Genomic DNA, 70,587 nt, shown 5'->3' on the forward strand with positions numbered 1-70,587 from the left:
TGACAACATGGGCGAAATCAAAATGGCGGGTCCGATACCACGTTTTTTCCCACAGGTCCGATGGGAGCGCGTGGTATGACGTAATATGACATCCCCCTTTCTACCGATGTAATAATAATAATAACGACAAAAAAAAAATGGAACTTATCATATCTCCAGAACATTACAATACTGGTTGAAAGGATATCCCTCCTGTGCTTATACTTATAAGTCTATTCTTTAGTGTCTCTACTGTTATAGATCCAGCCTTTGTGCAGGTGTCACAGTCCTCCCAGATCTGGTCACATATCCTCCAGCTATGTCTGAGGGTCCCTGGGGGATGTTGTTCAGCGGCACTGTTTCGCCAGATCCTGGTCTGGGGGCTGCACCGTTTTTGTGCGATGTCTGTGTGTGACTGACTGGGGCAAGACTAGTTGTCTGCTGAGGTATCTCAGAACCTTGGTATACTGGGGTTTCCACCCGCTGGCATTGTGTTCCCCTCACTGCAGTTGTGTCTGGTTTCAGTTGGGCCCGTGTTCTTCGATAGGTGGTACCTGTACTGCTGGATCTGATGATGTAAGATCTTGGCTGTTTGGCGGGTTTTACAATAATGCCAGGTTCCCAGGTTTGTGAGTGGTGGTTGTACGTGCGGATGGGTTGGTCAGCTTCGAATGGCTTTTTGGGTGGTCCTGAATGCTGGTTGTAATAGTGGGCTTGTTTCTCCTGACGGGCTATGAGCTTACTTTTCATGACCTCATGGTGAGAGTGGTTGAGGAGGACTCTATGGCATGCTGGTAATCTAGTTTTAAATTTTCTGTTGGTGAGCAGTTCTGCTGGGGATTTCAGCTGGTGATCCAAGGGAGTGGCCCGGTATGATAGGAGAGCAAGGTACGGGTCCTCTTTATTTTCATCGCACTTTTGGAGAATGTTTTCCACGGTCTGGACCATTCGCTCAGCAAACCCGTTGGATTGGGGGTATAGGGGGGAGCTAGTAATGTGTTCTACCCCGTAGACGTTCATAAAATGCTTGAATTCTGCCGAACTGTACTGCGGTCCGTTGTCGGTCGTCAACTGCGTAGGGATGCCGTGTTCTGCAAAGATGCTCTTCAGATGGTTGATAACTGCAGATGACGTGGTGCTTGTTAGTCTCCTGATGACAGGAAATCTGCTGTATTGATCTGTCAACAGGAGGTATTGCTGCCCTCTAAATTCGAACAAGTCCGAACTGAGTCTTTCCCATGGTCGGTGTGGCGGTTCTGGCTGTAGTATTGGCTCTTTCCTTGCTTTATTTTGGTATTTCTGGCAGGGTTCGCACTGGTTAACTTGGTTGATGATTTCCTTTGTAATTCCAGGCCAGAAAACGGATGTACGTGCTCGTAAAAGGCATTTCTCTTGCCCTAGGTGGCCTTGGTGTATGATGTTCAGGATTTCAGGTCTGAGAGTAGGAGGTATCACGATGCGGTCTCCTTTTAGTACTAAGCCGTCCTCGATGGTCAGCTCTTCTCTGAAATTCCAATAGCCATGTAGCAGTTGGGGGCACTCTTCTCTTTTCTGTGGCCATCCTTCAAAGACCATTTCTTTTAACAGAGACAACACAGGATCCCTCCCTGTTTCGTCACGGATCTGTTGTAGCTTTGTTGGAGTTGCAGGGAGATGTTGTGTGACGTGGTGGACATATATCTCTGAAAGTTGACTGCTACTAGGGGTAGGCTGGGGGCTGACTCTTGAGAGAGCGTCGGCTATTGGTACATCAGGACCTTTTACGTAGTTGACCGTAACGTCGTATTTCAGGGCTCTCATCAAGAACCTCTGTAATCTAGGTGGGCAACTGGACAGTCGCTTCTTGAAAATCGCCTCAAGAGGTTTATGGTCAGTGTTTACTGTACAGTGCTTCCCAAAAATGTAGTAGTTAAATCTCTCTAGGCCCCATACTACACCAAGTGTTTCTCTCTCAATGTTGCTGTAGTTTTTTTCTGTGTCTGTAAGTGCTTTGGAGGCATAGCATACAGGTTGCCCCTGCTGCAAAAGGACGGCGCCTACTCCCTTCTGGGAAGCGTCAGTTTGAATGACAGACTCGATGTTTGGGTCAAAGTATCTGAGGAATCCCATTGATGTGATTTCCTGTTTGACTTGGTTGAATGAGTCGTCGTGTTCAGGTCCCCATACATATGCGGTGTCCTTCTTGGTAAGTTCTCGCAGTGGTGCTGTGAGGCTAGCCAATCGCCCTGAGTATCTTGTAAGGTAGTTTACGAGGCCTAAGAAGCTTTGGAGGTCTTTGCGGTTCTCAGGTGGGGTCATCTTCTGGATTGCAGATATCTTACTGTCATCTGGTTTGATTCCATCCTGGGTCCATTTGTGGCCGAAAAAGCTGACTTCCTGACATTTGAGCTGTACTTTGTCTTTGTTGAATTTGATTCCCCTTTCCTTGGATCTGATCATGAGGTTTACCATGTTCGCATCGTGCTCTTCCTCTGTAGCTCCGTATATGAATGTATCGTCTGCAATGCCGGTGACTCCTTTCAGGCCCTCCAGTGCTGAATCTAAGTGTTTCTGGAACACATCTTGTGATACAATAAGGCCAAAGGGGAGCCGGGTGAAACGGTATCTCCCGAACGGGGTGTTGAAAGTAGTCAGGTAGGAGCTGGCTTCGTACATGCCAGTAGCCCTTTTTGGCATCAACTACACTAAAGAATTTGGCACCACTAAGCTGTGTGACTACCTCATCAATTGTTTTGGTGTAGTAGTGTTCGCGTTTTATTGCCTTATTTAGGTCACGTGGATCGAGGCAGACTCTGATTTTGGTGACTTCTCCTTTGCCGTTGGTTGTTTCAGAGAGGACGATGCTATTAACCCAGTCTGTGGGTTCGCTTACGGGTATGAGCACTCCAAGTTCTACCATGGTGTTGATTTCCTTTCTAAACATGTCTCGAAGGTGTACTGGTACGGTACGTGGTGCGTGGATGACAGGTTCAGCATTGGAGTCTAGGGTGATGTGATAAGGTTTCATATTGAAGGTTCCCAGGCCTTCAAAGCAGTCTCCGAAGTTGTTGAAGAAGGTTATCCTGTCCAGTGGGGGGTATGTTTCAGTGTCTAGACGGCTAGGGTATCTGCTGGTCCTTTGGTGCGGTTTGCATGGTCTGTGTTCTTTAAGGCGGGTCTCTTTGTCTTCTTTGGAGGTTTCTAGGCTGCAATTAAATTTTACCAGCTCAAGTTCCTCGCAGGTTTTACAGCCAAGCATTGTAGGTCCTGGTACGTCAGTAACATTGAAAACGACTTCTTTAATGCTGCCATTTTGATGGACGTATAGTGGACAGGTTCCAAGGGTCTTGATGGCGTGGCCTCCATACGCAGTAATCCTGTGGTGTGTTGGGCCAAGGGGTATCTGCTGGGAACTGCGGTTGAGTCTGTCATAGTCGTCTTTGGAGATGACATTAACTTCTGCACCAGTGTCGACCTTGCAGATAATAGGTATCAGGTGTGTATCATGGGGGTCTACCGTGACTTGTATTTCAGTCATGACTTTGGTGCGTTGTTTTTCTTTTTGTTCAATGCTTGCGATCATTGAGGTACTGGGGCTGTCTCGGGCTTCTAGTGTTCCCAGGAAGACTTTGTCGTAGCTTGTGCATTCACTTGTTACACCATCAGGTTGTTCTTTTTGTAGGGTCATCACATCTGACCTTGTTTTAGACTTGCAAACTTTGCTAAAATGACCGCGTTTGTTGCAGTTGAAGCATTCTACTCCAGTGGCTTAGCACTGCTGGTCTTTGGTGTGTGGTGTGTCTCCACATCTGTAGCACTGTCTTAGGTTGTTGTCACGTCGTCTGTTTCCTCTACCACTGGTGTACCTTTGGTGGGGCTGGTTTCTGGGCTTGTTTCCTCTGCTGATTGCATTGACTTCCCCTTCTTCTTGCTTTGGGTTTGTAGTGTCACTCATTGCTTTTAATTGCATCTGGGTAGCCTCATCAGTTCGTGCAATTTCTTTTGCCCTTGCAAAGGTTAATTCATTACCGCGGGCAATGCATTTTCGTCTGACCTCTTCCGAATCGGTGCCGAAAACTAATGTGTCACGCATGAGTTCGTCATGTAAGTCAGGTGGGTAACCTGAGCTCTGTATGAGTAGCCTTGCTTCAGTCAGGAAGGTGGCTAGGGGACGATTATTCTGTTTCAGACCTCGTAGATAATATCTGTTCAAGATATGGTTTGCTTGTGGTTTAACATGGTCTTCGAATCTTTTCCAGTATTCTTTCAGGTCTTTTTGTTGGTCTTCGGTTAGCGACCAAGTGTTAAATAAGTCTATTCCGTAATCGCCTGACCATAGTAGCACATATTTGCATTTTTGAGTGCCGTCTCGAGCTTTTAACGGTCCATCAAGTAGCAGTTCACACTTTTGGCGGAATCTCTTGAATCTAGTTAATAAATCTGGGCCAGGGGTCCAGTCCATTTTTGGTACTTCAAACCCAACCAAGTCGCTCATTTTTGGCTAAATTGCACGATAAGACAGGACTTTGTAGTAAACACTGTAAAATCGTACGTACCGGTTTTCTTGGTTGTTCTAGCGGTGAGAATTCCTCTATTGGTGTAAATCTATCCCACTTCCGACATCCATGTCACAATTTTTCCATTTAAACTCTTTATTCAATAACGCAACAGCTACTACATGACAACATGGGCGAAATCAAAATGGCGGGTCCGATACCACGTTTTTTCCCACAGGTCCGATGGGAGCGCGTGGTATGACGTAATATGACAGGTAATACAAAAGGGCGCTAGAAGAGCTAACTTGAGGCAGCAGGAGATTGAAATGGCGTGCATTAACTATTGCGGTACATTAAAGTGCTGAATCATCTATACTGCTTCTTTGTTGTGATGAATGCTAACGAATCAGCATTAATAATCGGCTCAAAACTGAATACTTTCTTCTATGACGATGAATGATACAAATTGGCCCCTCAAGGAGCGATGCACAACCGATGATATGTCCACAGTTTCTGCCGGGATTCCCGTGATCTTGCCTTTCCTGACAAGATCCTTCAAGGAGTTCGAGAAGAAAAGTTGCGGCTCAGAGACCTTTGGATTTTTCTCAAACAAAGTATCGCTTGAACGAGGGATTTCCTCATGTTTTTCATCGCTTATTTCATCCTTTCAGAGAGCAGCAGCTCGCTAAAAATAATTTCCATCTCAGTGGACAACGACTTCTCTTCTTAAAGGAGGTATATTTTCAAACGTCGTGATTTGTTCATTAAATACGTTAACAAGCATGACAACAGGCTGTACATATATAAATACCACTGAAAAGGCCTAAATGAGTTATTTCCTAGAGATTCCTGGCTTACTTTCCAAGACCATTACGCGATGATGATTTCTCAATAGCCCTTGCGCAAGGAGAAACGTGTTTCGGTGTTTTTTATGACATATTTCGTGGTAATTCCAACAAAAACTTACCCTTCCCTCGAATTAACATATCTTTATCCATGTATAATAAAACTGCGGCGAAAAAGCCATAATCTCTCGCAAAAATCGCTTTTTTGGACGTCAAAAGAACCTTACGCCACACGTCATTTATAGCGAGTTGCAATGTTTGCCCGTGGCGATCCCAGAACTCTTTGCGCAAATGCAAGGATCCGATTTTAATAACTAAAGGTCAAGATCAAGTGGCCTTGAGTTTCCTCCTCCTAAAGATAAGAGATAAAGAATAAGGGAGTAGATGATCTAAAAAGAGGACTCGATAGGATAGGATATTTCAATGTCCAACATGGAAGAAAGTTTCAGTGGAAACGTGGTGTTATAGCGCTGCTTAAAAAGTTTTCATGAACAAGAAGACTTCTTTTTTCCAAAAACATAAGCCGGTGACCACGCCTATCAAAGAAATGGAGCTGGTAAGCTTTTACAAGAATCAAGGAAACTCAACTGTCCCGCTCAAGTGCACATGAGAGAAATCATCAAATTTCCGGAGTACAAGGTAAGTCGGAATAAAGAAATTGCAAAATGTAATTAAACAAGGAAAACGCCGACCTATAAATGACATCACAAAAACGTCAGCACCGCAAACGGAAACACAATCTCATCCATTAACACAACCTCGAGCACAACCAGCACTGCAAACACATGCATCATCCTTACAGTAAACGCGACAACGAACATAAACCTGGCCCAACAAAACAAAAAAGATGATGAAGTAGAATTTGTAAAGATCTCTCACAGAAGCGCCCCAAAGGCCGGTAAATTCCATCTCTCGGAACAGGACATTAGCACCATTTCAACTGGAGACTGGCTCATCGACCATATTGTAGGTGCAGCTCAGTCTGTTCTGAGGGAGCAGTTCCCTCACGCAAGAGGATTGGAAAATACAACTTTGGGGCCTATTTTTAATTTTTCTGTTCAAAAAGGCCAATTTTCACAAATCCTGAATACTGGCAGTCATCATTGGGTGTTGGTGTCTACTGTAGGATGCTACGCTCCTTCTGTAGTTTATCTGTACGACAGCCTGTTTTCGGGAAGAATTGCAGCCCTCGTGCAGAAACAGATTGCATCAATTATATACGAGGAAGGAACCAGTTTTAAGGTCATTGTACCAAATGTGCAACACCAGAACAATTCCGATGACTGTGGAGTTTATGCTATTGCTTTTCTGGTGTCGCTACTACATGGCCTCAATCCTTCTAATCTGACATTTGACAGGAAGCTGATAAGACAACATCTTTTAAAGAGCCTGGAGAGTGGATCATTCTACCCCTTTCCCCTCTCTAAAGTACCCGAGTGTCGAGACGGGAGGCTGTTTCCTTACTCGGAACTGGTTAGATCAGTGAAATATATCTATGTAGTAATTTTTATCTATGTAGAAGTCAGCTAAAAGAATTTTTAAAATGTATTCACGAGAAACTGTTTCTTGTAGATCTTTCCCTAAGTACGCTCTTGCGTTTAGAATTGAAAATCCTCATCTAAATATTGTAAAAAATATTATCGTAGAATATTTTCAATGATGATCATGGCACAACGCAGTTAGAGAAAATGTAATAGGTGAGACAAGTCACGGATTATCCTTGTCGACAAAAGTAATATCGCCTGCTACATTATATTCAAACTTAATCTCCATCCAATCGAGGTAATGTACAATTTTTTAATCAATTACCATGTTAGAAATAACAATATATCGCTTAAACTCTGAACGTAACTGCGTTAAATTTATTTCATCGGAAATCCAGAAGATTGTGATCGGCCATCCGTGAAAAGGAGGCGTGAAATGTATTTTGTGGAATCTGTCATATAGGTTAGCAACGGAAAAAAATGCAAATATCTTGACGCTAATACAAATTCATGAGCGAAAACGAAGTAAGTGTTCCTTTCTACTCTATTTTGCGGCTCTAACATGCGAAATAGAGCCTTCATGACAACATCGGGCGAGCTCGGATTTCGTCATCAGAAATCTTTCCGAGATGACCTCTGGTGTTTTAACATCCTCCTTTTCACAGATTTCGTGGAGGTGTCTCTACGTTGTAGTTGTAATCAGCCATCCGTGAGAAGGAGGCATCGCAAAAATTTTTTGGAGTCTGTAGTATAGGTAAACAATGAAGAAAAATGCAAAAATCTTAACGCTAATACGAAGTCATGAGCGAAAACGAAGCACGTGTTCGTTTCTACTCTGTTTTGCGGGTCTAATATGCGAAATAGGGCCTTCATCACGAAGTCAACATCGGGCGAGCTCAGATTTCGTAATCGGAAATCTACCCGAGATGACCTCCTTCTGACGGATGTCGGAGTACGCTTTCCCACTTTTGGTCATCAGAGCGGCTCTGTAAGCCGAAAAACACCTGGACGTTGCCCTGAATATTACAGGAGTTAAAAAAGCCACTCGGAAAGCTTGCGGTTGCGGTCAACATCGAAACGTTGGAGGCCATTCGGTTCGAACTTTGCATGAGTGGAGCACTAGACTGAGGAACGGGCTGGCTCGAATTTTGGCAAGGTCAGATGGTACAATAACTGGCTTATGTTGAATATTTTCTTTGCCAGCGCGGCGGTTGATTCTGAGCTTGGCGTCGAGAATTTTGTTGCTGTTTTGAAATACTTGGTTTGTTGATATTTTCACTGTAAACCGTTGTTGTTTCACCGTTGTTGTTTAGATGTCATTCAATGGAATTGCGAAAACCGAGAAGAGCTGAACGACTGTACTCTTCGCCTTTTTTTGTTCTGGCTTCCACATAAAATCTTGCTAGGTTTTGGTCTAATTCCTTACTGTTCATTTTATGAAGTGGTGTTGTGATGTTTCTTTCCTGACACCAATCTGTGTAAACAATTATTTTGACATTGAGAAAAGAATTTTTTTTCCAAATAAATCAATCTCAGACAACTTTTGCTTATTGAGTTCGTTAATTTCGAAGCAAAGCAATGACTTCTTATCTTGAAATAATTTCACTACTCATTTTGTGTTTCTTTTAGTCGCGTTCGACTGCGACTGCTCAAGTAGTTTTGTCAAGTCGTTTTCGATAGAGAAACGTGATTTTCTTTCTTTCTCCTGTTTATCGTAACTGTCCAAGCCTCGACAAGACTTTTTTCGAAATCTTCGTTCACCCAGTCAGCTAAAATATCGTCTAAATTTTCAAAACTTTCCGCCATTTTAGAATAACAGAGAGCAGAAGTTTTAATGATGACGTCATCTATGCGTCTGTCCTCCAATAGATCATAGGTGAGAACCAATCAGAATGCGTGCATAACTGAGCTTATTATATAATTTGCATTGCATCCCTCCCTTAGTTGAGAAGTGACACGCAAAGACACGTTCACAACGCACTTTGATGGGAAGAAATAAAACCACATTCTATTGATTACTAGGTGGAGGAAGACACAATAGTCCATTTTACAGTTGTGTGCTTGATTGCCAAGCCTTTGAACAGGAATGAGGGTGACCTTGTTATGATACAAACCTTGCTGCTTTTCAAATGCAAATTACTTTGTCATCATGCTAACTAGATACTGGTCTCTACCACACACCTCGTCTCACTCCAAATCAAAGGCTTGGCAACTAAGTACATAACTGTAAATGGCCTATTACAGCAATGCATTTATTGGAACCCGGGGTGCACCCCATACACACCCCATACACACCCCCAGCAATTAAAAAAATTAATTTAATCAACGACAACACATATTGCATACGCATTCACGGAAACTGACTGAACTTGAAAAGAAGAACGACAGAAACCATCCTGCAAACTTCTATCCCAAGAATGATGGTCATACTTCGTCAAGGTTTTAGAAGGATATCTCGATGCTCATTGGGAATCATGAAGCTGTGCCTCTCGTTCTTTTTGTGGTTATATCAGTTCATCATGAGGCAGAATGATCAGAATACGCCTGAAGCTGTTGAGCATGATTATTTGGAAGGTGAGACCGGCTTCTTCTCGGTGTGTGACAGAATCGTTTTGATCGAAATTTAATTTCAGTAATATTTCTTCTCCAAACTCGTAATAGACCTCGATCACGGTGGAGTTTATGTGGCTCATCGGTAGAGCATCGGAGCGCGGAGTCCGAAAGTCTGAGTTTGTATTCCCCATGTTGACCTTTGAATCAGCGCTAGTTAGGCAGCGAAAAAGCGCGTCGTATGCAAATTAGTTTGGCACAGCACTCCCACACACTTGGTACACTTGGCACACTTTCCGTACTGCGCTTGCGTAATAGAGTATCAATCGGAAGGGATTGCAGTCCGCCATATTGAAAACTCGAGCAGAGGAGCATTTTGTCTGCGTGTGCGCCTATAAAATTTGTTCGGCGCGTTCGGCATCATTTTGATATTCTCAGCGCTCTTCCGTGGGTTTTCAACTGGGCGATCGACACCTTTTTGTAATACTTTTTTGAGAGGGATGAAAGAGTATGAAAAGTTTACCACTATTTCTAACTCTGTGGATACTCGTGGAGTTTGCTGGCTCTTCGGATGAGTATATTTTAATGATCAAAGTGCGAAAAAAAAGCGAAAAAAGGCCGAAAACTTGAAGTTTGAGATTTGATTTACTGACGATCAAGATGTGCACATGAGACTACAAACCTTGAAGGTTAGTCTTAAGATGTTAATATCTTCTGTGAATCACGAAGTTGTATGTGGAGACGATTGTGAGATATTCGTTACGATAATAGAAGGTAATTTAGAATTTGATCTTATTTTACTTCAACTTTGAAATAAAATTGCGTTAAGTTCGAGGTGGCTCCCAAGCTCCAAATCACATCGAATAACATCGTCTTTTCTTTCTCTTTGTAGTCACATAGAACACAAGGCTTTAAAAAATGTTCTAGCTTCAGGATCGAGTCGCTCTTACTACAACCTTCAGCGAATTCGTTTTTGGGAGGTTGAGATGGATTTTCCAAGTCATAGCTCACAACTGTCTTTGGCTTTTTTGCTCTCCAAGTCTGTTGTACTTGGTACGTAGGCATGTGTCTTAACAACGGTTATAGGCTGACTAGAGGATAAACTTCGGTGGTACCTATTTTTCACATGGCCCCTAAATCCCTCACCACTGTCAGTTTGTTGTTTATTTATTTAGCTTTCGGTCTAACCAATTCATTTACCTTTAAAAAAAAATGTGTGGGCTTTGTCTCATGAGTTTAAACTGGTGCCGTTTTCATCATGTTCATGTGTTATTCGAAACGGATGGCGTCAGCTTCATTCTGTTTTGTTTATTTCAGTAGAATACTTCTGCCACAAGAAATGAATTTTGAGTCGAAGTGTACAATGAAACTCGCAGATTAAAATTATCACCATATTTTTTTGTGGTTCTTAAAATATGAGACGAGTGATACAACAAATGGATAAAAACTCAAGGAACTCCTTGTTTCTTTAGAATGTTAACTATTGTATTTCTGTCATATTTAACAACGTATTTCACGTTAAAATGTCTTCAAACCAGTTTGACTTGCATTTCACTTTGCCAGAAATGTTGTGATCCTTCAATTTTTATTCCTTAATCGAGACTGATGATAGGAATTAACTTTTATGTTATCTGCTGTTTAGGGAGATGTGAATGGTTACCCCAATACATATAGTTGGTACTATTGACAGAATGGATAGGTGACATGTACTGTGCCTAGCTGGTATTGAAGAGAATGTAATTAGTACCAGAAGCTTACTACTGGTATAAAATGATCAATCTTTTGTTCTTTCCTTGCAACTTGTGTCTATACCTTATTTGCAACTGTAAAATTACCAATAAAGTTTTTGAAAGTTTGTCCAAATTTTATTGGAAAAGAATATAAGGAGTGATCAGGTGAAATATTGTCATGTTCCTTAAGAGCATTTGAGCTTCCAGTGAGAGCTATAAAATTTCTTGAGTGACAGATATATGATGTGTCTGCCATAAAATCGGCACAGCCAAACCCTGGCTAGAAAACTATAGATTTCCCTCAAATAGGCATCAAAGCCAATGCCCATAACTGCAGAATATGCAATGTAAAAGTCCCCTTTGACTTAAGTCTCATTTCTCTAAAAATCTGATTGATGTAAATCATCCATTTTTATAAAGAGATCAACAAACCTCTCCACATTAGTTCAATCTGACCTCATTTGGTCCTGTTCCCAGGAAAGAAAGGCTTTTGGAAATATTTTGTTTTTTATCCTCACTGTTATGAGCCCTTCTGTTTCTTTGTTATTTGGCATGTAATAAGAGTCTTTCCAGACCACTGAATTGTCATACAACTCTTGAAATTTAATAGGTTGGAGAATAAGGTTGCAAAGAGTGTATATGATATTGTTGTGCAGTTGAAATGATAAATGAAGATGATTTTTATTGGGAAATAACTGATTTATTTAACTATTTATCTTACAACTGGAAGCCCAAACCAGTACTTGCTTTAATTCACAATTTCTCCACATCATCGATCATACCTGATGATATTAATATTTCCAAGACTAATGACTGAAAAGAGTTTTCCTTACTCCATTAAAATCCATAGTTATTCCTCCACTTCTAAGGTGACCATATCGCTAGTACTAATGTTGTCTTACTTTTCTTTACTCGACGTTGACCTTTCTTAGTTTTAATAACTGGCCACGCCAGTTGTGATTCATGTAAAAAAAAACTTTTGAAACAAAACATAAACTTTTGTTAACTTTAATTTTTTGCTAAAATTGAAGTAAATTGCAATAGAAGTACAGTTGGAGCTCTAAAAAACACTCACAGGAAAGTGAATACTTCAAATGATCAACAACAACTTGAGATAGCAATGACATGATAAAAGTATACCATCCAATTTATTAGTGCTCTTCAACAGGCCTCTTACATCCTTCACAAATAACATCATCTACATCAATCGCCCAAACAATTACAAGACAAGACTCAAAGTTGTCTGTACAATCTTTCGCTTTTTGAAAATAACTTCATTCCACACACCACACAACAATTTTAAGACTTTGCTGCATCCCTCCAAGTTACAGAGAGAAAAATGACAAGAAAAGTTGTCTCAAATACTTGATCCATTGTTGTTTTCTGACATATTTCCCTGCTTCTTTTTTTTTAAGTTCGAGTTGACCAGGAAGTATTTGATGAAGGGTTTGCATTAGCAGGGAAGTCAAAGAAAGAACGGGAAAAGACTGTTTATAGAAATAGTTTCAACCAAACGATTTTTTAACGAAAATGGTGATTATGCTTTTGTCACTGAGGGGAACTATGTGTTTCTGGTTGTCTTAGAAGACACCAATCCAATAATTTAATGCAATAGGGGGAAATACATACAATCAGAAATGGAGGACAGTTTGTGTGTTGTATTTACATTTGTTAAGGGCGATGGAAATGTGCATGACTGTGTCACAAGGAATTGATATGTTTTTGTAGTTGAAAATCCATATTTTTCATCTCTCCTAAATTTTATATTCAAAACATTGTACAGATTACAATTTTAATCAATAGCTATAATCATGGTAGATTTATTGTCAAGTGCCAAACTTTTGAAAAAAAGCAGGCTGAACTTTCTGATTTGGTCCTGTAAAAGCCAAAATGTTCTTATGTAATACATTATATTTCATATAATGAAATATTAACTGTAGCTTTGAAACTTTGCTACACACTGTATTGTAACTAGAAACATCTGATGATAAAATGTGTTAAATATTATCGAGGTAACTCTGTGAAGACCTAGTACAACATTTTGGCACCCACTTACTGTCCCATTTTATACGTGTGAGCAGCAAGTTTGGTTATTGCAATGTTTGCATTGCTTGGTGACCTGAACTAGAACAGTTACTACAATGGTGTCTCTGTTTCACCCTTTCATACCCAGTTGCTTCCAGAAATTGAATTCAACATTTCTTTTGAAGTTGTCACAGAGCAGTAATTCCTCTGTGGTTAAAAGATCTAAAGTAATTTTTGGAAGCCACAGCATTATATTTCTCCATGCTCTGCTGATTAAAATATGCCACAATTTTACACAACTTCAAAAACTCTGGAACATGAAAGTATAAGGCATGCATGTATGTTGTCACATCTTTAACTTGGTACAAGGATGAGAAGATCTTAAACCATCCTTTTTTTCTTCAAGTTGATTGATTGATTGATTAGTTAAAAAATCAATTAATTTTTTAATCTCCAATGATTTCCATGCACCCATCCCATAGCAGCTGAAACTTTTCTGACTTCTTGTTTCCTGGCAAAAGTGAGGATAGTTAAATATTTTACATCACCTTAAGTATTTCAGGACCCATTTGATCTCTACAGTCCAATTTTTTTGGTGTTTTTGTGGATCCTCCATTCAAAAGAAATGCCCAGATTTTTTAGAAAGGTTTCATAACCAGTCATGCTTAAAATTCTCTCATGAAAATCCATTATTACATGTGGCATTCTCACAAACATACTTTCTCCCTATTTCCTTTATTTAAAGTTCAGTCAAATTATCTGATACACAAAGAAATAAATGTAGGGTGTCAATAATTACATAATCAAGTGAGATGAAATTGAATAAAGGGGTTTCCTTGCAATTGAACTTTTTTGATTTAGCAAATTTGGAAATTTCCTCCAATGATGTAGCTCCCTGAGAACTGTTGGAAAGTGACCATACCCTTTTGATATGCCTCTGGTTATGAGGACATTTGCACCAAATGCATGCATACTCTTGGTTAGCTCCTCCTAACCCACAAACACAGGTTGGGAACTTCCAATCCCCACCAAGAAACTATTTGATGTTATAGCTTTTACCCCTTACTTTTACCTTATTTAATTTAGACATTTCTTCTGTTAGAACAGCCAGGCTTTCCTTGAGATTGTCATAGTTCTCAGTTGTCTTAAGTATAGCAAGAACATAATTGCCCTTTTCATTCACTGCATTTTTTTTTGTTTAGAATGGTGTATGTGATATTTACTAGTTTCAGTCTCTTTCCAATGCATGTACCATCTCCACTTATCTTGAGTTTAATTATATCTCCTTCTAAATCTTCTTTTCTTTGTAAGTTAAAAATCTGCCCTTCAAGACTCTCTTTGAAGCTGATTTGCATACCTTCTGTTTCTCCTGGAGATTTCTTATTCATTTCATTTATCTGTTGGGTTGTCTAGTAAGTGTTTGGGATTCACTTAGACTTCATTGCCATTTCATGGCATGCTTCGTTGGAAATGTTAAAGGTCTTTTATATAAATCCAGTATTTCATGTCATTAACCTGAGCATCTGTTAGGTCACTGGAATCAGAACCTGATGGTGGCATATAATCCTTATCAATTAGATCAAAAGTTTTGTACTGTTCTGTGTCATCATTGAACACTTCTACTTTTGAAGCCACAAATTTGTACATTCCAAGAAAGGTTAGAGTGGCTTCACATTCTTCTTTCATTTGCTTCCTTATCCCACTTTGGTGTTGGTCTTGGAGTGCTCATTAAAGGGTCTTTTCTCTGGGCTCATTATACCTCTCTTACTCATCTCAATCCTGTGAACTAGTCCTTGGAATCTCTACCTGTGATACTTGTAGCTTCTCCGTGTGTCGTCAAGCTTTTCCTCAAGTTTCTATCGCTTGGTAATTTCATTCTTCAAAGATTCTTCTAGCGTTCGTTTCTCCTCTCTTAAATCTTGATTCTCCTTTTCAATAAAATAATTATCAAGCTCGTGATAAAATAACTTGACGGAGTAAGTACGGTCACGCCACTTATCAGTGAGCCTCTTGACACCGAAACCTCCACTTTTCTTCTTTATTCACTTTAGCTTAGCACACATGGTCGCAATCGTTTTCCTTAAGTTATTTGGTATTCGATTGTTGACGAAGATGCCTCAAATACCCGTTTGTTGCATGACTTTCTCCACAACTGCAGCGAAGGAAGATTAGCCACTTCCCTCTCCGTTCTCTTTGGCAATTAAGTAGAAAATATAGTAGAGAAGATTGATAAACACGACAGGCATCAGACATATTCGAGACTTACTAGCAACAAAAGTTTCGTATTATACGAAATTCAATATCTCTTAAGACAAAAGGAAAAAGAATCACATCGCTTAAATTATTTAAAAGACAACCTACTTGTTAATACGAAGGTAACGAATGGCCGGAAAATCCTGTTTTTGGACCCTCTGCCTTCTCCCACGACTTTTACGGATCTTCAGAAGACCAGAAGTAAATCTCGTGAGAGCGTTCGAACTTGAGCGGCCATTTGACCTATCTAAATTAGTCGCAAACTAGACGAGCTTACCAAAACATTAGGAAATTTTTCGCTCTATTCGAATATGGCGGTAATATTAAGGTTCGAGCGTGCGCAAAAGAGCTAGGACCCATTCTTACGCGCAAATCGTGATACGACACTGTGAACGCTTTCCAAAATTGCCACTGTAATTACTTGATTAAACGCCGCCCTCGAATCAACACCGCCTTCGAATAAACGCCGCATTTAAGAGCAGAAATATTAACAAACGCCGCATAATGATGCAGCGTTTATTCGAATAATAAATTCAAAAAGCACACAGCGAACAATGCTTCGATCGTAGTTGAAAATTTTGAGTGAGCCAGGCAAATCCTTTTGAATGTACTAGTTCTGATGTTGAGAAAGAATATACGACATTAGATCTTTATTCACTATATATTGCAGTAGTATGAACATGCAAATTGTGAAATTGAGAACGATATAAAAAGTGACTTTTTAGACAGGCAACATGTTTCTTTTTTTTTTTTTAAATTCAGATAGTCAGTTGCCATACTGTTGTTTGCAAGAAATAAATTGGATTTTAAATAACCGCCGCCCTCGAATAAACACCGCACTCGAATCACGAAATTTTATAAACAAATTTATAAACGCCGCGGCGTTTAATCGAATAAATACGGTAATAGAAATTTTAAAAAATGAATTTTGACCCATTAAATCCTAAGGCTTTAGTATTTCAAAATAACTTCTAAAGTAGCTTTAATATTTAATTTAATTAAAGTAGCTTTAATATTTGTCTTTAAAATTTCATTGTTAAAATTAATCACTACCAAAACGTCACTTAGTAACCGAACCAAAGGTTCCAAGTTTTGTGGTTTTGAGTCAGACAGTGGTGGGGGCGTGGTCGCCGAGACTTGATACAGGCTTTTGTTAGCAGTGAGTTTGATATGCATAAGGACTGCTGATTACCAGCTACAGTCGTTAGAATATATATGTATATATATGTTTTTGTTTTTGTTTTTTTTTTTTACATATTTCTTTCATTAAACTTTTATACCAGTTGTGAAATAATATGTGTTCTTTTTCCTTTATCTTGTCAGTCAAACTTCCAATTCCTTGCTCAGAGGATGCAGCAGATGACGGTCTTGTTTAGGGAAAGAAGATGTAAACTCCAAAGTGGACCAACCAAGATGTTTAAAGACTTGATTTGTAGAAATCATAATTGCAATCATTTCATATAAAACATATATAGAAAACATATAGAAAACATTTTATATATATTGTAACCATCTGAAGAAGTTTAATGTTCACTTACTAACTATCATGTTGTTTAACAAATGTAAGCATTTTGTAATCTGTATTAAATCATACAGAGTGTCTCACTCTATCTTCCAACCTGGTGATAACGAAACTGGAATTATAATAGTCAGATGATTGTGAACATTTCGACGTCAAAGAAGTAGATTATTTAGATGGAAAACTGAGGAAACAAAACAAAAAAAGAACACAACACAGACCACCCAGCCACCAGGCCGCCTTTTGGTTTAATGCTTGGTTTAATTTTGGTGAAATCTGTCATGGTAGTCTTTTCATTTCCTAGCGCAAATAGCAATTGGAAAATACCATAAGTTTTACGGTAGAAAAATAAAACTAAAATTATTCATTTCGTAGGACTGATTGTTTATTTTGTTTGCATATCAATTAGTATCACTCGTGGTAAGTAGCGATAGAGGATCGAAGAAACCTTCGATTAAGAGCCATTTTACGAGGAGTTTTGTTTCTGACAAGTCCTTAACTAACGAGTAATACACGAAAGCTGATACTGAATGATTGAAAAAAAAGCGAAAGAATTAAACTCTTTAACCCGGATCTTATGATTAATCGCAACTCAAAGTTATCACCCACGGTAAACAAGGGAAGGACAACATCGCAAAAAATTTTTCATTTAATGGTTTTCTCACTGATTGAAGTGGGTTTCAGTAGTTTAATATATCTTAATTTTGACGAATTATTATTAACACTGTTTTTGCAATCGGTTGATTTCCCTTTTCGTTTGATGGTCTCGTTTACATCTGGCATAACTTAAGCTGTAGAACTTTCATGCTCAGCTGGACGCAGTTTAAAATAGAGTGAATCGGAGCAGCAAATCGCATGAAAAGGTTTTACGCAAGAAGTAATCACGCATGAAGTGCAACATAGTGTTATTTATAACCATGCCGACAGGAAACGCAGTCATCCAACACGGTACGAGATGATGGTTTATGTTTATTTTGTACCTATCTTCCATGTCATCTTGCCCCTTATTTTTGCCAATCACAACACGTTTAGCATATAACATTTTTTGCCTGAAGGTTAACCTAATTGCATTCTTGGGCTTTCTGCAAATGACTAACTGAACTTGAAGAGGAAAACGACAGAAACCTTCCTCCGAACTCCTGCTCCAAGAATGATGATCATAATTCGTCAAGGTCTTAAAAGGATATCTCGATGCTTATTGGGAATCGTGAAGCTGTGGCTCTCGTTCTTCTTGTGGTTATATCAGTTCATCATAATGTGGAATAACCAGGATGAGCGTAACGCTGTTGAACATAATTATTTTGAAGGTGAGACCAGCTTCGTTTCGATACGTGACAAAATCGTTTTGATCTAAGTTGAATTTCAGTAATATTTCTTATCATTTTGTTGAGTTTCACGTTGCCAACGACATATCGTCATTTTTTCTACCTTCCAATCTTTGCACGCAAATAATTGTAAAGTTAACTTTTCCTGCATCTTTCCTAACTTTCTAATACGGAGAGCTAATTACCAGCTACAGTCGTTTAATCATATATATATATATATATATATATATATATATATATATGTTGTTGATTTTTTTACATCTCTTTCATTAAACTTTTATATCAGTTGTTAAGTAATATTTGCTCTTTTTCCTTTATCTTGTTAGTCAAACCCCCCATTCCTTGCTCAGAAGATGCAGCAGATGACGGTCTTGTTTAGGGAAAGAAGATGTAAACTCTGAAGTGGACCAACCAAGAATTCTAAAGTCTTAATTCGTGGAAATCATAGCTGCAAACATTCCATATAATAGATAAATTTCCTGACATCACCAACATTTTACAAGTGCGGATGGTTTGTTGCGAAAAATTTTGGCCGAAGCGGAAAAATCTTCAGACGCACCGCCCACAAAATTTTTCTTGGATTATAACCTGGACAAAACCGAATAATTAAACGTAACCGTGCTAGACTGTTGTCGTGTGGGTTTCGACAAGTGTGTAATTGAACTAAAATCAATATACTAAAGGCCCCCTTAGGGCTTTTCCGCATTAGGGGAAAAAACTAGAACTGTCCGAACAAAAGGGACACACTGACAAATTTTTGTTTCGTCTGTTGCATTAGCATTAAAAATTTCTAACCTACCAAGAGTCGTCAACGCCTGAGGTATTCATAAGACCAGCCAGTATACTTTGCCAAAGGATTCCACCTCTAATTTCCGGGGTTTACCCTAAGTCGTTTTAAAATTTTGGAATCCCCGCGTTTTGTTGCCAAAGGCAATTTTTGCCTTTCTAGTAAACTGATTCAGTTCAATTATACGCCCAACAAATGATTGACAAGTTATCACGGTTTTGTTTATTAAGTCGATACTCGGGTTAGATTTTGTAGAGTTAGATTTTGACATCCGCTTCAGCCAACGTTTGTCAAGATGCGGCAAACCATACGCACTTGTAAACTGATTATAGTGCTGTTTACATCATGCATTAAAATAGTTCTTGTTTAAAACTGTGTTAGCCACGAGCATTTCGTAATTTCTAATAAATCATCAAAACGCATTTGTACTTATTGATGCATTCAATAAGAGTCGACTCTTCGACAGACAACGTGGTTTGCTGAAAACTCTTCAATTTTTGATAGATATAAATTTAAAATCCAAGCCATTTATTTCGGGTTGACACGTCACAGATTTGCCTCAGAGTTTTGTTTGCTTCACGCTCAGCCAGTTAAGAGTTTAGATGGAGAGTCACCAGCATCGTTTTTGTTTCATTATCTTTCTTGGGTGGTAAAAAGTCAAACACCTTTTCGACAAGCTGAACCCATGGGGGGAGAACCCCCTTAGAGTCGTAAGAACTCTACCTATTTTGCCGTGCGAGAATCGACTTGAAAAATATTTATTAGTTTTACTCTGTGAGCAAGTTCCCGTAGAAAACAAGAACTATTTATAATACCGCTCTTTAAGTTGTAAGAGGAAATAAATTGTATGGTGTCAGTATAAAATTTTCCAGTTATTGCTTTCACGTCAAGGCCCAGTTGTTGTGAAACAGGTTTATAGACTATTATGATAATAATAATTGTTTACATTTCTATATTCTAAAGCGCTTTACAAAAAATTCTATACAAATATTAAAACGATTAACGATAAAATATAAAAAATATTAAGAATATATAACATGTTAAAACTATTAAAAATGTTAAAACAAATTATAAGCCAGCTTGAACAGATGTGTCTTAAGCTTGGACTTGAAAATGGCTATACTCTGACTGTTTCGAATTTCAAGCGGCAGTTTATTCCACAGAAGTGGAATAAAGGTGCGATCACCAAAGGTCTTAGAATTAGTTCTTGGGATCTAAGAAGGCCCTGATCACAGGAACGTAGGTGATGACCAGATATGGAGTGTGGCTGCACAAGGCCCAGTTGTTGAGAAAAACAGGTTTATAGACTGTATTATGATAATAATAATTGTTTACATTTCTATATTCTAAAGCGCTTTACAAAAAATTCTATACAAATATTAAAACGATTAACGATTGTGGGCCTTGATTGTTAAGAGATTTATAAACTAAGAGTAACAACTTAAAATGAACGCGATAAGTCACAGGAAGCCAGTGAAGATGAGGTAAGGCGGACGAAATGTGATCAAACTTTGGAATCCTAAGGATAAATCGAGCAGCGGCGTTAAGCACCTCATGAAGACGATCTGTCGGGTACTTAGGACACCAAAGAGAAGAGAGTTACAGTAATCCAAATGTGAAGTCACAAATGCGTGAACAAGAGTCTTCGTGAACTCAGGACTAAGGAATTTCCTAATTTGGCGAATTTTATACAAGCCATGAAAAGCCTTGCTGCAGATCTTACCAATGTGAATGGATATACACATATTGGATTCAAACCAGGAACCCAAGTTTCGAACACTGTCGAGAGGCTGGGATAGGCTGTAGAATCACCGACGGTGAGTCAATCAATTGCGTTCTACAGACACCCAGCTAAACCAGAATCAGCGCGAAAGAGATGCATAATCACGGTTATGAATACGCACGTGAAAAAATGAATAGATATCGGTAATTGTAAAAACTATTCTTTAGTTTGGAAAGCGCTCTGAAACTAAAAAGATTATCAAAGGGTATTTTTTTATTATTTTTTTTCTAGGAAAGTCGCGCACAAGATAAGTGCAAGGGTCTAGTCATGCGCCAGTAGGTGAAAGGCGTGTGATTCGAACTTCGCACCCGATCACCTTTTAGTTCGCTTCCCTTAAAAAAGAAAGAAGAAAAAGAAGAAAAAAAACAGACCAATAATGTCTGTTTTGAATGTTTTTTTTTCGTCCGGAAAAATAGGGAGCTGGGTAACGTTGCTTATGTTTCTGTAGTAAATTAATCTCGTGTTGATATTAAAATTGAGGTTGCAATTGTGTTCATTAAAACCCGTGATCCGGTTTGTTGTATGAAGCGAATAGGGGTACTGCTACTCCCACTGATTAGGAACGTTCATCTCAGGTTTCTCTACTCACTCGCATAGCTGTAGGAGCTTTTTTTCGGTTTAACTCAGATCATGTAAGCCTAGAAGAGAATAGAATAGAAGTGGTCGCTCGCCAAAGACACGTGTGGAGAGGCACTTTCGAGAGTAACGTTCCTTGCCCAAGAACTAAACAAAACGAGCTGCTTCTCCACCCATTATGCCTCTGCGTCTCTCACGTCTCTTGACAAAGAGGCACTGAGTGCGTAAAGAGGCACTGAGTGCGCAAAGAGGCACTGAGTGCGTAAAGAGGCACTGAGTGCGCAAAGAGGCACTGAGTGCGTAAAGAGGCACTGAGTGCGCAAAGAGGCACTGAGTGCGTAAAGAGGCACTGAGTGCGCAAAGAGGCACTGAGTGCGTAAAGAGGCACTGAGTGCGCAAAGAGGCACTGAGTGCGTAAAGAGGCACTGAGTGCGCAAAGAGGCACTGAGTGCGCAAAGAGGCACTGAGTGCGCAAAGAATAGAGGAAATACACCCACGACCGTCGAGCTTAGCGTTCGTCTCCAGTCTCTCAAAGTCTTCATGAAACGCCTAGGAACGGGGCTGATGTTTGAACGTTACTATGGAAATAGCAGGTTGGGTTGAGAACGTACAACAACTCAAAAAACAACAGCTTCAATTCTAGATTTATTGCCTTGTGATATTCCACGGTGCTTTACATGTGATCATTTGTAAAGTTGCTTTTTTTTCTTGGCGATTTCGTTTTCTGTTTTAAAACTTTTTTCAAATTTTGGTTTGAGCGGAAATTTCATTTCACTACATCATGGCCTAAAACGAATTAACTTAATTACAAATCTAAAGCGTGTTTTATCCTACCTATTACTCCTCTATGACTACAAATTATGGAAAAGCAATTTAAAAAAACGGAACTTTTTACATCATTTCTACACTTATTTTCTTACATTAGATTCAAGAATTTGGCACTGACCTGTTCAAGTAACTTTTGTAGGTGAAGGATAGAGGCTGGTTTACACTTGTAGCACAAACATTATCACTGCAATTGGAATCTTAAGCGAGTTCGTCGTTGCTACATAACTGAACGTGAACAACAAGCAAGTTAGGGCCCAAGTCTCCCTTCCATGCTAGTTCGCGCATTTTTCCTAATATTAAGTTTGGTGACGAATGAGTTGATTGATTTAGCCTCTTCGATCGCGGGATTTAGCTTACAATGAAGCTGCAAATCGTTAGCCGCGATAGGAACGTTTCAACGTTACTTCCGACTAAGATTGCCATTACGAAAATGGTGTAAACTAGCCTTAACTTCCTCCCTGAGTCCTGAAATTATTCCCTCAAATACAAGTTGTCAAAAACAGTTTTAAATTAACCCTTTTTTTCCTTCCAGTGCGACCGAATTCTATTTTCCTAGGACTTACACACTTCAATGCGACTTAAAACACTAAGGAGGAGTAAGAAAATTGATCAAGAAAGTTGTGAAAGATTGTGAAAAGTACAGTGTAGGCTTCAAATATTAAACCGTCCGAAATATCAAACTACGTTCAATGGCGGTATACCGTAAAATCTCGGTTATAGGCCCGAGCCGTATGCAACCTCTAAAAGAGCTTAAAGAGGGCTAGTACATAATGGAGGTGGGGGAGTGGGAAGGGGGGAGGAGAGGGGGGAGGGGAGGGTGGAGAGAAGTTACATCCGGTCAAGCTTACATAAGGTGATAACGAAATTTATTTAATTTCTCTGTGTAAGAAAAAAGATACAACAAATAGCAATAATAAAACAAAATTGGGGTTCATCCATCGACACCTGCATGTTCTTTGCTTTCCATTGAAGAATCTCATCCTAAGCTTGTTCAGACTACACGGCAATTGCGATTTTATGAAAGGAAGAGAGCTAAGGAACAGATGGGGATTATGAGCGGGGAGGGGTAGGGAGAACCTTGTTAGGTATAACAGGTGGAGATGAAAAGTGGGGGGAGGGGTGAGGGAAGGGGTAACCAGATCACAAGTTCCGTTTAGAAATCGTCGAGACTTTAATTAGGGAGCGGGTTATAACCGAGATTTTTCTGTATTAAATATTTAATCTTCGAGGAATCACTCTCCTTTCTGTAAAGATCGATGCAGTTAGATTCCTCGTGAAGAAATTTAGACAGAGAGAACGTCTCGCGTAAGTTTGCGTTGGAATAATTTTCAGCAAAATAAATAAAAATATGTACAAGAGAGGAACATCGAGTTAAAAAGAACGGAGGTATTAAAATGGGTCTCTGGTTGCGTTCGCTCTTGAAAGAGATTTCTGTCTCGAACAACACGCAGCTAGAATCGAACGTTGGCTCCAACAACACAGCGGTCAAACGTTGGGCATGCGCGTGGGGATCGATTCTGGCGGGCCGCGCGCAAATTTCCCGCGCAAAATTTCAAAGGGAAACGTAAGGCAAAACCGCTGTCCCTTGGAAGAGACGAAAAGAATCGAAAAGTTACTAGAAATCTGTAACAGGAAACAAAGGTAGGGGAAAAAAAACCGAGAGACATTTAGTGCACAAAGCGTACTCAAATACGGGTAACCTCCTGATTCACCATTCTATTTTGAGCTTCTCAAAAAAAGTCATACTCGTTTAAAACAACATGACTTTCTGACTTGTGTGATTGTTTGCAATGTGGGAGACAACTTCGCCACCAACTCATTACAGCATTCACACATGCGCAGACGTTTGACCGCTATGTTGGCTCCAACGAGCATCGACCGTTTGATGACGTATAGAGAAAGATTCCTCGCAACGGAAACAAACAGAAGGAAATTAATTCTGTTTCAATTTAAAAAGTTGTCGGTCGTTTGGCCGGTCATTTTAGTTTTCGGTCTGCTTCCATTCTTTTTTCATCGCTTATCCAAGTTATTGTTCAGTTAAATTTTTCATCTCTCCATCAATCAAAATATGTTTTTCTCCGCCAAGAACTTCCTCTACCAAAACGGAACATTCAGAGTTTAATAAAACCCTCTATTTTCATATAAAAATTAATAAAAATTGTAACTAGTTGGATAAAACCTTCCTTTGATTGCGTGAAGTGTGAAGTCGTAACTACGTAGGTTTCTGAGGTAACCAGCCCCGATGATTCCTTGCAAGTACCAGACTCCGCGCGAATACAAGACGTACTGAGTACTAAAATAGCATACTCTGCCGTCTTCTACCAGGGCCTAGTGAAGAAAGAATGCAAAAAATTGGTACCATGGTGCGTGACCTTATTGCACACATTCACTCATTTAGTACTGTTCATTACACTTTGCGGGTCTGTAAATAGAACTCAAGTGCGTGACCATTCAGATGAAAGCTGCTGTTTCGTGCATTCACGTTGCACAGGTCATTATGCTGTACAACAAGGTTTTTCCTCTTAAATCTACGGATGCAATGTGACTTGAGTGAAATGAAGTCCCTAAGATAAAGAAGTACTTTCGCCTAGCATAATGGATGTCACATCCAAATATTTTTTATATTCTTAGAAAGTCAACATCAGCTTGTCGTTCAAGTTCCATAACCAATATTCAACCAATCCAAAACGTTTTATGTTCTCAAATTTACCAAAGAATTTGAAATGTTAGAGAACGATCAAAAGAGGAGGAAAAAAAAGTGATATTTTATTCGCAGACCAACTTAAACTTGTGTACAAGTGACAACGTTATGCTTGCGATGAATCTATCAACTGCACTAAACATTTACATGTGAGTAACACTGATATCACAAAAAGTTTCCGCATCTTTCATCACGAAAGACTTCAAGACGAGATGAATAAGCACATCTATCTTAAGATTTCATTCTCCCTGACTTCTCTCAACGATGTCAAATTCTCTGACTTTTCCCAGACCTTGAAAAAAATCTATAATCCCTTGACTTTTCTCTGACTTGTAGCAACCACAAGTACTGTTTATTACCCCCAAAAAAGTTGTTTTAACTTCTTAGACTTCGGACAAAACCCTAGTGTGTAACCATTCATATTAAAGCTCCTAAGCAGTATATCAATGTGATAAAGTTTATCGCACTGTATACAGTTTTAAACCTTTACACTCAAACATCAACATGTAAGTTCTCCATACTGTTCTCACTACATTTCCTTTAACACTTTCAAGGAGAATTTATCAAACAATCGAAAGCTTCTTGAGTTTGTGATAATTTTTTTTTATTCTCAGACCTCAATGTTTGATTCAGGGGTTGAAACTATGGGGGGGAAATTTGATGCTGATCACTCTCAGGGGATTCCAGGGCTAAGACACTTACAGGTGGGCTGCCCTGACGACTTTCACTTGGCACCTTATACCTTCTCATTTCCGACTCGTGTACAACCCACATCCAAGTTGCCGGCTAAAGAAGGAAATTACTACTTACCAATACCCGTTCTTCCCACAGGTCTGTAGCCCGGGTCCTTAGCCAACCTAATATCATCCATACCAAAAATTGTTTCCTCTGAAAACAATAATAAAAAATAGTGGATCGTTAGCCTCAGTTTAAAAGAAAAACAAGCGAGAGAAGATGGTTTTCCTCACTGACTTCTTCGTTGAAAGTGCGCTCTGATTGGCTGCTCAAGGTCCGAATATTCACCATTAGTCACCTCCAAGCAGCTCGCGCGGGATTTGTGCCCGAAAATACTGGTTTCAAGCACGCGCAGCATAACAGGAGCGCGCGTTTCTAGTGGCGCGCGCGAACGACGAAAAGCTCTCCTAGCGTGTTTTATCTCGCGCGTGCCCGTAAAAATGTGTCTATTTGTAATCCAGCGCATTTTAAGAAAGCTCTCTTAAATTAACCAAATACACAAACGTGTTTTAAGGAAGCTCTTTTAAATACACAACGACTTACCATTTTTTAACTCTTGAATTTTTTTGCCCAAAGAAAAGAAATAATCGTGTCTCATTGCATCCCAAGCTGATATTCTGTCCTTCACAACAAACTAAAACGAAAAGAAAAAAACCAATTTAAAATGAAAACCTGCAAATTACAAGTCCAACCATTTCCACGGATTAATACAACTTTTGTAACCATTTAACTCTCAGAAGTGATTAACAGGTAACTTCTCCCTTTAATCACTATTAAGCTATCCATAAAACGGCTAATGAATACTCAAACTTATCGAGTAGAAGTTGTTACCTTGATCTGACACCAAATTCTTATAACTAATTAACAAGGAAATTTGTAGCAGCAAGAGGGGAGAATTAACAATCAGATCTTATGAGTAAAAGGGTAATTTCTCCTATCAGTATCGATAGAATATCATAAGGAATGAAAAGAGGAGACAGTCGGAAGAGTTAATACAAAGATCTTGTGGCTGAAACGGTCCAAAATGGTAAGAACATCTCTCTTACCTCGACAAATCTTTCAAGTAAGTCGAGCCCTGAATTATCAAGTCTGTAAATAAATTAAAAATACACCATTTCCCTCTTTTTCCATCGCTCGAGGCAAAAAAATCGGCACAAAAAAGTAATTAATCTATGCATGTACTCTGGAAGTGAAGCGCACAATAAAGTATCACTCCCAGAATTCCGCGCGAAGTGCGCACATCAGGTTTCTTTTCTGATTTCCACTGATTTCTCATTACTAAGTTCCCTTAGGAACAACCACACGAGCGGATAAGTCGCGATGTTTGAAAACCGCATAACTTTTTTGATAAAACTCAGAACATAATGGTACATCGGCAGGAAACTCGTACTCAAACAAGGTTTGTGGAAGTTTTCCTTTTACAGATTGACATGAACGTATCGATGTTTTATTTTTTGTGCATATTTGGCGTGACAGCCGTTTTTCCTTATGTTTTCCTTGAAATTTTGCGCGGGAAATTAGCGCGCGGCTGACAGAAAAATGAACCTTTCTTGCCCACGCTTTGTGTTTGACTGATGTGTTTCTATGACACCAGAAGTCTGAGCAAGCGCAGACTCTAGAAGTTAACACTTTTAACAATATAGTAACAATAGTACAAGTAAAAAAAAAAAAAATCGTAGTAAATAGCGAATGTGGCCTCAATTGTACCTTGGAGAGTGATTGATAAGATGTTCCCTTGGGTAAAATGGGAATCGTCCTGGAAAACAGAATGAAAAATAAAAAAGTTGAGAAAATACAATCAGCTAGAGCAAATATTGTGCAACCAAATCCGAAGAAATCACGACGGCCAATCAGAGCAAAGAAAAGTGACACAAAGATCCTATCACAACTAAAAAAAATAAGGAAACGATCTGAAGCGCGGAAAAACGCGGGTGACAAAGTAGCTATTGTTTCTAGTTTTGCATTTGATGGGCTGAAAATTTTGCGTGAGTCTTCTAGACCAATCACAAAGCAAAGAAAACTGCCCAAAGCGTGTAAAAAGAGAAAGAGGCGGGTTTTTCTCGCCAATCAGGAAGCGCAATGTGCAGTTTAGGATATCTTTTGACTCTTTAAAATTGAAAATTGGTTCACGCACACACACGGAGCCCTTGATATAAAATTAAACATTTTAAACTTTTAATTTAGCTACCTGACAGAAAAATTTCGTTAGTTGTAATTCCAGGCCACGTTTCCTCCGTTGGGGTTCCCAGCGTCTAAAAAATAAACTTCACGTTAACTAAACTACAAAATCATTTCAGGGCTTAATGTCTGCCGTTTCAAAAAAGAACTGGGCTTGCCTTACATACACATTTTACTGAGTACTCTTTGCAGTTAGCAGTCTGTGGGAAAGTGTTGCATTTCTCAGAGTAAAGGGAATGCAGTTGATAAACTGCTTAAAAAAATGGACTATGCTTAAATGCTTCAGATTCCAGCCCTATCCAAAGTTACCGTTCTGTGCTCTTATGCACGGCACAGAGCGTATGACCTTTGAATCGTGCGTTTGACGACAAACATGATTTACAAAGTTACTCTCACCTTGAAAATTAAATGAAGCTGATCCTCCACGGTAGATCCGGGGAAAAAAGGCCTTCCCGTCGCCATCTCAAAAAATATACACCCCACACCCCTGAAAAGAAGAAAAAAAGCAATTTTCAATTGAGTGTCGATAATAATCCGGGATTGTTTTGGTTCTGGTTAACTTTGCTTTCCGATTGGTCTAGAAAACTCGCGCCATCTTCTCAGCCAATCAGATACAAAACTAAAAATAAACGCGGCATGGTCAATCGCGTTTTCCCGCGCTTCAAGCAGTTGGCTTGTTTTAACTTTGAGTTCTCATTGGCTAATGATGATGTAAACCTTTCTTTATCACTGGAATTACTTTGATTTTGGTTTTTTCGACGTTGAATTGAAACTGTTTGAACACAATCGCGTCCACGTCTTTTTTTCGAACTACAACAGCTTACGATACACCTTGAATTTTGAGATTTCAATGATAGTTCTATGCTCCTTTATAGAAAATTACGCTTCACTGTTTCAATCTCCTTATTTAAAATCCGTTTTAATGTAATCAAAAGAGTTCTTTGAACAGAGTCTACCGCGGTTTTGTTATAACTTGTTTTGTCATTTCAGTTGTTTCTTCCCAAGCAAATTATTACACTGAAGGATTGAGAGTGACGGGCTTGAAAATACTAAAAAAAAAGCCTCATACCACATGTCGATTTGTGTTGAGTATTCCGTTGACCCCAAAAGAACATCTGGCGGTCTATACCTGAAAAAAAAACCCATCCAATTTCCTTAATTCAAAGAATGTTACGCGACGGAGCCGCAAAGCATAAAGGGCCGGTTAACTACACGAGGTCTAACCCAAACCGTGGTTTGACGCAAGCAGTGGGCCTCAGGTATTCTTTATAAGAGGGTTGATTTAACGAAATAAATGTTATTATTTCCACCGTTAGCTTTTGGCCCTCTTAACACTGTTCTTTATATCAAATGTTCAGATACAAGGTTCGGCTAACTTGAGGACTGTTTACGACGGAGTTTTGTTGAACAATGGCTAAACTTTATTTTAATAATCGGTTCAAAGCCTGCAAACCAGGCTTGAACAAGTTTTGATAACATAAAGCGACTGGGATTCTTGTTACTCCTCTTTGATTAGCCCTGCGTGTCTTACAGTGTGCCTTTATTTTGCTTCATGACTTACCACAACGTTACGACTTCATTGGAGTATGTTTTAGTAGGTACTGACTTCGCTCTTGCGAGGCCTGAGTACGAGAAAGCAAACATTGATTACCTAAAGAAACTTCCTGCGTAAGAAAATTAGGCAAAAGAATATGTAAACTTACAGACGCACAAACCTATGAGTGTCAACTGTAGAAATACAAATGGATACGAATAGATACAAATAAAGCACGGAATGGTAAAATTTTCAACGCATCTTGGCTGACTCTTTAGTAACTTGTCCTACGCAACAACCGACATCTTCAAGTTCTCGTGCGTAAAGCACATGAATGTATTTCGTGAGACCTCCTGACTTTTGATCGTTTCTGAGGATGACTAAGAATCAACTGGATACGAAATGACTGGTAACTGTCTTCACACTCCTAGAGTACTCCGCTTGCGATAAATTTAAACACTGATATACATACAGCCTGTGTGTTTGATTGTCACACTCACCAAAGTCTGCGAGTTTTAGTTCTCCTTTATCGTTTATGAGAAGATTTTGGGGTTTAAGATCTCTGAAATCGGAAAAATTAATATTTAACCTTATCATTTGACGATACAGCTTTCACAACGTCTCTGAGGAGTATATCCGTAGGCTACGATTATCTTAAAACAGACCGCGGAAACTTGACCTGCGCAGTTTTCCTGTAGCAACTTTTTAACAAGATCACTGATTTTGTAAGAACATGGACGACAAGTAAGTCGCTATTCACACATGAATGTTTTTCAGTTTCTTTTTCACTTAAACCTTGAACCCAGTGGAGTGACTGGCATCCAACTTCTCCCTACAAAATCACCCCTGGATCACACATTACGGTCGCAAGAATAAAGGAAATGATCACCTACTAAAGAAGCTACCGATTGTGGAAAAAATTCTCTTCTTCAGTACCATAAGAAATATATGACGAACAGAATGGAGAATATGCATACTGATGTTGGGGTTTAAAGTGTTAAGTGTGAGAAGACCATTGAAAAATTTCTGGAAGTTGAGGAAACCGCAGAAGTTGTTCGCTCTTCATGCTCTTTTACCTGTGGAGAACTTTTCTGCTATGACAGTAATGAAGTCCTCTTAGTAACTGATACAGGAATATCTGAAAGTTAAAAAAAGTAAGTTTACTGAAACCATCCTACCACTCAGAGGAGGAGAAGAGGGAGATAAATAAAAGTTATCGAGGAAATTCAAAAATTGGTAGAGCGGGCTGAAACTTTCGCCATTCACTGTAAAGCGTGAGAGATACGACAAAACTGTTTACGTGCAGCAAACTTTGCAGACGTCAGAAAAAAAACTAATTAACCCTTTCCACTTACTCTGACGTTGTTCATACTCATTATTCCTCCACAATCATCCATGTATTGCTTCAGATCTTTTTCCTAATTGAACAACAAAACAGCAATTCCCATTAGGAAATAGAACCACTCAATAGAACACAATGGAGTATTTGTAGGTTCCAGGCGTTACGTTAATAAAACGAGGAGCGAGCAGTGAAAAAAGTAGGGAGGTCTGGGTCGGGTTGCCTAATAAACGCGCGTAGAGGAGAGCGAAAAAAGTTATGCTGTTTTGCAGGCTGAAGAAAGTATGGTACCACTTACCAGATATTCAAAAACTAGCGTCAGCGACTTCGGAGTGTGTACAATATCATGAAGAGTGACAATATTTGCATGTTTTAAATCTTTCAAGAGCGACACTAAACAGAAAAAAGTTAGTATAGTTAGTCATCATTGGGACGGATAGCTACAGAGTTTCTAAAAAAGCAAATTCCTATTTTCTGCATAGAGTTGAAAGTTACTGAATTATTACTATTGTTTATAAAATAATTCAAATAGTACGCGCGCTCTGATTGGCCATAAAACCATTTTACATGAGCGTATGTAAACACGGTTTTCGTTCCTCTTTCATTAGTTATTTTATAAAAGAAATGTAAAAAGGTTTCCGTGTTTACATAGCCTGATGTAAACACGCGGGAGGTTGGGAGAACATTCGATAAGCTGGAAACCACTCCGCTTCGCGTCGAGGTTTCCCACGCTTATCTCGTGTTCTCCCAACCTCCCGCGTGTTTACATCAGGCTATGTAAACACGGAAACCATTTTACATTTCTTCAGTGAATACCGTAGCTTGATAAGTTCCAACGTTAAAGGGTGGTTCCGTAATATGGCGAAACACGGAAACCATTTTACATTTCTTCAATGAATACCGTAGCTTGATAAGTTCCAACGTTAAAGGGTGGTTCCGTAGTATGGCAAAATTGCGTAATTGCGGAGTAATAAAATAGATCAACTGTTAAATCTCTAAAGTGATTAGCATCTTATTTCTCCCTACATTACGACACCTAAATCATACACGGTCACGAGAATACAGAAAAAGGTCACCAACTTAAAGAGTCTCTTGATTGACTAACAAATCCTTCTTAGTGCCATAGGAAACGTCTAGAGAATTGAATGGAGAATGTGTATACTGATACCAGATTGGAAAAGGTAAAAACAAACCTCACGTACCTTCTCTGATAGCTGTACATGGAGCACCTTCCTCGTGTTCTAATCTGATTTCTTTCAACGCAACTAGGTTATCTGTAAGTCTAAGGAAAGCATTTAAAAAAAATGGTCGTTTGCTTAAAAACTCTTCTTCTCTTAATAATGCAAACATTTGGACCACGAGCTCTCTCTTTCGGCAAATCAGGCTTTCGTCGCGCAAATTAAAAAAAAAAACAACCAAAAAAAACAAAACAGCGAAATAAAAATTTATGGTAACGCGCCGCGCAGAGCTCTGAGATTAAGAGAGCTTCGCGTGGCGTGCTAATATCGAGGTTTTCTATCGCATAATTTTTTTAACTCGCGCGACAGACTTCACAGAAAATGATAGAGTATTCTCGGTTAGCCTCCGTGCAGCCGCACGCCTACCCCTCCCCAAGGTGAAACGGAGGCGAGGAAACAGGGGTAAGGAAACGCCGTTTCACCTTGGCGGGGGGAGGGTACGGCTACAAGTAGGCTAATTCTTAGTCTACCAAGCGAGTAATTCATGTGCTAGATGTAAAATTTTAACATTTCTTAATCTTATTACACATTCGCCAACCCACTTTTTCTCAAGTAGCTGCGGAAACTTACTTGCTTTTCCCCTTGAAAACTGTCGCATATGTACCCTGACAACCGAAAAAAATTCCAAAAAGTTCAAACGTTCATTTATATGTGTACATTCACAGGCAGACATATGATAGAGACGTGTGAACTGTCCTATTACACTGTCCAATTACAAGCATGACGCGTACACTGTCCTATTAGTGCTCAAATCGGGCTGGTGATAACTAATCATTTCAGCTGTAATTTTATATTTAAAATTTTTTTGTGTGTGTGTAATTTTTATAACATTTTATATTCGTGTGTACAGAGATTATAAATTATGTATTTAAATTTCTTTTTTTTTTTCCTTTTAATACCAGATTTTTTTATTGTAATTGTAGATTTAATGTACGTTAGTGTTTTGAACAAGCACTTGTGCTCTTAGACGATAACGCGGTTAAATAAATTATTGATTGATTGACTGACGTTCGAGAATTTTGTTATAGTTTTGACTAAGAAGAAAAACAAACCTCGCCCAATTTGTCCAACTTGACATAAGTTTCCATTTTTCCGTAACCAAGTTCAGACTAGGGGAAAAAATTAAGTTTTTTAGTGACGCAAAAAAAGTAACACTGTAAGAATGTTGATGAAAATTAATGCCTAACGTCAACCAACCCTTTCATTCATAAACTTACCAGGGACATCCTCCTGCTCCTTCGACTAAGATGCTGTTCACTGCCAAAGGGAGGACTCTTGTGTGAGCCAAACTCTGTTGAGCTCCTTGTACGATGGGCTGGGCTTTTCCTCATTGAAATATCATTCAATGACGACCCATAATGAAGAACAGGTAAGGAGAGTCGTTTGCTGGAACCACCAGGTGCTGAAACAGTCTAAAATGAAGGAAAGTTAATTCCTTTTTTACACAATTACAATAAGCTTTAATTTAGTTAAGCTCTGGATTTTGAAACTTTGATTAACTCTTTCACTCCCGAGATCTCATTTGTAATTCTCCTTAATGCCCTTACCGTCTGCCATACAATTCTTGTAATATAAGTTTGGAGAATTTGGTATTGGATCAACTAATGATCCCCAAATTGATATTTTTCTTTGTTCTTGTCACTTGTTTGCTTGATAATAATTCTTGTCTCGTCACTCATGACAGTTTACGGGTACATCTACATACTGATTGCAATAACTTATTACCTACGAAGAACTTCATCCAAAAGCCAAATACTGACACTTTTCACGTTATGCATCATATGCTGTGATTTCCCCACCCACCCCCCCCCCCCCAAAATTGAATAAATCAGCTGCTTTGCTCAAGCTTATTGTAGGTGGGCACTTGAGGTACCTACTGGGCTACCACTGTGCCCCCCCCCCATGGCTGGGTAATTCTTACAGTCCAGCCTTGTGCCACCCCTAAATAATAATTAACCACACTGATGATGATAATAATAATAATAATAATAATAATAATAATAATGATAATAATAATTATAATAATAATAATAATAATAATAATAATAGTATCAATAATAAAACACTTAAAGACTGCTGAAAAGCAATAGCTACAGAAATGTTTCATAACTAAAATAACCAGGCACAAATCTGTGGAAATGTTCAATTTCCTGCTGAATGAAGAGCATGGTATGCCTATAATGGTAAACATTATGTAACTGTTACTTAACCAAATTCAAATACCTTAAAATTTACATTCAGTTGCAGACTGTTTCAGCAACTGATAAATTATTTCAATACTACAACCATACTGCATAATTTCAATAATAATGCTGAATTAACCAGACTATTATAAAAACACTGCAATTTGGATTACTTCTGTTACATAACTTCTCAAAATTTCTTGCATGATTGAATGCTAAAGAATCTGATTGAAATTGTAATTGCTATCAAACTTAATCTACAGTAAGCAACATGCAATTTATATTCAGTTGAAAACTGCAGCAGTAACCAATAAATTATTTCATATCCAACCACAAACTGTTTTTTTCTAAACATCAATGCTGTTGTAACCAGTCAAATACGCACTTAACACTGCAAATATGATTGCTATTGTCATTTCAGTTGACAACACTTTCCCAACCATTTAACACTAAAGAATCTGATTCATGAAATTCAAGAAACTTATAACTATTAGCGAAAATGGATACATGTATTGTAATTGTCTATAAAATTATTCCAAAGACCATCATGCATTTGCAAGGTAACAAGAATACTGTAGTAATGTCCAATAAGACATCAAATTAGAAATAAAAAATTAATTTTGAAACTTTTTACTCAGATTAGAAAACATGTGTTTCTTACAAACCTTACCTCAAACCTTGCTTATTTCCACATGCATGCTTACAACACTAATATTAAAATTCACACTTTTTTCCTTTATGTCATGACTATTTTATCATCACTGAATCAATTAAACCACCTGCAAACTTTAAACCACCTGTTTCTCACCTGTAGGAGGCGTGTAACATTTTGAAAGCATTACAATTCATTACAGTGTGTAATTTGTATAAAAGAGCAATAACCCTTTACACCCTAACATCAAAATGCATATTCTCCATACTGTTCTCTATACATTTCCAAAGAGGCTGACAAGGAGAATTTGTTTAACAATCAAGAGCTGCTTTAGTTTGTGATCATCTGCTACATTCTCATGACTTTCATGTTTGTTTCATGGGTGATATTGTAAAGAGAAATGAGATGCCTTGCTGTCTGCCATACAATTCTTGTACTGTTAGTTTAGAGAATTTGGTATTGGATCAACTAGCGATTCTCTTAATTGATATTTTTCTTTATTTTCATCACTTCTCTGCTTGATATTAAATTGATAATGTAAGGAGAAATTCTCTCTTTGTCACTCATGGGAGTTACCCAGAGTTAAGTCACCAATCTGGCACCCTTTGTATTTGGAAGAAGTGCAGAAAACTGTAACAATTTTTTTTACTCTTTGTCAATGGTCTAAAATACAGTGAAAGGGGTATTTTTAAAAAAATTTACCAATTGTTCACAAAATGTAATTTTCACTTTTTCATCCCTTTTTAAAAATTTTAGTACTTTTTCGTAACCTTCTTGTAACTTGACTGCCACATGGTAAATTTGAAAAAGAAAACTAAACAAACTCAGCTTAGAGCACAGATAATCTTGGTAAAGCTACAAAGAGATGCCCACATGGCAGATGTAAAGTTTGAGCCCTGTAAACCATTAACATATTTAAGATTAAGACAAAACATCAATAAGGCAGACATTTGTCCCCTGTTTTTTTGGTCAGCTGTTTCAAGCAAAATTTGAAGAATTTTAATCACTATTTTTCCTACAGCATTACTAGTGAGAAATAAGTATCTAGGCCTAAATTCAGGTTTTCAAAGCCATTGTCCAAAAATGAACTTATCTATGACACCACTGTGCAAGATTGAAATTGTGAATTCCTGAATTAGATAGTCAACTGAAATGTTCTGCAGTACCAAGGCAAATAATAACAAGAATTCTTAATCAAAGTGCAACAATAATGGTTAAGATTCTGTCTTTGTTTCATTTTAAATTCTGTACTGATTTTTTCTTCAACTAGGAAAAAAATCTGAAAAACTCACCTTGAAACTGCTGAAGTAAAATATGCTCATTGTATAATTTGCTGCTTTTTAATTATGCCTTATTTATGCTTGTTGAGTGATTAGGGAAAAAATGATCAAGTTTTCTAAATTTGCTTGTACCATCAGCCACAGTAAGCATCAGCAAATTACCATGCGAACTTGCTAAATTTGACAGTGCTGCTTTGCTATATTTCAATACTACAATGCACATAAACTGCACTATTTTAGCCACTTTTGGTAGACAGTCAAGAAGTCAGGTGAAAAGCACATGATAAGGTCATCTTCAGAGAGGAAGTTAAGGAAGTTCTAAAAAAACCTTATTAGTAGATGTACAATTCACACTGGTTTTTTCAGTGATGCTTCAGAATTCTTTCTTTTGACCATTTTTAAAAAAAGGATTTTGCCAATCCACAGGCAGACCACACTACGTGTTTGTGGTTAATTATCTGTTGAAATGAGATGAACAAACTCTACAAGCTGGGTTATAAAAAAGCTTTCAAAATTGCATATCTAAATTACATCTTGGTCTGAATGTCTCAAAAAAAAGTTAAATGAAATGTTAATCGATGCATTTGTGGTAGTGTGGTAGTTTTCCCCTTCAAAAGTAATTTCATAAAAAATGCTTCAAAGGGCCCATGAAGGCTTTGTTCATAACCCTCATGAACTGATTTTGTTTGTCTCATGTCAACAATGATTAACCACCAACACATAGTGTGGTCTGCATGTGACCAATCATACCATTCTGCCAAGTAGTCCGAAATGTAAAAAAACTGTCAGTTTCTCACCCATCTCTTACTAACGAATCAAATGATTTAGAGGATTCAAAACAATAAATAAATAAAGATGCGTACTGATTTTGAGCGCGGTTTCCTCATGGGTACCTGGAGGAATTCATCGGCCGCCTCAAATCCTCTTCCACCTTCTATGTCATCTTTTAATGGTCCATTGTGGTGATCAAATCCTAGTAACACATGAAATTGAACATATAGGTATTAATATTTAATAAATTAAGAAAGATGTTTTTTCATCTTGTCATGAGCGTGGAACAAAGAAAAAATTCTGAGTCCCCATGAGGAATCAAACCTCAGACCTTCGGATTTGCACTTTGATGCTCTACCACTGAGCCACCGAGACTCCATGGTGAGCAAGGTCTATTACAAAGTTCATACGACATGCGTCCTGCATACTGCTAGGATCAGCAATGTCAATAGTGTAATTTTTTGGATAGAAATAGTAGTAGTCATTTTTAAACATTGTATATAAACATTGAAAAACTGAAGCACAAGCAACTTCTATAAATAAATTATGATCTTAACTCTTCTAAATCCCCCCTTTTAGATCTCATCACTAATTCTCCAAGATTCCTTGTGACTGTGGGCGTGTACAGCAATAGAATGCAGCAGGCATAAAAATAGGTTAAAAACATTTGTAACACTTGACGGCACCTCATATGCCAATTTTTGTTCTAACCACATTTTGACATCATCTGTAATCTGTTACTAAACAGTTGCATGGCAACAAGGAATCTTTTTGATAGCAGTAATATCATGATCTCTTCTGGAAGTGACTTCCATGTGAGACAGATTCTAACACCTCATTTTCATTGAATTCAAAATGTTAAAAACCCCATGCCCCTATTGGGCAGTTTATAGCACTACAGGATCCAATAACTGTCTTGGAAAATCAAAGAGCAATTTATAAGCTTCATACATTCAGTTCCCTTTTTTATGCATTAGCCCTAGTGACTGAATATTTTGTATGCTGTGCGTGGAAAAGAAGCCCTTAAGGTGTAACCCAGACACTAGAGCCTGCTCACATGCTAAACAGACAGCAGTCAGAGGTCTTACAGGTGGTAGATGACAGATGGTTATTGTCCTTTATAGAAAAACCCTGAGGAACTCTCTGGTTAATCGCAGGGAGATTCACAACACGATTTTCATTGATTTATCACCCAACTTCCTAGATGGCATGTCACAGAAAAGTACCAAAATAAGTACACTTGATAAAACTAAAAAAATCCTTCTGGGGCTTAGAGAATATTGTCAAATAATCCCCTCAACTCTGACACTATGATTATCACAAGATATTTCCTTTCCATATGATAAATAATCCTTCAAAAAAATTGAGAGGTATCAATAAAAATACCTAAAAACAAAACAAAACAAAAACTAAAATATAGTTTCTCAGAGGAAGTTAAGCATTTTATCTGCATAAACAGTACCTCCTGGCAAAAAAAAAATGAGTGCTGTAGCCCTATTTATAAAACAAAAAATGAAAAACAGTGTGGTCCTTTTCAGGCGGTAACAGGTAAAATTCACTGCTTGTAGTACATGTACCTATTATTACTGCCAAAAATCCCTTGGTATTCTTGAAAATTCAACAGATAAAAGGATTGCTTGGTGATTTGAAATTTTTTTCTACCTTTCATTCTTAAAATAAGAGACAGCGCTGAGGAAAAACATTTAGACATTAACCTTTATTTCCTTATATTTGCATATCTCTGAGCACTTAATCAACATGGTAAATGTGGTCTACGAAATAACATCCTGCTGTATACCTTGCTTGTATGTAACTATACCTAATGAACTCCAAATTTATTTCTGAACATATTTTTTTTATAGCATATTCTTTTATACTGTACTCTGCTATCCTGTGTGACTTTCCAAGGAGTAGCAAGAGTCATCACTATACTTTTCACTTTCATCAATGAAATCATGTTTTGATAAAAATCTACATATAATTGAATCTAAGCTATGTTGTGAGGTGCACATATGCATCTAAATATAATCGCTTCCTATTTTTTAGCAGGCTGGCATGTACAATACATTGTATTAAACTATATCAAAATTAAAAGATCCATTTTGCAAATAATTTGTCCTTTAGCTAACAAAATGACCAAATAAATTGAATTTGATCTATTGTACATGAATATCTTACTCCATTTGGTAGGAAAAATATAAATACAATTATCTCATTTTTAGTCAATTTAAATACAATATATGCAAAGTTATCGAGTGCACTTTACTTTGTGAGTGATTAAGTCAAATTAACTCAAAAAACAAACACTCAAATTTCAGAAAATTCAAGTACTTGAGAGCAAAATGAGCTACTTCAATGTCGATGATAATCATATCCTACAGAGCTTAGAGAAAATAAATACCCTCCACGTAAAAAAGAATATACTCATTGGAAAAAGGTATTATTCTTAACTCAAAAGGTATTATTCTTACCTTAACACTCAAGTGAATAATGATTATTATTTTATTCAATCTAAAAGAAAACTTAGGAGTTTCTCGAAAAAAAAAAATTTTTTTTTTTCATTTTTGATTGATGATGTGATTGAAGGAGTTTTGCATTTTCATGACGAAGTAATCATTCTGTTTCTTTATTTTGTTCAAACAGTCATTTCAACACAACACTGATCAAGAAAAACAAACTCAAATGTTTGAACTTCCTGGTCAAAACATTCCCCAAAAAGACTCAACAGAATCCCTAACAATCGGGGTTGCATTTAAGAAATTAGACACCCGCCTGAAATTTCAAGTGAAGTGGCTTAAAGATGGTGAATAATTGGAAGTTTGTAACCATAGCAGTGTCCATTGTGCCTCACTAAGCGATCACCAGACAAAAATCCAACTGGCAATTGCTTGGTGAATTTTGCCAGGACTAAGTGCTTAGTGATCACCCTGAACAATGTATACAAAAAAATAGAAATCACTCTGGATTGTGAACTCAGCACTCCCTCTCGAGGTAAATATTTTGAATCAAACACAACTAAGTAAGGCACTTTTTTCAAGTATAGCCCTTGTCAATATTTTTTCTTCAAAATACACAACTTAGCTTAATTGGGGGTGCACTCTTTGCGGTAACACCACAAATGAAACATACTGTAAAACAAACCTTTTTATGTAGTAAAAAGTAAATTGAAGTGTGTAACTTTATCTAACACAAGAAAAAATCTAATTGGCCAGAGAGAAACAAATTTAGTTATTATTTATCAGCAGTATTCAATGGTTCTGTGCAAAATAATATGACTTCAAAAAAAATTTGACCCAAAGAAAAAGACAGGGTTAGGAAGATTTAAAACTGCATTAGAAGATAAATATTTTTTGTAAGAAATACTTGAAAATAAACATTTCTTGGTATCTACTTGCTGTAATCTTCAAAATGTATAATTAATCAGAGGAAATGTTATACAACATGAAGTATATTTTCCAAGTTTCTTCTATAAAAATGCCCAAGAATATGCTATCTTATCTCAAAAAAATTGCTGCTAGAAAAACATCTGTACAAATAAACTATTCCTGAACCACAGACATAAATTATTTATTTCTAACCATCAAGTTAATCAAGAGACTTTTATGTAAAGGAGACGCAAAGCTGTTGAAAAAGCTTTTCGCATCGAGAATTCTCTCACAATGCTGTAGATTTAAATGTTTATCATATCTGAAAGGAAGTCATTGACATAGTGTAACGAAATTGACGTTAGCTTTAAGCAAATGCTTAATCTTCTTCAATCGAAACCGTGAGGCACATTTGACCAAGATCACATGGCAGCTACATTCTACAAATTCACAAAGCATGAAGAAAGTTCGCAATTAGAACACTCGTTTGACATGTAAATTTTGTCAAACACCTTTAACCTTTGTAAACACGAAAGAATCTGTCTTCTCGTAAAACTGACAAGACAGTCAGATTATTACTTTTACGGCTCACTAAAGGGTGATCAGTATCCGGCAAATATTGACAAAGTAATATGTTAATAACAGAAAAATGGGAAATTTCAGCCGGAGTATGTTCGTTTTCCGTGAGCGAATGTTCAGTACAACGAATGAGAAAAAATCTGAAGACACGAGATTCGCTTATGCATCATTCAAATGAGACTGGACATCATGTAAATATAACACGCCAAAAGGAAATAAAATCAGTGTTCTGTTTATTCAAGCGTTTATCCTGTAAACATAATGCAAACTCAATTCTTCTGCTTGTTAACAAAAACTACAGACACGACTTCGAGATCAAAGCTTTCGCGTTTGATAGACTTGATGCAAAATCATATACGAGGCCGCTAACTATAATGTTATTTACGCACTGGATCAATAATATACTTTAACTTAACATATTTAAAAGGGGAGGAAATATCTGGCTAAGTACTTGGATCTGTATTAATCGCGAGCTACCGTCAAACATGTTAGTAAAAACATCGAGACAACATCGGCTAAAATGTCATCCAATATTTTGCGGTGTGGAGTGGGCAAAATACCCATGGCCAATAAAATCGCAGGCTTAATGAGTAGAAGTGATCTGTTTGAACTACAAATATTATGTCCAAAGTTCTCTGAGCATCAATTTCGAAATAATTTAGGTACAGACGAAAGGTTAATATATCTACATGAAAGCTAAATGTAACCCACCATTGTCTTTGCCGTTCACATCAAATGACATTTGCTCCGCAAGTTCGGAAAGTGTATCATCTGTTCCCTTGCCTTTGAGTGAGAGAGCTCGTTTGATTCTCCTCATTTCCTGGGTAAAAATACTCAGCTTTACGCCATAGATTGACTTCAACTTCACATAACAACTTGAACCACGTCGTCAAAGTCTACAAATGAAGAAAAAATCACATTACTGCAAACTACACTTCACAATTGCTGCGTCTCGGAAATTCCAGTCCATCCGAGAATAAATAAGTTGAATTACGGTATTGTTAGATTCAAAAGATATTTTATACGCTCCTCTAGGCTTTCCAAATGTAGAGACGAATCGGTTAATTGCCGGGTATTAATTTAAAGGCACTATACGCGACGGCGTACAGTAATTCAACAAAACCTACAAAAATTTATTTTGTCATGTTATCCTTCTGATGTAAAAACCAACAAAGTAGATTGAACTGTCGATGTTTAATTGCTCCTTCCCGCACTTCTCTGGGTGTGTGCAAGTGTCATTTCCTGCTAACGGACAGTAGAAGGGAGCGATTAGCCAGGCAAAAATTTTTTTTTTGACACTACAGCGAGCGAAATTCTAGAAGCACCGCCCCGTACTATGCACAAATATAAAAATCCACGACCTGATTATAGTCATTATAGAAAGTGAAAGTGAAATAAAAAGATAAACTAATATTCCGTACCTTCCGATGATGGAGAAAGGAGCTCTTTTCTTTGTTTATAAGTCATGTTTGGGAAACGCTAGACAAGCCGCTTACCCCTGAAATCGCCATGTTGTATTACCCATAATACATTGTGAGCAGGGCGATTAACACCTTTCAGGCTAGCTGCCTTCAAAGCATTTTGATTGGACGTTACACTTTTCAAAGAAATTTGTGATCAATTATCAAGCCAATGTTGCCCGGTGAAAGGAAGTACCAGCAAATTTCACGTCCTACTCGGGATAACTCTTGATCTTAGTCCCTCAGCATGTGAAATATAAGCTAGATATACCCCACGGTTGACCTGCTTCAAAGAAAACATCTAAAAATGCGCCACCAAGGTTATAGCAAGTATGCTGTGTCAAAGGATATGTTTTTCACCCCCGGCGGCCCTTGAGTCGGAAAATAGTCTAATTAAGATTTCACCATCAAGTGATCCGCCACCAAATTATGGTTGAAAATTGCGTGTTCATTTTGGTTGACGAAATATTTAATTTAATGTAGGAAATTAAAAGTTATCTTCAATTAATTCCCAGTTCTCCTTCTACTTAAGAAGTTTGCCCGACATCCACCTAGATTTTCTCTAAACTCGCACACCCATCTCGGCTTAAACTATGTTCAGCAGGTCCTTCTTGAGTCCCGTTCAAATACATGATCAAGCAGAATTAGAGCTGTGGAAAAGTTAGAAAATGAGCCGGAAATTAAGATCTCAACAGATTAAGAGCAGTGGTTTCGAGTTGTTTCTAGATTCCCTCTCCCCACCCTCCTTCAAATACATCCGAGTGGCGCGTTTTCCACCGGACAACGCAAACGTCAAATCTCCCCAGATCATAGCATGTTTTGTTGTACAAAGATTTTAACCCGGTCAGGAACAAGGAGCTTAAGAAATCAAATAGGAAACCGTACAAAATATAAATGCCCAGTTAGAATCACACTCATAGACGTTTTTCCATTTTTTTCCTTTAATTTTTTTTTCGCTAACTGATCCGTAACAGCTATATTTCCCCCATCCACTCCACCCGCCCTCTTACGTAGCTCACCTTCCTGTACCGGCTTAACCTGAAGAACTGGAAACTAGTTCCTTTTCTTCAGAGAAAGAAATAAACATGGCGGACGGCTGTGTTTTGTTGCGGTCAGTGTTAGATGTTGACGGCAAGTCCTTTGACGTTATTTTATCAGGCACATCTATTTCATGGGGACATGTGGGTATAGAAGAATCTGGACTTGGTGAGAAAATCTTGAAATGTTTTCATCGCGTGTGTCTGTTGTAATCTGAAGATCATAATTTTTTTTTCAAGCTTCATCGCGCGATTCAGCTGTGCTGATTGATTGCAAAATCGATTAGTTTATATCTTTAAGTTCCTCGTTCGCCCATATGGTGATGATGATTTCACAATATTAAACTCTGTATGAATCAAATGGTTTTGCGCACTGAGGAGATTTCCTGTTAAAACGTCGATGCGAGTTCGAATTCAAGTTGCGTTCAATGGACTTAGTTCATGAAAATAAACAAATCTGATTGTTATTTACTTTTTGCCGATTTTGACGATACGATCATTAACTAAGTTTGTCCTAGTTTTTCACCTCAGAGGAAATTGCAATGAACCTATTTTAATGCTACGTAATATGAAGTAATGTCGCTATATTAAAAAAAACGCTTTCCATGGTGATAGCTCGACTTGCAAGGACTTATCCCAATATCAATAAGATTATCTCGAATGTATGTCTGACTATAGCATTGTACTGGAATATTTTTGGGATCGGGTTTTGCATCTCAAGAGTTGAGTATTAAAAAAATAGTTCTTAGTGAACATACAGAAAATTTTTTTGCGTGAATCAGTTTGTTTTTAGTATCAGTAAAAGTCTGCCTCCACTCTTAATGTCTCTAGTCAGTCCATAAGATTCCAAAATGTCTCACAAGACGTGGGCTTTTATACTTCAGGGCACCTACTGTTGCTTATTAAAAGTCACACACACAAAACTGATTAATGCGATGACAAGAAATACAGTATTGATTAAATCAGACTTCTCTGACGTCTTTGCCTGCTAATAATATTAGATAAGATCATGTACTAGTACTAATGAAATGAGAAGGAATCTCTGGAAGTTTCCTGTAATAATAATGCTTGGTTGGTTTTGTATGACTAATGTTGGTAACAGTACTGGCATTTCAGTGTCATTGGTTATGATTTTATCAATGATTAAGTAGCTTTGATTGAGGTCATAGGATATTTGTTTTTCAGGTAATGCCTTTTTCAAGAAGACCTTATCTTTGTCTGAGGTCTTTGCAGTTGTGCCTCATAAAATAAAGACTGTGCAGTCCACAGAAGGAGAAATTGAGTTAGCTTCATTTAAAAGTTCCTCATTCTGTGTTTATGCTGTCAAGAGAACAAGGAAACACAAATGGAGAGAGAAAGTGTTTGTGTTCGACTGCCATGATGAATGTTTGTGTGAAGAATGGATTGATAGTATACAGAGCATTCTTTCAGGTATTCATGAGCTGTATTAAAATTAATAGGCTCTAAAATTATTATAACTGTTGATCATGAAATGTAATTTCCCTACAGAGTTGTTTACAGTCTTTCTCAGTGTCCATCATTCTTATTGTCCCTTTTTCCAAAGGGAATCAAGAGCAAATGTTTTTTTTTAAAAGGGGTTTATTACCATATTTAAGTTGATATAAATTTCAATTTTTTTCAAATCTCTCTATGCAGGTTTTAACAGGCCCAAAAGATTACTGGTTTTTATCAATCCAATTGGGGGAAGAAAATTAGGTCGTAAAATATACACAGAGCAGGTGCAACCATTATTTGAACTAGCCAACATCAAGGTTGATTTAATAGGTGAGTATATAGCAAAGTGTAGAATGTGCAATTCCTTTGCACTAAAGTAGTATGTATAGAATTATTTGAATACTTTTAAATCGCATTTTTGATTAGTATTAACCCCGCATACAAACCAGTAGCATATGTTGTGTCTTTTTGTAGACTGAAGTTTTACAGGTGTAGTTGCTTGTACTCATTTCTAATGATTAACACCTCAACATTGGTAATCAAATTGTCCTTACTGTTCTCTCTACATTTCCTATGATACTGACAAGGAGAAATCATTTGACAATCAGGAACTTCTTAGATTGGTGATCATTTCTGATATTCTCATGACTTTTCCAATTGTTTCAAGGGTGATACTGATAATGATAAATTAGAGACCAGTCTCTCTTAAAGTCAAAGGCCTTATAATAATGATCATATTAATAATACTGATGATAACAATAATGGTGATGATAATAACGAAATGAGAACAATGAAAATAACAATTGATCATGATTCTATAATATTTTACTTGTTGTTTTATTCAGTTACTCAGAGAGCAAATCATGCAAAAGATTACCTTTTAAAAGAGGGATTGGAGAAAATTGATGGGTAAGTGTAATACGTAATAACTGAAAAAAATGAAAAAAGATTTTAAGCCAAATTAAATAAAACTACTATGGTCATGTCACAAGCTTCCAGGTTAGGTTTCTATCCTAAGCTTCACCACTGTTCTTTACAAGGTTACAGGGTACAGAGTTGTGTTCTACCTTGCATTAGGTTAGGGTTTTTAAAGCAAGTTAAAGTAAATATGGTGTATTTTCTCACACTAGGGAAATCATAAAATGTTTTTTGAATTTCAATTGAAGGAAGTACTTGGTAAAAAATAACACCCCTCAGAAGTTCTTGTTTATATTTTGTTTTTAGAGAAACCATGAATTATGATTAATTTGCTCCAATGTTTTTTTTAGTGTCATCTCTGTTGGTGGAGATGGTATGTTCCATGAAGTCTTGAACGGACTTTTGTTTCGAGCTCAACAAGATGCCATGTTGGATTCAACATCTCATAACTTCCAACCTGTACCACTAAATATTCCCATAGGTATCATACCTGCAGGTGAGTCAAATATCTTCCAGTTGCTGTAATTGATCATGACAGACAAGGTGACTCATGAATCAATGCATTGAACCCAAGATTGAGAGGTCAGGATAAGAATTTATCCCTAAAATCATCTACAGCATTAGATAAATTAGCGTACAAGTTGGTCTTCATTATCACTACTGTGGCACAAGCATTTCCCCACCAGGGAGTAAGTTAAACCCTCCTTGCTGTCAACCACACAATTCTTATAAAGTTAGTTCAGGGAATTTAGTATTGGATCAACTAATTATCCCCAAATTGATATTACTATTTCTTCTCATCACTAATCTGGTTGATATTGTATTAATATTGTAAGGAGAAGTTCTGTCTTGGTCACTCATGAGAGTTAAAGGGTTGAGGCATTGAGAAAAGTGAGCCAATAAGAGATCTGCACTATTGACACTTGAAGTTGTTTAAGTGTTGTTTTTCTGTTTTTATTAGTTTTGTAAAATTTTTGTATTTCTATATTTTATCATAGGGTCAACAGATGCTATTGCTTTCTGCACAACTGGAAATAATGATCCTATTACTTCAGCCCTGCATATAATTTTAGGTCAGTGGAAGAGGCATTTTTCTGTAGAAACCATAAATTCCAAAGTTGGAAGTTATGAAAACTGGAGGCTATTCAAATGAATGTGTGGTGACTGTTTGACTTACATGATGGTCATACAGCTGTCTGATGGTGTATGATAAAAGTCTCTTTGATTGATAACAGACTGAGAAGGGATTGACAGGCTGACCAAGGGTCACACAGAGAAATAGCTAATATGAATAGCTAAGTTATCGACAGGCTAACTTAGTGTTCACATGATAGCTAATGACCAACTGACAGACTGATGACTGGCTGACTGACAATGTGACTGACTGACCTACTGGTAGAATGATAACAGTCTGACAAAGGGGTTGACTAGTAGAACTAGGGACACACCAAAGAGTGATTGTCCAACTGACTGACTGACTGATGACTAAGTGACAACTGACTGACTGACTGTCAACAGACTAGCTGAGTGACTGACTGACTAATTGACCACTGACTGACTGACTCACTGAGTTACTCACTTAGTGACTGACCAATTGAATGACTGATGGACTGGTAGACTGACTGATTTAATGATTGACTGACTGACAGATGAACTGACTGACAGACTAACTGAATGTCTGACTATCAGATTAACCATCCAATTGACTTAATGACTGACAGAAAAATGAGTGAAATAATTGACTACTCACTGCAGGGGCTGATTTCAGATACACTTTGACAAAGAAATCTCTGAAATGTCTTTTCCCGCTATTGCCTAAATAAGCTAAGGAACATTTTGAGACAAGTATATTCTTAATAATTCCTATTGAGTTGTAACTTATGATCCTGGCTTCACAATAACTTTGGTGTCAGACAATGTGGACACCCAGATACCACTCCCCCTCCGCCCACTATGGTTTACTTGCTGTTTTTTCATCTTTCCAGGTGACCTTCAGCCGCTCGATGTCTGCTCAGTCAAACGAAAGAATGAAATATTACGTTACAGTGTTGTCATGGCAGCATATGGATTCTTTGGTGACGTCATGCAGGATAGTGAGAAACTTCGCTGGATGGGTCCTAAACGTTATGACCTTTCTGGCTTTAAAAAATTCATGACAAACCGGTAATTCAAACGGATTTCTTCAAACTGTGTTTAATGCACCCTTAAGTTTCCATCTGATCGCAGGGTTTGCTGGAAATGTGTGTTTCTTTCAAGTCTAGCGATGGTTTCGGTTCCCAGGGTTCTTATGGTAAAGTAATTATTAATTTTCTTGCGCCATCTTCTCAACCAATCAGATGCAAACTAAAGCAGCTGTGAGCAACGCCAGTCAGGACCAAGTAATTTGGTTTTATCAACTCAGTTCATAACGTAAATTGGCCACCGTAAAGAGTTTCTAAGCTGACGTATCGAGCGTGTGCCCTCCGCCATTCGCTCTGAAACTTACCCCTTTCAATCCGAATAAAGCTCAGCATCTGAAAGAACCAATGGGAACTCAAAGTAAGAACTTGTAAGGGCGGGAAAATCTTATACCTAAAGCGCGGGAAAACGCTAATAATCGAGCCGCACTTGGTTTTAGTTTTTCCCCCTGATTGGTTGAGAGGGTGGTGTGACATTTTTAGACCAATCAAGAACACAGGTAAGTGGCCTCATGGGCGGAAAAACGCAAATGACCGAGGTGCACATGGTTTTAACTTTGTACCTGATTGATTGAGAAGTTTGCGCGAGATTTTAAGACCAATCACAGGACGGAGTGAAGCAAACCAATCCAATACAGGATTCCTTTTCACTCTCACTTGAAAGTTTGTCCATAAATTGTACTTAGATGTAAATTTTTCTGATTCAATTTTTCTCCGCACAGGGGCTATGATGGTGCAGTTACTTTTCTACCGGCTCAAAATACAGAGCATGCGCCACGAGACAGAACCAGATGTCGGTCTGGGTAAGTGAGCTTTAAACCTTTTTATGAGCTACTGATCGTTTTGTGTCGTTTTATGATCTCTGTGTGCGTGTGAAAGGGGGGGAGGGGAGGGGAGGGAAAGGGTCAAACAAGATAATTTGGTTTCATCATTGACCTCCGTAAAGAGTTCCTAAAGCTGTCTTTTGGAGTGTTATCTCGCCATCAGAGCGAAATGTGGCTAATTTTCATCATCAAATCAATTGAAAACACCAAATTATCTTGTTAATTGAAGAGCTAACGTCGCCTATCTTAAGTCTTAAGTTGTGATTTTATTTCTCGCAATTGACGATTCTTTCCTTACTTATTTATATTTGTTTTTTATTTTTCCTCAGCTGCCGTGTTTGTAGTGATTTTTGTGACTCAGGTCAGCAACGTGACCTTCAACAGTCCACAACAGGTTGGTTATTTCTAAATGAACTGATAATTGAAATTTTTTACATATTTTTTATTACCAAGGAGACAAGGTGATTGGCACGCTGGCCTCCGGATGGAAAGGTCTGGGTGCGAGTGCTGTTTTCTGCACTACGGTCTATGATTGCTCCAGAAAATCCGCGCTAGGCTCTCAACCAATCAAATGGAAACCTAAAACCGATCACGAGCTCATGACCCGCGTTTTTTCGTGCTTCAGGCAATTTGTGTGGTTTTACCTTGATTTTCTTCACTGGCTCGCTATTATATTTTTCTTTTCTATTACTACACTCGGTCGAACAGGGCTAAAAGAGAAATGGTTAATTTTAAGTTCACTCGTCTAATAAAGAAAGATGTTTTCGTTTTGTCACGATTATAACATTAATTTGCCCCTTCAGATTTCGTGTTTGGAATGTTTAGCACCGAGCAAATGCTAAACAAGTGTGGGAAAACGCAAATGACCGATGCAGCTGATTGATTGAGAGGGTGGTGCAAGATTTTTAGGCAAAAGAACAACGGTGACCGGCCCAAAGGGCGGGAAAACGCGGAAGACAAGTCACAATTGGTTTAAGTTTTGTTCCTGATTGGCTGAATGGGTGACACGAGTTTTTTAAGCGAATCACGAACATTGGCTCGAGGGGCGGAAAACGCGGAAGACCAAGTCACGATTGGTTTAAATTTTGCACCTGATTGGTTGAGAAGGCAGCGCGAATGTTTTCGATTAATCTCAAACACAGGTAACCGGCCTCTAGGGCGGGAAAACGTGGAAAAGCAAGTCAAGCCATGTTCAAGGATCATATGTGAGACCCTTCCTTCATAGCTCCAAGCTCAGAATATGTTGGAAGCGTCCTTTGCGACCAGAAAGACGGTTGCATAATGATGGCTGATATCAGGAAGTTGCGCTCCATTGCAAGCTCGTCCTTAATTATTTGCCCCCCAGTCACGAGTTCGCCCCATCAAATATAACAAGGTTGCCCCCACCTTTACCCGTTCATCGCCTAGGGTAATGATAGAGTGAACTTGACCTCCTGGGGGCGAATGGGTAGAAGGGCGAACTTGCGATGGATTTTTCTTCCTCGATCGCAATACAAAGAAGGCTGTTAATCCGTATGCTTGAGTGTACGACAAAGAAAAAAAAATTGTGCTGTTGACTATGATTCTGCTTTCTCTCCAGGTTGGCGTTCCATTAAAGGTCGCTTCATCAGTGTCATTGGTGCAAATATTTCATGCGCATGCGCCAAGAGTCCCGAAGGTCTTTCTCCTAGTGCTCACCTAGCTGACGGCTGTTTGGATCTCATTCTTGTTCGACATACATCACGCCTACAGTACCTTAGACATATGATCAGAATCTCTTCCAGGGCAGATCAGGTTAATATTGAAATTCTATTTGCTTTCTTTTGCTCATTGTCGCTTGTTTTCATTTTTTTAGATCAGCAATAATTATTGATTATTTTGTGGTTTTTCTTCTCTCGCAATTAGTTTAACTTCGATTTCGTGGAAATTCATCGCGTGCGGGAGTTTTACTTCCGGCCTCTATGTGAGGACAGTGAGACTGGTGACGAAAACGACGGCAGTGAAGAGACTGGAACTAGAGATGATGACGAAGAGCGGCTGGCCGCAAAAACATCATCAGTGACGCCACGACCCCGCGCCAGGAGCGTTTGGAACGTGGATGGAGAGTTGGTTACACATTCTGCCATACACGTAAAGTACGAACCTGTTTCTTTTATCTACGATTATTTCTATCGCTTGTCTGCTTGATATTGTATTGGTATTTTAAAGAAAATTCTGTCCTGGTCACTCATGTGAGTTACAGGGTCAACACTGTGATTTCCCAATCAACCATCATTTGTTCCTTGAGATCCTGAACTTATTTCTACACTTATCTCTTTGTTTTCAGGGTGCATCGCCATCTTATTCGCTTATTTGCCCGAGGAATTGAAGAATGTGACGATACTCCATCGTGCACAGTTTGTAGAAGACGTTGAATTTAGCTTAAACTTCAGACTTTTAGAGGCTGTTATCTTGTTCCACGATTCTCTAGGGCTTAGAAGCTGGTAATGCCCTTCCTTGGTACATAACTGGCAGCGAATCCTGTATTCTAATTTATTAGCTGCATGGCTAACTTGAGCTTATAATGCCCGCTCTGCATTTAAATTTTCATTTTGCATCATGTGATTGGTTGACTAGTTTTCTAAACCATTCAAAATAGTAATTATTCAAAGGTAGTTCCCAGGCCTTCCAGGGGTTTCAGTAACATTTTGCATGAGCGGCTGTCGATGCTTTAATAGGCGACTGTTGTGCTGTAAGGCCAACCGCAAACATGCGAGCCTATCTACAAGCTAAGCAGACGGCGGTGAGAAGTCTTGCAGTCTGTGGTAGATCACCGATAACCGCTGCTATTAGGGATCTTTAGATCCACGTTTGTATCTGAGTATGTGTGACCGCAAACGTCTAGGTCTTACGTGACCAGACTCCAGCGGTCACGTTCGTCGTTTGCCGTCCACGTTTGAACTCCGTCGATCATTTTTCCCTTCCTGTTCAAAAGTTATCGCGTATGTCCTATGAATATATAACCAATCCGTTTGGGACGCTAGGAAACCAATCTTTTGGCCGCATTTTGTGTTTGAAATGAATGACCCTCATCCTTTGTGTGATTCAAGATGTCGGCGCACATGTTGATTTTTTCCGGTTGAAGGCCGACTTCGATCTAAAAAGCTGAAAGTCTCAAAACTGATAACTTCTAACCACAAACCAGTGACTGCAGTTTGACGTTTGTGGTGAACACACCAAACGTAGATCGAAAACTCTCTATTGTAACCATGGAAACCCTTTGGTTTTGACGCCTATTGTAAATTTCGTTCTGTGACGAAATTGACCCAGTCGTTAGAGCGAAACATATTTACCAGTTACGTTCTATTTGCGCTGTTCTAAGGGCAGACGTCTCCTTGGGTGGGAAATACTTTGTTTTGATTTGCGTTCAAATTTATTTCATTTACGGTGCTTTTAACTAAGCAGCATAGCTCACATCTCCTTATGTCTTTAACGAAATGTAATACGCATGTCAGACACTTATTTTCCGCTGGTCGGAATTGCATGAACAGTCTGGTCTGGCTCTGAATGACTTAATTTCTTTCGAATGTCAGTAAGTATTAGTTTATCATTCAAAAAAATATTTTTAAAAGATATAGTGTAGGTTTACAAGTTAGTTAACCAAAGCTCCTCAGTGGATTTCTGAACCGAGGGGCTCTGAAGACAACAACTCTTCCGACTTAAAATTAGTTGCAGTGTCTTTTTTGTGATAAAGGTGTGATGTCTGAGTTGGATTCATTTTTGTGTTTGTGTTTATTCATTCGAGGTTGCTGTTTTCGTAGGGTATGAAAAATCTGGATCAATTCTAGTATCTGAGCAACTACGCACCTACCCCTCCCCTAACTTGACAACAGTCATCCAGATGACTTAAGATTAATGTTGAGTTAATAAAGGGGCTGGCACCCACTTGTCATTTATTCAAATATTCTGCGGGAATTTGACTTTGTGGATTGGTGATTTAGATGTTTTGTCTTGCGAGAAAAAAATTTTTACGGTTCTGCTTCGAGTTAAATTTTGCCGAACATATTAAAAAAAGAAGCAACTTTGGAAATATTCCATCTTGTTAATTTATTCAGAAGCATGATATATGAAAGGTTATTCGTATTATTTTGAGGGAGTCTGAGTAATATAAACACTTGATTTTCACAGGAGTATTGTTCCGTTTGACAATAATTTGGTTTTTTTGGTGGCGTGTAACTTTGCGCATTTTTTTCCTCCAGGAGAAATTGTTATGACGGATCGAAGATCAATGTTAGTATCTGAGCAAACTGCGCACGTACTCCTCCCCTAGCCGTATAACAATCAACTGATAACAAGCTAGGGGTGATGTGAGGTTAGGTGAGGGGAGCGCAGTTGCTCAGATACTGAAAATAATCCGTAGTGAGATTTGGAATATACGAAAGCAGAGACGTATTCGAAACGTCAGTTTGTTTTTGTCTTGTTTTAAGATCTCTGTTTATCACCTGTAAGTTGAAAATCTGCGAGGAGTTTTGTCGCTCGCTTGCTCGCTGACGTGGCACAACAGTGGTTTTTGACACCACTATTGAATTCGCCTAATTTTGTTTTTTTTTATTGTCTTTCTCGTCTTTGTTTTGGTTTCTAAGCTCATGTTTCTTTGAATGTCTCTACATTGTTGATGTCGGAACCAGCAACTTATGAAAGAAATCACACCAGTTGACAATCTCCTTTGATTCCCGATTATTTTTCGTTTCACCGCAAAAATTAGTAGTTTTCGCTCTCCTAGAGCTAACCCACCTTCCTAGTGTGTGCTGGAAAAGAAAAAACTCGGCGCTGCTTACTAAAACCGTTCAACTAATTAATCTGGAGCGATTTTCATTTCCTGTTTCATGCGGTGGCCTACTAAGCTAAGAGAGACTACTCGTAGCAGGAGATCTGTAAACATTTAGCAGAATTAAAGTTCGCCTCTTAAGGGGAGAATTCTAAACAATTTAGAGCAGTGGTTGTCTATATTACACGCTTAAGACGATGGGATTTAGATTATCGGATAGAATTGGCTTCCAGACAACTGAATATCTAATTTATTCAGGGTTGGCCACACCATGGTTATTTACATGTCGACGTCTATCTGTTTTGGTTTTTCATTTAATAGCTCATTTAAAACCGAAACTCACATCTGCCAAATTGAATGCCTCTCTCGCTTTCGGACGGTATAATTCTTTCTTAAAGCGCAAGTGAAAACGCGAGAATATAGTACAGTATAGTAAATAGTACGAAATTATATGGAAAATTTTGTATCTTAAAACAATCGCCCCTTATGTAATGTGATAGTCGCCAAGGTAACCTCTAGCTTTCGATGGGCTTCCGCGTAAATTTTAATGAGTTAATTTTTAACAGTTAAGCATTGATTTTTCTTATTCCAATTTATTGAAACATTTTTCTTGTAAATTTTTATCAAATTTCAAACCTTTACCCTTAGGAAACTTCTGCCAACATCGGAGGCGTCTTCGCAAATTTTCTTTTCAATTCAAAATTAGATGACCTTTGTTTTGAGAGCAGCTATTGTTATCAGTTCCCTGTGGCGGACATCCGCCGACCATCTGCAATTCAAATTTTGCTAAATTTACTTAAGCGGAGAAAAGAACAAGATATAGTTTTCGCGTTGGCTTTAGATCTGACGCCGAAGGGTCGTGTTGTCTTCCGCGACGATGCCGTGAAAACGAAGGCATTGGCGAGTTTAACCTTGGAAAACTTTGAATAGCCAAGTTTTAAACCATGTGGGGTCGCATAAAAGAGATATTCTGTTATTTCAGCCCCGATGTTGGTAGTAGACGATCTGAATCAAGCTCGAGCTGGTTGAATACGCTCTGTTTCTTCATCTTCGGCACTCTCAGTTTTTTCAATCAAGAATTACTCTATACAGCCTCCGAAGATATCCTGAGCGGGCGAAAACTTCCGACATCTACAATTCTAGTATGTTTCGTGACGCCATTGATGGTTACAAAAATACTCGCGCCGTGGTTTATACAGAAGATTCCGTACTTGGTGAAAGCTTCGTACATCATTCTGTGTATGACTTTGGGACTGGCTCTGATCGTCTTCGTAGAAGATATGAGAGCGAAACTTGTGGGAATCGCTTTAAACGCCATGGCTACTGGTGTTTCTGAAATAGTATTTCTTGCTTTGACTTCGTTTTATCCACAGATTGCCATTAGTTCTTTCGTTGCTGGCACTGGCACAGCTTCGCTGATCTCTCCACTTTATTACACAGGTAAGTTAAATATTCTCAGTTCATTGCTTCTGTTTCATTCAGATTTCATCAATTTTACGTTGAACATTATCATATTTAGAAGTCATGATCGGACTATTCTCGTTCATTTAACTTTTTCAAGCGTTAGGATCAGTAAGAGCCATTTCATTTAATATCAACAAACTGGAATTTTTAACCGTCAAGATTCTCGCTAAACAAGAGTTTTTTCGTCGTGTTCGCGATGTTTCGAGAGACGCGAAAATAAAATATTCTTTTCACAAATATAAAACTTCGTCGAATGAAACAGCTGTTTATTTTCAGCCCACTCGCTCTGTCATCAAGAAAGATATTGTAAGCGCATTCACACCTTTCCCGCTCGCTCGGCCCTTTCACACTTGACCTAATGCGTTTCTCGTTTATTCAAGTAGACGCTTGGCATTTTTCGCTTGGGAAGTTTCAGTAAAAAAAAAAAAATCTCAAAAATGCTAATCCCAGCTGTTTTTGCTTTGTACCAGCTATTGTTTGCCCTTTTAAGTAATTTAAATCATAGTACATATTTCATTATTCTACATTTTCAAAAATTTCGGATTTACTAAGACGACGCTTTCACCTTTGAGAAAAGATCGTCGGTTTTCCTTTCATCGTTAAACTGTTCAAGGAACGAGCCATTTTGGAAACAGGCGTGTTCAATCATAATTAAATGGTCTCATGGTGGTAGAGTGTATTAAATTCGTGATTTCAAGCCTAAACAATCGTCGGTCAACAACTGTTGGTAATATCTTATTCAAAAAAATGGCTGTTTTAATTGATTTGGTTCAGTGATTTTTCCTTCTTCTCGTATTTGACGCGTGTCATCTTATTGTGAGCTCGCGAAAAACAAAATACGTTTTCCTCTTAATTTGGAAATATTTTGTAACAACTCCTAAGCTAGGATCGAGAAAATTTGTTAGCAACTCAATCCAGAACTAAAGTTGAAAGTATTTCATCAAGCAAGACATCCTGATGGCTCGTCTAACCTTTTTTAACAATTCATGTAAATTTTTTTGCTTTCCATGACTCACTCACTCATGACCTGGAGCAAACTGATCATGAATGATACTGATCGACTACCACATAATTTCTTGTATATTAGTTGCGTGGCTTTGTCACCGAGACTCATCCTTACGCTGTTAAATTTAAAATCATCTTTATTCTAATAATCCCTCTTCCTCAAATTTAAAATGCTTTTCCTTTCCTCGCTAATATATTTTTATTTCTTTCTTTTTATGTAATAAACCTGTGCGCCACACGTCGATTCCAAATTGTTTATAAACAGACAAACAGAACATTTGCTCGCAATTTAAATGAAACAGACGTTGTGATTACTTTTGGTTTTAGTTTTACGACTTTCAATCGAAAAGCGCTCTGAATCAGAAGTTTGAATTGAATGGCTCTTGGAAAATCTCGATTGTTCTCTTCCCAAAGCTCGTTAAACTTACGCCGAGCCTTCGAACGAATCGCTTCTTGAAAAATTTTGCTCGAATCTTGTCAAGCAAATGTTACTGTCATCTCTCGCTCTTATGTCTCTTTTTTTTTTCCCCCTTTTTTTGGACCATCTGTACTTAAAGAGACCTTTGATCACAGGTTATTCTCATCAATCCCGACCAATCATTTTTAAATGCAAAATAATGATAACTCAAACATCAACATCAATGCTATCTACATTACCATGTGGAAAGAAAAGAAAAATGATTTATTGTTTTTTTATGGAAAATTACTAGAAATCAAGTTTTAAAAATATATTACACGAGATGGTGTTGGTAACAAAATTATCAATACGTCCAATGGTTTTCGAAAGGCACGGTTACTGAAATATGCTGTTGGCGTTTGTTATGTCTCGTATACAGTACTTGTGACTCGTAAACTTATCAAATTCTTTGATCCCTTAGAGTGATTAGCTTCTAATTTCTCCTTCTAATGATCACCAAGTCCCGCTATTGCGTGATATGAAAATATCGTCATTTTCTCTTTTTAGGTCTGACCACGTGGGGTTGTGTCTCTCCCAAAACCGCCATTATGATGACAATTCCTTTACCTGTACTCATCTTGGTCTTCTACGCAATTTTGGACAAGGAATATATTGTGACTGCTGCACACGCCAAGCCGACGGAACACGAAGGGGTTGAATATTCCATCGTAGGATCAACGAACGAAGATACAGAACAGACCACGGAAGTCCCCCAAAGACCACGATGCGACGAGAAGCTGAGAATCGGTGCAAGAATCTTGCCTTTCATAATCCCTTTATTTTTTAGTTTCTTTGCCGAGTACATGTCTAACTCGTCCGTGGTGACAACAATCGCCTTCCCGAAATCGCACATTCATCCACGGGACCACTTCCTCTACTACTCGCTTTCCTACAGAATCGGTAAGTTTATTGGTAGGAGTTATTTGTTCGTCTTTGCATGTCTACCCCCGGAAGCTACTGACTTCCTGAAGTGCGATCGGACGTGGATTCTGGCAGCATTTGAGATGTCACACCTGGTGTTTTTCCTGTTCGAATCTTGGTACCATTTTGTCCCGTATATCTGGATAATGATTGCCCTCTGTTCCACTCTTGGGCTCTTTGCGGGCATGATTGTCCTTCACTCGCCCCATGCTGTCGCGCGGTATACCAAGCCCGAGGAAAGAGAGTTCGCCTTGGGACTGCTAACTATAGGTAACGCAGTGGGAGGATTCACGGCCGGATTGGTAGGCTTGTTCGTGGAACCGTATCTTAGGGACGAGTGCATCCAACATTTCTCAGCCAGTAAAGAATTCTGTTTTACGCGGATGCGGAATACCACAGGATGGGACAGTAATTTCCATTGTTAATTTCAAAATAGAAGAAAGAAATACCTGTTATTTTTTTTTTTCAAAATTATTTTTAAAAAGTTCAATTTTGCTTCAATTCATACCCATCTTCATTTTCCGGAGTTGTCCAAACATGGCAAAAAAATGCCTAGTTTATTTTTTTCAGGGGGGGAGGGGTGGGAGCCTGGGAAGTGAGAATGTACGTTTGAGCATGTTCACTATTGTGAATCAAACGTTTCATGAGCCACAGCCCACATGCACGAAACAAATACCTTATATTAACTGAAAATACCTAATGAGGGGGTTGTAACGCTTAAAAAAATTGAAAATATTTATTTAATATTATTTGTTTACATGAAAAATTTGATTGCAATGTCCAATTAGGTTATAATGTTTGAGACAACTAAGCTCCACAATAACTTCAGGGTTAGTTCATTTTTGTAAACACTTTTAAGGGGAAGCAAATGCTACTCATGAAATAGGCAAAATAAATCCAAAAGATGTGGTTAAAAAAATAGGAACCAGAGTGAGAGCATTTATAAGTTAGAAAAAATAACGTGCCTGTATCTTGACGTCGCCCAGCGTATTTCTGGGTGACTTTGAAAAATGCGTTTTAAAAGTGTGAAATATCACTTTTGACCACAAAGATGTTTTCAGGAGGCAATTCTGCACAGGAGCCCATCAACGGGATCCTTTATCTCCACTGATTCTTCCAGTCAACCCTTTCCCGAGTAGATTTAGTTTTAATTGAGCTTTTTCCAGCGAGATGTATCATATTTCCGTTTAGTCAACTGCGAGTCTCAGGAACTGATTTCACTGACCAGTGCATGGGAACGTATGTTTGACCTAAACCAGTAGGATTGTCGCAGCTCTGTCGTGACTGGTTCTTAGGACCTGAAACTTCCCCTGAGGGCCTCCCTACTCGGGTGAGGAATGACTCCAAGGCTTCGTTTGGAAGAGGGTCCCAATTGGGTGATGGCTTTTACAGCTAACGGTTAAAAATTTGGACATTTACAGCGGCTAACGGTTAATTTCTTAAAGTTTTACGGTTGACGGTTAACCCCGCAGATGCCCTCTTGGAAGATAGAGGCTCCAATTGATGGGCTCCTGATTACAGCAAGTTTCTCTCTAAATTCTATCTCTCTTTCATTTAAGTTAAATTGATTACTTGTATGAAGTAAATACATCGAGGAAACATGAATAAACGAATTATGAAACGAATACTGAGATTGGAGTTTGTGTTGATTCGATTCAAGTATGTTAAGCTCTGTTCAATTGACTCGGTGCCGTAAAACTAAAACCAAATAACATCAGTATCTATATTCTCCTCACTCTTCTTTAAACATTTCCTTTGTACCTGGCAAGGAGAATTTACTTAACAATCAAAGCTTCTTAGGATGGTGATCATTTCCTTTATTCTCACGATCTTCCTAAATGATTCAACGATATTCCTGTTAGGAGAAATTAGATGCTGGTCACTCTTAGGGTTTAAAGGGTTAGACGCAATTTTAGCCCGACCCTTTATCAGCAATGGCGGACGAATTTCGGGAAACTTTGGAGTTTTAAAACTAAGAGATCGAAGTCTTGATAGCAGTTTTCATCAGCAAGCAGTGGTAATTCTGAACCTAAATAACATTCTGAAAACAAATCAATTCCCAGGGGGGAATTATTTCGGTCAATTTTTTCTGGGTGTGTGCCGCTGCTCTTTAAGAATATCTGCCCTGTGTCGTGTATTCTTTGGCCAGTTACAGACCCCGGCTATCTTAGTCACTTTTGGCCATACGGTAGCAACTTTTTAGCCTCAAATCTTCTCATTTTTTAATCCCCACTTACTAGAATTTTCTTACCCCTAAAATCCCCCAAAAAAGGGTCCCATTCTTGAAACTATTAAAAATGCAACCCCATAATAGTCAATTCAGTCGTGAAAATGCAACCCCGTAATAGCCAATCCAGTCGTGAAAATGCAACCCTATAATGGTCGATCAAGTCGTGAAAATTCAATCCCATAATTGCCAATGCCGTCGTGAAAATGCAACCCCATAATAGACAATGCCGTCGTGAAAATGCAACCCCATAATAGTCAATCCAGTCGTGAAAATGCAACCCTGTAATAGTCAATTTAGTCATGAAAATGCAACCCCATAATAGACAATGCCGTCGTGAAAATGCAATCCCATAATAGCCAATGCCGTCGTGAAAATGCAATCCCATAATAGCCAATGCCGTCGTGAAAATGCAATCCCATAATAGCCAATGCCGTCGTGAAAATGCAATTCCATAATAGTCAATCCAGTCTTGAAAATGCAACCCCATAATAGTAAATCCAGTCGTGAAAATGCAACCCCATAGTAGTCAATCCAGTGGTGAATATGCAACTCGATAATAGTCAGTCGTGAAAATGCGATCCCATCCAGCGACATTTCCCATTACCCTATCATTAGGAAGCGTCCCCTCCCGCGCAGGGATTTTTCTTATCAGAGGCTCTACTAATAAATCCTGAACTGCGCTTGGGGGGATTCTGAGATTTATGGTGATAATTAAGGAAGGGTAAAGTGAGAGTTTTCTGTAAAAAATCTTACACGTTCGCCAATAGCGATAGATCGTAAAAGTAATTTTGTTCCAACACCAATTCTGTCAATGCTTTTGATATCATCGTTGATCGTTATTTTGTCATCATCATTATTACTATATATTTACGGTCATTTATTCATCACTTAACGAGTTTATTACGAACCATCAAAATGACCAGCTCCGAGTTGGCTTGTCAGCTCAGTTGGCAGGGTACTGCATCGCTGTCGCAGAGGTCTAAATTTTTCAGGCATTTTTTTTACTACTGCCTAAGTAGTGTTCATTACAGCGAAGATCGCTTTCTTATTTTTTTCCCTTGATTATTATTATTGTTTTTATCAATATTAGTCATTATTATCCAGCTGCACAAAGAAGAGTACAAACAACGCGTTAGTAGAGTACAAATATCTTTTATAAAATAATTCAAATAGTACGCGCGCCCTGATTGGCCATAAAACCATTTTACATGAGCGTATGTAAAGACGGTTTTCGTTCCTCTTTCATTAGTTATTTTATAAAAGAAATGTAAAATGGTTTCGTGTTTACATAGCCTGATGTAAACACGCGGGAGGTTGGGAGAACATCAGGCTATGTAAACACGGAAACCATTTTACATTTCTTCAACGTAATTGTACGGTTATTTGGACAGTTGATTTGTTTTTTATTATAAAAAGCCTATTTGACAGGTTGGGTACACTTGCATGTGTTGTTGTTTCAAAGGAGAAAATGAATGGACGATATTTTCGCAACATATGCATCCGCGGATTGTGACTCTGTTAACCTGTTTGCTTCTTTCGAACTCCATTTTGAAATTTTGACGTTGTTTAAATTTACCACTTAGACAATGTAATCATCACGTCGTTATGGCAACTTCCCACAATCCATGAGTCATATTGCTGGCTGAGCCATTTAGACGAGGCGTAATGAAACATAGGCTCGATTACTAACCGCTGTTCGGGAATATGAGCCCGCGTTCCTCTCCCGCACTCCCTTACGTGAATCGACCCTTAATGAGACAGAAACAGCTGTCCTCGGTTACTAACTAGCTCCCTCTTTTTTTACTACAATCCTGATAATGAAGATCATATTCAATGGATACTCTGTACCTTGCGATGATATTTTCTACCATTTCATCATTTTCTCGTAGCTACGTTAGACAGAGTGTCTGGAATTTGCGTTTTTTTTTTTAAATTTGCGGACTAGCATCAAGCAGGTGAATAGTCCTTCCGCTTTGAAACCCAGGAAATAATCAGCAGAAGAGTCCGTGAAACTCTAATCAATAAACAGCACAGAGAAGAAGAAAAAAAACAGAACTAATCTTACTGAGAAGCAAAGCTACTGCGTCAAAATGAACAGAGTCATCGCCAACAAGTCGTTACTAAACTGTGGACTTCCCTTCATTTCTCCAGATGCTGCAGAAAACTCACGGGCTGTTTATATTGTTTTTATAATCAGGACTGCGATTAACGCCACCACATGTCCTTTGATCATTTTCTTGAATATTATGGTGATAATATCGGTGAAAACCAAGCAACGGCTTCGCACCAAATCCAACATAACTCTTGCCTGTCTGGCCACAACTGATGTTCTGGTTGGACTCATTGTTCAGCCACTGCAAATTGCCAGGTACATCTTAATGATCAAAGGTGAAGCTCATAACAGCCAGTTTTGCACGCTAGTTGACGTGGTACTGGTCGTCAGCATTCGATGTGTGTTAGCATCGGTTTTTCATTTGTTCCTTATCAGCGCAGAGCGCTACATCGGTATACATTATCCCCTTCGGTATTCAAACATGGTCACTGAGACTCGTATCCTCCTTGCGTCGGGAGTTGCCTGGATCGCGGCTATCATTCTTCCCACCGATTATCTTAGGAAGACACTGAGCAAACCGTTTCTGGCAACGTTAGCGGTATTTATAATATTATTTATCGTTATACCTACGATATTCTACTTCAACATTTCTGTGTATATACAAGTTCGCCGCCGCAAAAGGCAAATTGTGGTTACCAGTGCAACCACCGACGCGAAAAAACAGCTTATTGGGTATACGAAAGCCTTCTCTACCACACTTATACTAATACTCGTAATGTTACTGTCTTTTATTCCAGGATATATTTGTATAGCTATTATAAATGCTTATGTGGACAAAATCTCCGCAGAAAAGAGATATGTAATATTTTCTATCTCTTCCCTGTTACCGGTACTGAATTCCTTGTTTAATCCTCTAATTTACGTTGTTAGGGAGAGATTTTTTCGCGTAGTTTTCTTGCAGTTGTTGCTACGAAAAACAATTTCAGAAGCTAAAGAAATTGAAAGGCGAATATTCTGTAGCTCTGGAAAAATTGGGGAGAGTGCTTTTGACCGACAACCGCCTGTAGTGGGTGAAAGAGGAGCAAACTAAGGCGATGAACGGTTGACTTGAACACGGACAAGATATACCAATCAAATAAGACAAGCAAGAAACAACTCTGTAAGGCGTTGTTAGTGTTGCGTAGAAAGCGGCATGTAAAACATGATACACCTTATCGAAACTTACATTAATTTGGCGGGTGGTTAGTTTCGCGATTTTGGCTAGACGGTATATTTCAAGGGGTTTTATTTCACGATTTCACTGGGCGTAATAAAAAAAAGCGATTTCAATTTCGCGATTCAAGCGTTCTCAGCTTCATGTCATTTTTTAAAATGTATTAATTTTTGACGACTGCACGGATGATTTTCTAAAGAAGTAGTTGACATCTAACAATTCAGATTTAAATTATAGCTCAATGCGCTTAAAAATCATTCAACAATAATTTGAATGGAACGGAAACTCTGCAGAACGTTTAGTGTATGACCTATTAAATCTCTTAAGAATTTTCCTTTGGGTGACAGCTGGCTCTTGCCCAGAAGCTGTTACCTAGCTCTTGCTCCCTCTTTCATACTCCAATTTTTTCTCTTAAATACGGAAGGGGTGGATATTTTCAAAATAATAAATACGTTCAAGGAATATCAATAGAATTTAATGCTAGACATACCTCACAAGCTACGTGAATAGTGCATTTCGCGCGCGCTGATTGGCTTGTTCGGAAGTGAATAACAACTAATATTTACCTCCACTTTGGTAAATAATTTTAGCCTACAATCCATCAAATGTGTTTGCTCGCGCGCCATCGGCCTAAAAACATCAGGTAATCGAATATGCCTCAGCTAAACCTGGGAAATATCCAAGGATATACCTCAAGTGATATTCCCAAATTTCAAATCTTATATACGTCTACGAGGATAAAAGTGCTCGTTTAAAATCTAATTCAAGATAAAAAAAGCTTTTAGCCATTATTACAGAAGAAGGGAAAAGTTTATCTGTTCATCTTGCAGGTTGTAAAAATATTTGAAGGATAATTAACACAATAACCTCCAGTTAGCGCGAAAATATCCCCGTAGATTTGTCCTTGGACATCAGCTGTTCCTGTTTCACTTGAAAAGATTGCCTGCGTGATAAAACTGATCGTAGAAAACTGATAGGACACTGAACAGTGAAAACATAAGAAGTAATTACTTCTTATAAGGAAACAAAATGTTATGTAGCGATGAATTTGGAGGTTGATACACGATCACCCCTCTCATAGAGCGATCATGCTCTTTTATGATCCACTCAGAAAATTAAAGGATGGTTTTTTTCTATTCCATCAACTAGTATAACTTTGTGAGAGTCTCAAAAAAGAATCCATGTTCTACCACCATGATTTTACGATAGATGTGTAAAAACAGAGTGACATAAAACACAGAAAGACCAAATGAGATCGTTAAGCGCTTTCCAGTAATACATCTAACGTCATTCTAACCTCGGACAGAAATTCTACTGACTTCTTCCAACAATCATGTTGCCAAATATCCCCCACCCCTTCCCTCACGGGCGATAAATATTTACTGGTCTCTATTATCGCTAAAAAGCCTTACAAACCACGACGAAGGAAATCCGTCTCTCTTTTAACGATTTATGGCTAACGTTTTTACTGAGAACAGTGAATATTACTTTCCCAACCGGAAGTATTCTTATGCCTGGTGAAACAGAACTCTTTGCTGTTTGAGAACTGCGCAACGCAATTCTCCACGAGATATGATTCCACAATCAACCCCACCAATCCACCAACAAATGCACCCACGGAGTTACCAACTGTTATCAGTCCCAGGGCAAACTCTTTCTCCTCGGGCTCAACGTGCCGCGCGACGGCATGAGGCGAGTGCAAATAAATCATACCGGAAACTAAACCGAGAGTAAAACAAAGACAGACTATTATCCAAATAAACGAGACAAAATGGTACCATGATTGGAACAAGAAGAAAATCAGTTGTGCTATTTCCAATACGGCGAAAATCCACGTTCTGTCACAGAATAAAAACTCCGTGAGGTCTTTTGATAGCCAAGCGAATAAAAGCAAATAGCTCCTTCCCAGAAACTTGCCAGTGCAGTACGAAAGCGAGTAATACAGGAAGTGATCTCGCGGAAGAACTTGAGAATTAGGAAAGGCGATCGTAGTAATCACTGAAGAATTAGCCAGATACTCTGCGAAAAAACTAAAAAATAGAGGAATGATAAAACAAATAATTTTTCGACCAATCCTAAATTTTTCGCCATAAGATAGTCTTTGGGAAGGAATCAAGAGTTCATCCCTGGAGACTGCAGTGTATTTTGCTTTTTTCACCACCTTGGTACCCAGGCCTTCTCCGTTCGAGATGTCTCCCTTGTCCAGCATTGCGTAAGACACTAAGATTGACAAGGGCAACGGGATCACTATCATTATGGCGGTCTTAGGAGACTCCGCACAACTCCACGTTGTAACACCTGAAGGAAATAAGTGACGAAGACAGAATTTCTCCTCATTATATCCATACAATATCAAGCAGACCCGTGATGAGAACAAAGAGAAATATCAATTAGGGGATTATTAGTTCCTCCAATAACAAATTCTCAGAACTAAAATCATTACGATTGTATGGCGGTCATTTAGGAGAATTAGTAATGAGGTCTTGGGAGTGAAAGGGTTGATATGTTTTTTTTTTATTCTTTTCTTTTGAATCATGGTTATTTCTACTGCACGCAGCAGTAATTCACCTGGTAAACAAATACGATTCCCTTGGACAACGGCAGACTGTTCCACCTTTTGATCGATTAATTGAACGGGGAGAGGAAAGGTTCTATAAGGAAGGGGGAAAGAGCGTGGAGGTGACAGGAATAAAGAAGAGACTCGGCCCGGACTGAGGCAAGATTTCCTTTGTTTCTCTTTCTTCCCCTCGTGACCGAACGTTTGTTTGCCGGAAGCCGTGAAGATTAGGGTTTAAAAGGTTTTAAATTGAATTAGTTTGCGATCCTGGTACCAGTTTCTCAAAAATCACGTACGTTAAAATAACGTATACGGGCTCGAAGTCAAGTTTGAAATATTGGTGTGGGTATCAACTAAAAAACTAGTAGAGTCTTTCTTTCCTTCCTGATACTTTTAATGTGGAGCGGAGAGAATCGGAGGATTTTGTTTGTGTCACGATATTGTATACCTGCTCTGAAATATGATACCCCCTCATTTGCAGTTAAGTGGCTGTCAATTTTCTGCAGTCCTTTCTTAATACTCTGTTGGTCACGACTGAGCCCCACTCCGTTCCCCATAAAAACTATGTGATATCCCCAAAATCCTCAACCCCTCTTTTCAAAGCGGTAAAAAATGATCGGTCCCTTAATTTTCAAAAGTACTGTATGATGAGTTCCTAAAAATCTTTGCTGCTGTAAACAAAGACTGAGAATATTTTACTTACTTGTGTAATAGAGTTGAGAGATCAGAGAAGCCGAAGCAGTGCCAGCAAGGAACGAGCTAATGGCAATCTGAGGATAAAACGAAGTCAAAGCAAGGAATATTACTTCAGACATGCCAGCCGCCATCGCATTTAAAGTGATTCCCACAAGTTTAACTCTAATATCTTCCACGAAAACGATCAGAGCCATTCCAAGCATCATCCAAAGAGCGATGAAAGAAACTTTTACTAAGTACGAAATCCTTTGAACAAACCACGGCGCGAAAATTTTCGTGATCATCAAGGGTGTTACGTAACAGACTAATATTGTAGCTGTGGGAAGATTCCGGCCGCTGAGAATATCCTGTGATGCTATAAACAACATCTCCATATTAAAAAAGGTGATTACACCAAACACGTAGAAACACAAATTATCCATAGAATTCTTTTTTGGGTAGGAAACAATAGGTGCATAAGCATCTTGGGGGTCCGAGCAAAATTTACAATTTACAAATATAACGGTGGCACATATCAAAAGTATCAGCCACCGTTAATCACGGGGTGGGGGGGGAAGGGGGGAGGGGTCGGGATTTTCGTTGCGTCTCGAGAAAATGTACCTGATCCACCCTGAGACTCTGAAGTGTTCCAATCATTCTCTTTATTGGCAGTTAATTTGCGGTCAATATTCCTCCCCTACTTTATACTCTGTCAGCGACGACTGATCCCCCCTTAGTTCCTCCTGAAAACCATGTGATCTTCCCCAGATATCCTACCCACCCCAACTCCTAGGCGATATGTATACTGAGTTGTCACAAAAACACCTGGTACCTGTTATTGTTCAGTTTTGAAATTAGTAACCGTTGCTTACCTCGATGAAAATTTTATCGTTAAGGTGCCTGTAATTCTTGATTGTTTTACGGTGAGAAGTTTTCTGTTTTGGGCACATTCAGTCGAACCGCAGGATGCCACTTGATCAAACAGATTTATCAAATAACATATGATTTTCTCGTAAAAAAATAAACAAATAAAAGTACCTGCCTCTCCCCCTTCATCACAAAAAAGTTATATGTTGGAATGCAATAACCAGATTAGTTACTTAAAAAAATTACTGTATCTTTCTGTCAGAACTTCTGAGTTTTGTTGAAAATTGGTGCGATTCCATAAGAATGTTTCATATCCTTTTGAATTTGACTGAGCAGGTCGGACAATTTTGATAAATCAATTTTTTCTTCATGAAAGGAGCCATAGCTGATTAAGGGTTGTTACCTCTAGTCAGGAGCCCATCACTTGGGCTCCTGCTCTTGTACAGACAGGATAATTTAGTATTATCAATTGAGTTGATAACGCAAATTGGCTACCGTAGAGCGTTTCAAAGCTGACATTTCGAGCCGGTTAGCCCTTTGTAAGAGCGAAACGGACAACCTCGTTCCCAGGGTCCTCTCTCTTCTTCCTGTTGCACGGGAAGAGGAGAGAGGACCCTGGGAACAAGGTTGTAGCACAGGTTAGGCCAGATTTCTAAAATAATTTGTGACCTTTCAAAGATGCATAATTTAAGTTTGTCGAGTTGGGAGTGAAACAGTTGTAAAAGGCCTTTGAACAACTTGGTACGCGTAGCTTATACTTATGAGAAATTATGCGTCTGTACTCCTCTCTTGGTTGGCCCTGGTTCACCGGATTATTCTTTCGTGTAAACAACCTCTTAGGAATAATTTAGTTGTCCGCTTGCCAGCCCTCTTAAGATAGCCGCTGTTTGGAAATTGAGCCCGGGCTCGTCTTTCGTAGAGGAGGAACGGAAGAGCGGAGACTGAAAGCAAGCCCATCGCTGTCTCAAAATAACACCAATACGTCGTCCGAAACGTTGAGAATGTTATTCTAGGGAGGTTTCCTGAGTGCGACATAGCAAAGTTACCTTATCTATTAAAAATAAGGATCTCACCTCACTTATCTTGTTTATCATCACGTAGAGACATTCTTCGTAATCTGAGCTAATTGTGTTCGGTCTGTTGAACATGCGTGTTATGCAAATAGATACAAAACATTATTCTAACTTAGTAACGCAATCGGTCGCGTTGATCTGCACGGGAATCTTCACAGGAAGTCGCTGCAAATTTGCCTCCTCCGTATTTGACGTGCAATCAAACTTTAGCGTTTTCTTGCAACAAAAATTAAAGAACGAAGACAACACGAAGCTAAGTGGAACGGAATTGTTGGGTTAGGTAAGTAATTTGCGCTCTATTCTCCAGCTTTACATGTGATCGCTCTCCTTTGTTTTTCTTGATCTATATATTTCCTTCCTACGTTTTATTTTCTAATAAAATAATCCTGTTATTGAATAGTTTCCTTAAACTTTGGTGGGCTTTATGTTTTAAGAGGTCGATCGAAGCTAGTAGCAAATTCCTTTGAGTCAAATTGAAATGGAGTTAATGATAAATCGCGTATAAATAAAGTAAATTAAACAGTCAAACGAACGGTGCTGTTTTTTATATTTTCATGGATTGTGGGTGTAATTGCATTTACACGTTTAGTGAAACAGATTTGAAACCATGCTTAATTTATTTAAAAGCTTTCTTAAAGGTCTACTCAAGTTTACTTGATACACCAAGAGCTGGAATCCTGCTAAAAAGCTGTATGCTGTAAGAGTCCGACCATATGAAAGAGGAGATCACTAATTGCATTATGAAATTAGCGCATTTCGTAACTTTGAAACTGTGAAATTACGGCAGTTCAGATCAGCATATTGATTGCGCTTTGAGTGATGCCATATACCTTATTACCAATTTGTTTATTCTCCTTGCAAAAGACAGGATTAGACGTATACCGATAAATTTCAAAATTCTCAGAATCATTACACAATCACGTACAAGACCTTGGACTCCGGATTTTGGGATTTTATGAAATAAATTCGCAGGCGACACGATTACGAATTCTAAAGTAAAACAGATGACTCTTGCATAGAAAAATTTGGTCGATTTTAACAAGCACCTGGACAGTTCAAGAAGGATCGCTTTTATAAAAGAGTTAATTAGTTTTAAACATGCTAAACATCGTCAGCACAGCAACGAAAAGCTGCCGCGCAAGAACGCAGCTGAGGCGGGCCATTTCAGACAAGTGTGGAGAATAGGCTAGTGGAAAAAACACATTTTTTCCCAAGAAAAATCGAGGAAAATTCTTTATAAACCTTCATGAAGATAAACTAAATAGAAAGCTACGAATACCGAAAGGTGAGAAACAAACCATGTCTCTCATATTTATTTATTTATCTCAAATGAAAATTTGCACATTAATTATATCAGCTCGTGAATGGTTGCCAGCCGATTCTCGCGTTATTTCAAAAGCGCACTGTGCCGTGGATTGCGATATTTATAGATGCTGTCAGTTAGAAACGGAAAAGGAAAGGAGGAGAAAAATATAGGCTTCTCGTGATATTTTTTTTTCATTGCAGAAAACGAAGCAAAGAAATATAGTAGCGTGACCTGCATGTGAACTGTCGTCTGATCGTGTGTAAAATGTTGTGGGCGACAAATTTGATGTTGGACTTTGCCATGGTCCGGGGGGGGGGGGGTAATTGAATCAATCAAGACTTTGTGCCGTTGGCCTCTCAGAACCCTTACCCCGCTATGGTCTATTCTGGGGCCCATTATAGACTCCATCTTAGGGCGAATGTAATTTTTCCGATCCCAACGGTAACGTCTGTTAATCGCGAATCTTCCAATGTTTAAATCCCACCTGCCCGAATTTTCATATCTCCGAATCCCGAAAATGTGCGACCCTATTTTAGTAACTCTATTGAAAATGCAACCTCATAGGAGTCAATCCTGTCGTGAAACTGCGAGCCCATCCAGCGGCACATCCCCACAAGCCTTTTACGGGGAAGAACCCTTTCAGTCTGTAACGATTGGGCTCGTAAAATGCTGGAAAGTTGCACACTGGAATGATATAAAGTTGCTTAAAAATGCCAAAAATTCAAGTAGTTGCCACCCAAAATTTCAAAGGTTACAAGCTAAATTTCTTGATACTTATATGATTGTTAATTAAAAGTTTTATTTTTCGATTTTTACAACTATTGCTAACATCAGTCAAGAAAAATAACTTATAAGTTAGCTTAGAGGGGTAACTGGCAAGTATGGGCGGAATTTAAAGACACACTTAAGTCTAATGGAACAAGACACTCAACGGTTTATTTTGTGTCCTACCGAACGTAACGTGCGACAGGTCATGATTTTAACAGGATGATAGACATCCAAAAAATTTGCATAAACTGAATTTAATTGTGAAATCTTTGACTTTTTCGTGCTTGATGTATGCTATAAACCTAAATTTTGCGCAAAAATTGCAAAAAATTGCTTGTTTTTGATAGAATCGTAAAATAGGGGCTTAAGTTGGATAAGAAGTAAAAAAATGCTCACCTACTGAACCTTGTGAAAAGTTAGAGATGGATAGCCGTGTGATGGATTAGTCTACCAACTCAGCGGAACAGAGTCGCTAAATGATCGTTAATCCTTCGTTACTCTCACCTCAGTCGGGATTCACTCGCCGAGCTATTGAAATAACAACTTGGAAACTCAACTGGAAAGATCATAGCTGAATTAGCAATTTTTTTTTCTAAACTCATACTCCGTTTTCCAAATTCTAAAACA

At 38.4% G+C, this 70,587-nt stretch overlaps 6 protein-coding genes and 2 long non-coding RNA genes across 12 annotated transcripts in view; 5 read left to right on the forward strand and 3 right to left on the reverse strand.

Moving 5' to 3' along the window:
* The window catches only part of LOC131795259 (protein enabled homolog), an 11,349-nt gene extending 5,809 nt beyond the window's left edge, over positions 1-5,540 (reverse strand). For 2 of the 3 annotated variants that reach the window (XM_066158545.1, XM_066158546.1), the window contains exon 1: positions 5,422-5,540. The gene's annotated coding sequence lies outside the window, so the exon portion shown is untranslated. The remainder of the gene's footprint in view (positions 1-5,421) is intronic. The other variant, XM_066158547.1, reaches the window with a different exon arrangement.
* Positions 5,541-9,310: 3,770 nt separating this feature from the next.
* Positions 9,311-17,228, forward strand: LOC136277017 (uncharacterized). The gene is made up of 2 exons (XR_010715730.1): positions 9,311-9,357; positions 16,665-17,228. It is a non-coding gene; the product is annotated as an uncharacterized lncRNA (long non-coding RNA).
* LOC131795260 (uncharacterized) lies at positions 9,683-11,177 on the forward strand. The gene is made up of 3 exons (XR_009341026.2): positions 9,683-10,022; positions 10,226-10,386; positions 10,976-11,177. It is a non-coding gene; the product is annotated as an uncharacterized lncRNA (long non-coding RNA).
* A 4,735-nt stretch (positions 17,229-21,963) lies between the features above and the next one.
* LOC131795274 (cyclin-dependent kinase 17-like) lies at positions 21,964-42,239 on the reverse strand. 3 transcript variants are annotated; one of them, XM_059112843.2, is made up of 20 exons: positions 42,136-42,239; positions 41,426-41,610; positions 36,893-36,972; positions 33,102-33,296; positions 32,937-32,993; positions 32,455-32,489; positions 31,849-31,928; positions 30,945-31,039; positions 30,663-30,725; positions 30,384-30,445; positions 29,808-29,869; positions 29,335-29,395; positions 28,843-28,902; positions 28,170-28,260; positions 27,784-27,847; positions 27,303-27,351; positions 26,642-26,684; positions 26,139-26,229; positions 25,671-25,748; positions 21,964-24,487 (listed from the first exon to the last, which is right to left on the reverse strand). In XM_059112843.2, exons 2-20 carry the CDS (start codon positions 41,529-41,531, stop codon positions 24,453-24,455), a joined length of 1,407 nt encoding a protein of 468 aa, XP_058968826.2. In that variant the 5' UTR covers positions 41,532-41,610; positions 42,136-42,239; the 3' UTR covers positions 21,964-24,452. The 3 variants fall into 3 exon arrangements, with proteins under 3 accessions (XP_058968826.2, XP_058968825.2, XP_058968827.2); XM_059112842.2 differs by having other exon boundaries at positions 36,863-36,972; XM_059112844.2 differs by lacking the exons at positions 36,893-36,972; positions 41,426-41,610; positions 42,136-42,239 and adding an exon at positions 36,012-36,420.
* Positions 42,240-43,257: 1,018 nt separating this feature from the next.
* Positions 43,258-52,320, forward strand: LOC131795276 (ceramide kinase-like). The gene is made up of 12 exons (XM_059112846.2): positions 43,258-43,380; positions 44,397-44,642; positions 44,868-44,996; positions 45,512-45,575; positions 45,935-46,080; positions 46,583-46,657; positions 47,570-47,747; positions 48,484-48,564; positions 48,915-48,979; positions 50,165-50,358; positions 50,470-50,699; positions 50,891-52,320. Exons 1-12 carry the CDS (start codon positions 43,260-43,262, stop codon positions 50,976-50,978), a joined length of 1,617 nt encoding a protein of 538 aa, XP_058968829.2. The 5' UTR covers positions 43,258-43,259; the 3' UTR covers positions 50,979-52,320.
* A 1,810-nt stretch (positions 52,321-54,130) lies between these two features.
* On the forward strand, positions 54,131-58,843 carry LOC131795345 (uncharacterized). Its single transcript, XM_059112924.2, has 2 exons — positions 54,131-54,811; positions 56,805-58,843. The coding sequence occupies exons 1-2, from the start codon at positions 54,316-54,318 to the stop codon at positions 57,641-57,643; spliced, it is 1,335 nt and encodes a 444-aa protein (XP_058968907.2). The 5' UTR covers positions 54,131-54,315; the 3' UTR covers positions 57,644-58,843.
* Positions 58,844-63,358: 4,515 nt separating this feature from the next.
* On the reverse strand, positions 63,359-66,389 carry LOC131795349 (uncharacterized). The gene is made up of 2 exons (XM_059112928.2): positions 65,975-66,389; positions 63,359-65,012 (listed from the first exon to the last, which is right to left on the reverse strand). The coding sequence occupies exons 1-2, from the start codon at positions 66,387-66,389 to the stop codon at positions 64,180-64,182; spliced, it is 1,248 nt and encodes a 415-aa protein (XP_058968911.2). The 3' UTR covers positions 63,359-64,179.
* A 1,630-nt stretch (positions 66,390-68,019) lies between these two features.
* LOC131795297 (thyrotropin receptor) overlaps positions 68,020-70,587 on the forward strand; it is a 14,178-nt gene continuing 11,610 nt past the window's right edge. The window contains exon 1 of the mRNA XM_059112868.2: positions 68,020-68,166. The gene's annotated coding sequence lies outside the window, so the exon portion shown is untranslated. The remainder of the gene's footprint in view (positions 68,167-70,587) is intronic.

This window comes from Pocillopora verrucosa, chromosome 11 (genome assembly GCF_036669915.1).
Source record: "Pocillopora verrucosa isolate sample1 chromosome 11, ASM3666991v2, whole genome shotgun sequence".
Classification (NCBI taxonomy): domain Eukaryota; kingdom Metazoa; phylum Cnidaria; class Anthozoa; order Scleractinia; family Pocilloporidae; genus Pocillopora; species Pocillopora verrucosa.

What these genes read in the sequence shown, in the direction of transcription:
- LOC131795276 (XM_059112846.2), top strand. Translation starts at nt 43,260, where the DNA reads ATGGCGGACGGCTGTGTTTTGTTGCGGTCAGTGTTAGATGTTGACGGC. An exon ending in CATCAAGGTTGATTTAATAG is followed by an intron (nt 44,997 to 45,511) that starts GTGAGTATATAG and finishes TGTTTTATTCAG; the next exon opens with TTACTCAGAGAGCAAATCAT. An exon ending in CCTTCAACAGTCCACAACAG is followed by an intron (nt 48,980 to 50,164) that starts GTTGGTTATTTC and finishes CTTTCTCTCCAG; the next exon opens with GTTGGCGTTCCATTAAAGGT.
- LOC131795274 (XM_059112842.2), bottom strand. Translation starts at nt 41,531, where the DNA reads ATGAGGAGAATCAAACGAGCTCTCTCACTCAAAGGCAAGGGAACAGAT. An exon ending in AGTTGGACAAATTGGGCGAG is followed by an intron (nt 32,490 to 32,936) that starts GTTTGTTTTTCT and finishes TTCGGTTGTCAG; the next exon opens with GGTACATATGCGACAGTTTT. An exon ending in AGCTTCATTTAATTTTCAAG is followed by an intron (nt 27,848 to 28,169) that starts GTGAGAGTAACT and finishes TTTATTTTTTAG; the next exon opens with ACGCTGGGAACCCCAACGGA.
- LOC131795349 (XM_059112928.2), bottom strand. Translation starts at nt 66,389, where the DNA reads ATGGATAATTTGTGTTTCTACGTGTTTGGTGTAATCACCTTTTTTAAT. An exon ending in CTCTCAACTCTATTACACAA is followed by an intron (nt 65,013 to 65,974) that starts GTAAGTAAAATA and finishes TATTTCCTTCAG; the next exon opens with GTGTTACAACGTGGAGTTGT.
- LOC131795345 (XM_059112924.2), top strand. Translation starts at nt 54,316, where the DNA reads ATGTGGGGTCGCATAAAAGAGATATTCTGTTATTTCAGCCCCGATGTT. An exon ending in CTCTCCACTTTATTACACAG is followed by an intron (nt 54,812 to 56,804) that starts GTAAGTTAAATA and finishes TTCTCTTTTTAG; the next exon opens with GTCTGACCACGTGGGGTTGT.